The following is a 54,950-nucleotide window of genomic DNA, read 5'->3' as shown; positions in this document are numbered from 1 at the left end:
TCTATAGTTAATGGATTAATAGAGAATTTGGTAATAGAAAGGTGATATTCCCAAGGTATCAAACTGGAAAAAAAAAGCAATTTTTCTGGTTTTAAATGTAGCTGAGCCAATTTAGTATGAGGCTTGTATTATTCTACGATAATAACAGATATTTCTTTTTAACTTTAGTAGCAAAAAATCCATTTTACTTCTAGTTACGCTTAAATTGGTTTTGGAGGAGTTTATTTGTTGAATAGGAAATTGTTGGTAGATGTTATTTTTGTGGTCTTTTAAGTTAGAATAAAGCTCTTGTGACATTAGCAAATGTTTTATTATCATTTTACTTAGTGGCTGTCTTTAGCAGAAGAATTCATGCCATTTAGTGCTATGTTGTATGTTTTCTTTTAAATGCTGGAGATCAAATCAGAGAAATATTGAGTTATTCTTATTGTCATTTTCATATAGATTTTTCATTTAACCTGAGTTAACAAAAATGTTTCTACTTTTCTTGATTAAATATATTTCAGAGTTCTTCATATTTTCATTGAGTTGCAAGAAGATACTAGGTGGATGGTTCTTAAATGTTTCAACTCATATCTATTACAATATTCCTGGGTGAATTTTTTTTGAAAGATATGCTTTCTATTTAATTTCTTGATAAAACATTGTTATTGTCATTGTTGTCGCTGTTGTTGTCATTGTTGTCATTGCCACCATCACCACCTTCATTCAAAGTCCATGTTCTATGCTGGCATAGGCAGGATGGTTTGATAGGATTGGATGAGTCCAAAGGCCGCATATGCTCCAAGGTCTGCTTTGGCATGAATTCTATGACTGGTTGTCCTTCTTAATGTCAGCTACTGTACAGTATGTACTGGACACTTTTTTGTAGCATTAGAACTTTATTAAGTTGCCATGTATCCTGCAAGACTAAGATTCTCTTTGATTATGTGCAAGGATGGGGACTAGAGTAGCAAGGGAGGTAGCTTTACACTATGAGATGAGGGGTTAAAGTGTGAAAGAAGGGGTCAGAAAAGAACAGGTTTCTAGCTGTAGAGGAGCTACCTGGAAACTCTGATTGCTGAAGAGAGGATGGAAGTAACTGGGATGGAACTGGAAAGGGATAATAATGGTGATGATGAGATTTCAGGGTGGTCACTCAAGATAAGAGGTGAGTAGAAGAGAATGGGGACAGGAGAACAGAAAGTGTGAGTAGGCAGAGGACACAAGAATGTATGGAAGAGTGAGGGATGATTAGAGGTGGGGAATGAGTGAAGGGGTGAATATAACAAAGAACAAGTGTTGAGAGGAGATAAGGGGGAGAGAGGGAAGAGTAGGTGATAACTGTAGAAATTGGGTGGTGTTGAGACATGACTATGAATTGGGGTAAGTAGGGGAGAGGAGATGACTGACAGTGCATAGAAGTGGGTGGAGAGCAGCAGAATGGCAATAATGATAAAGTAGAGAGGGGGAAGGATGAGGAAGGATGGAAGAGAGAGGGAGAAAAAAGAGTGAGATGTTGTGTAGCTTTTAAGAGTGTAGTAAATGAAGAGAAGAAGAAGGAGAGATGTATGTTGGTGGAGGAGAAGTAATTTGGTGGCTCAGGAGGGTGACCAATGTAAACTGTGGTTGAAGTAGACAGTATTAAGAATGAAGGATGAAGGATGGATATCAGGTGTAGTGGTTCTGGGTAGCATGAAAGATAAGTGGTATCAGAGAAAAACTAATGAAATATGCACCTCTGCCCACATTTAATTACAGCTGCAGTATTCTGCAGCAAAAACGAGAGTTGGAAGGTGGTTACTATGTCTTGAGGAAGAAACTCTGTGGTGGGGGCTCTGAAATTTCAGTCGGCATTACAGGAAGTTCTCACTTTTGAAAGAGGAGTCTAATTTTAGAATAGATTTTTGTTGCCTTGCTAGAGACAAAACAACTTCTCTAATGCTGGTGTCAATGAAATCTACCCCCAATGTATCCTACCAAGTGGTTGGTGAATGAATAGAAATAACTTAAGGTAGAGAAAATTTTTAGACTTGTCCTTAAGGAGTTGACAAATTTATTAGGGCACTGATGTCATGATAAAACTCACCCACTTCATTCTGTAAAGTGGATAGGGATAGGAAAGGTATCCAGCTGTAGAGGGCATTAAATTGAAATCAATGTGTAAGACATGGTCACAAAACATTTTGGAGAGTATCAGCTTCAACTAAGAACTGACTCACTCTGTGATGACTTGCTCAACCTAGTTTGAAAAATGGACTTAAGATGATGATGAAGTAATGAAAAGGATAATATAAATGTGTGTGTGTGTGCATATATGTAGATATAGGTATAGATATAGATATACACACATGCAAGCACATAGGTGCAAAACACGGTGGAAAAAAATAGCTTTCAAATACTGAAGATATAGTAAAATAGTGTTTTACTGAAGCTGAAAAACTTTCACAAACTGTTATTAAGAATTTCATGAAACTGATCATCAGAGAGTTGCACTGAGCTTGTGAAGTATTTTCAGCTTAAATAAAATGCTATATACATATGTGCGTATGCATGTGTGTGCACACACATATGGATGTGCATGTGTGTGTGTGAGTATATATATAAATGTAAGGATAAGCAAGTTAGGCAAGTCGGTATACAAAATATATTTAAATGTATTTAACATTTTTTGTATATCGGCTTGCCTATCTTGCTTATCCTTATATTTACTCCACTACCTGCTTAAGTTTAAACCTCTTGAGCATTATGAAGTGTATTTTATATGGATAATATCTGTTTCATCTATATATATATATATATATATATATATATATATATATATATATATATATATGCGAGTAAAAATAAATACAAAAAAAGGGGTTTTGTATGATTGTGTATAGAGGAATATACATTTTGCACATCATTCTACTACAACCTGTTCTATTCTCCTTCTTGAGCCGCTCCTATATCTCCCACCTTACCCCTCTCCATACTGGTATTTCCCATCGTCTGCACCACCACCTTTGTTCATCACTCATTACATTAACCTTTACCTCCATCTATTTGCCACTCCTCTTCCCCACACATACACTCTTATAAAAGCATCCACTCTCTCATCTCCTCCCATGGTTCACTGTCCTCGCCTTCTCTAATGCTCACCTTCTTGATCCTTAAGAGTTTGCTCTAGCACCCCACCACTACCTACCTTTTATCTCCTTTAGCCATATATCTCCTCTGTAGCAAGACACCTGTGCTTGTCCTTCTATCATACTTTAGCCTTTCAGCACCACTCACCCATATATCCCTCCACCTACACTTTCTCTTCCTAAATACTTCCTCTTAGTTGTAGAGGCTTTTACTGCTTCCCTTTTCTGTGGTATTTTTTGTTTGCAAGTTACATGACACTAGTGCTGGTGGCATGAAAAAGGCATCCAGTACACTGAGTAAAGTGGTTGGCATTAGGAAGGGTATTCATGTAAAATACACTACCATTTCGAGTGTGGCCGTTGCCAGTACCACCTGACTGGCCCTCATGCCGGTGGCACGTAAAAGCACCCACTACACTCTCGGAGTGGTTGGTGTTAGGAAGGGCATCCAGCTGTAGAAACTCTGTCAAATCAGACTGGAGCCTGGTGTAGCCATCTGGTTTCACCAGTCCTCAGTCAAATCGTCCAACCCATGCTAGCATGGAAAGCGGACATTAAACGATGATGATTATGATGATGATTCAGCCATAGAAACCATACCAAAGATGACATCAGAGCTTGATGCAACTCTGCAGCTTGCTGGTACCATGTTAAACCATCCTACCTATGCCAGAATTATAAGCAGATTTTAACTGATGATGATGATGACATATATATATATATGTGTGTGTGTGTGTGTATATGTACACACACACACACACACACACACACACACACACACAAACACATACACATGTCCACGCACACACAGTTTGTATAAAAATGTCAAAGTGTGCAAAGCAGTCTTACATGGTAAAAGTTTAGAATGCAAAGAATGTATACTGACTGTAACTAAGGCTACAAACATTCAGCAGTGGGTAGAAATGAACCAGAACCAGAGATAAAGATTGATTAAGTATGAATGGCTCCTGACATCATGTACAATGAAAGGCAGTTGATATCATGGGCTATGTAACTGTCAAGTGTTGTTTAGAACTTTCAACTGTTGCTTGTTCTTTCCTTCCACCTGTTGTATACAGCCACCCAGACAAACTGGCTGCACTGAACCTTTAGGTGTCGCTTTTTAATCCTAGCTACTACATGCATACGCACATACATACATTTATGCATATGTGTGTGTGTGTGCATGTGTGTGTGTGTGTGTGTGTGTGTGTGTGTGTGCGCGAGCATTTGTGTGTGTATGTTTGCTTGTTTTTTTATATACACACACACATATATATATATACACACACACACATACATATACATATATATATATATGTATGTGTGTGTGTGTGTGTGTGTGTGTGCATGTGTATATATATATATATATATATATAGAGAGAGAGAGAGAGAGAGAAAGAGATAGAGAGAGACAGACAGATAGACAGAGAGACAGAGACTGAGAGAGAGAGTTTGCCAAAAAAATTTATACACACTTCAGAGAAAGGTAAAATGTGTAGAAATATTTTAATGGTAAATTTATTCAGACATCATAAGATTAATATAACTTACCTTTAAACTTTTATGCATTTTTTGGCATGTTGACAAAGCAGTCAATTTACTGAGTGCCAATGTTTGCTGTAGAGTGTCAACAAAATGTTTAATAGGACCATTTTTCTTTGAAGGTTCTAACACTGTTCAGGCACACCTAGACATGCTATGCATAGTCATTTTACCTGCCATATATGTATTTTATTGAAATGATGACATTTTTTCAATAAGACAGCACACCAACACACTACTGCAGAGGCATGTGAGCTTACCTGGATGAGAATTCGCAAGAACACAAGATAGTATGCAAGTGAGTTACTTGCATGTTCTCCTGAATTAATATTTGCAGTAACTTTTACTTATGGGTTATCCTAAAGAATGACTGTATTGCAGAATACTGACTGCACTGACAGTCCTTTAGGAAGAAATTGAATGGCATGTGCAGCAATCCTACTGAACACTTTGGCCAACATTGCCCAAAGCAGCAGTTCGCTATACTAATAAGTGTCTGGAAGCTAAAGGCGACCACTTTGAGCACCTCTTGCAATTGTGGAGTTTAAAGATAGTCTGTATCAATTCTGTGATGTCTGAATAAATTTAGTATAAGCTTTTGCAGTCATTTTTGCACATTTGTCATTCAATTTGATAACTGGGTCACAAAATAAGATTAGCGCCATGAAGTTAGTCATTCAAATTCGTTTTTCAATCATTCAATTTTGCACTTCAGTCAAAGAATTTGCATTTAATTAGCAAATTAAAATGCCTATCGAGAGCATTGAAATTAGTTGGAATGTGAAGAAGTGTCTTTTCGAGCATTCAAATTTGCATGTAAGCATTCAAGTTCAGAATAAGCTTATTCAATTTAGCACTAATTTTACATGTCTGTTTTCACTCACATTCTAAGAAGTGAAAGTTAAAAATGACAAATTTAAGTGACATGTTTTGTCATGCAAATTTTATTGTGTTGTTATAACTACAAGGAAGAAATAAATTAAGTGATTCTTCTGTACACGAAAGTCTTTTCCATTACAACACTTGTAACTGGTTGGTATCAGTTACATTTTATATTCCTTTCTCTTATACCAGTTTGTAATCATGGAGCCACGCATAAGATACATGAGTATATTGGATGAAGGTAGGGCAAGACTGGTTGACGCCTTCAAGGGGCATCAAACTGATTACCTGCAACTAGTAGACACACTTGGCATTAAAAGGAGTACTGCTCGATCCATAGTAGTGACCTACCTACAGTCTGAGAGGTACCACAAGTTGCCCAGAGGAGCTGCCCAGAGGAGCTGCCCAGAGGAGCTGCCCAGAGGAGCTGCCCAGAGGAGCTGCCCAGAGGAGCTGCCCACCTCATTAAGGTTGATGAGAAAATGTGAGCCAGGTTTCAGGTGATTATTGATGCCAACCTACTTGCAACCTTTCAACAGATGAAGAGGTACTTAGAAGCAGCATTGCCCGGAAAGCTACCTGTTTCCATGTCTGCTATCTCATGGGCTCTAGATGGGATGTTGATAACTACGAAGCTGGCCAAAGACGTCCCAGATGCAAGAAATACCCCATGAACTCTAGAAAAGCCTTATGAGTACATGCATTGGTTCATGGAAAAGGGAGTCATCGTCTATTACATATTTATCGATAAATGTGGGTACAACATTTGGATCAGGTGGTCTTTTGGATGAGACCCTTGAAGCATTCCTGTTTGCTGAGCTGTCAACCATCAGTTTGGGAAAACCGCAACTTTCACAATGTTGGGAGAAATTGGCTTAATTCACTACTCCATTGCAAGTGATACTGTTACACAAAACTCTTTCGAGGCTGACATGACCATGGAAGAATGATGAGCATATGTCATACAACAGGTTGCAAGGTGTAGCATCAATGCTGTCACTCCAGAAAATTGTGTTTGTTGGTATAGCCACACCCAGACTTACCTCCCACGATGCCTCAACTGCCAGGAAATAGATGGTTAAATCCTCTTAAACAAATTCTCCTTATCAAGTCTGTAAATCAATAATTATCTTATTGTACAAAGCACCCTTTCCCTGATGAAAGAAAAAATGCAAAATCAAAGAAATATATACTTTTCCCAACAAGACAAAGGAAGAACACATATCACAACATGATGTGTTCAAAATCAAAGAAAATGAACATTTTGTTTTTTTGTAATTGTGAGTTTCTTTAAAAAGATTGAAAAGGCTGGAATGCAATTTCATGAAGTCTCACAATAAATACATGTACCTATGCAAAAATGAAAGAATACATAGAAAAGACATGGGCACAATGAAGTACTTAAAGCATAAACAATGGATGAAAATATATGATTATGATAACAATGACCATGAGATAAAAACAAAACAGTTATCATGCTAATTTGATTGCTTGAAGTGTTAAATAGATTGTTCCGAAACGAATTTGAATGTTTGAAAAAATGCTTCCTCGCATTCCGACTTATTTGAATGCTCTCGATGGGCATTTTAATTTGAATGATGTAAATGCTAAATTCTTTGACCAATGTGCAAAATTGAATGATTGTAAAATGAATTTGAATGCCTAACTTCATGGTGCTAACTTTTTCACGCCTTTGAATGACCCGATTATCAAATTGAATGACAAACATATGAAAATGACTGCAAAAACCTACATCAAAATATTTCTACACATTTTTCTTTTCTTGAAGTATGTATATATTTTTTGGCTGATTCTGTTATATACATATATACATATATATCATCATCATCATCATCATCATCGTTTAATATCTGCCTTCCATGCAGGCATGGGTTGGACAGTTTGACAGGAGCTGGCCAGGTAGAAAACTACCCCAGGTAGAATTATAATATATATATATAATAATTGTTAATTACAGGTATTCTTTTATTAGTTCCTATTTATAAAGCTTTTGGTATTATCTATTAAGTTACAGGTATAAGTTTAACATGTAAGGATAACGAATATTTAATACGCATGTAGTGTTTTAATTATTTTCTAATCAGCTGATGATATCATTCAAAAAAATTAACTAATGGTTCTCAGCAACTATACATCAAACTTACTGATTGATGTTAGCAAAAAGCTGATGAATCAAAGTTATTGATGGCAAATCAGTCAAGCTTAATATAAGCTGGAAGAAAATAGACAAGATCGCAGAACAGAGCAGACTTGTGAAAGGTGTGAATGCAGTCAAACATCATATCATGTTAGCTGCAGCAATCCAGCAATCAGCTATGTTTGACAGCCAGATCTGTCAAATATGAAGAGTCTGCAAATTTAACTACCTGTATTGTTTCTTACTTAAGGGCTACTCTTTGGCAGATGACACACTCTCTCTCTCTCTCTCTCCCCCTTTCTCTCTCTCTCTCTCTCTCTCTCTCTCTTTCTCTCTCTATGCTCACATAACTAAAGAACCAGTCCACAACCACACCACTGTATATAAAATGTACTTTCTCTGTAGTTCTCTGTCAGACAGTCATGTTCTATTCAAACTTTTAACAATAAACATATGGAGAACACGTACACAGTGTCATGTGATGGGTCTGGTTAGAAATAACATCAGTTTGCTTGTACACATGTGTTGATAAAAAATAGAAGTCAGTATAGAAACTAAATTCTTTATGTATAACATCATCATCATCATTGTTGCCATCGTCGTCATCATCATCGTCGTCGTCGTCATCGGCATCATCATCATTGTCATCGTCATCATCATCATCATTTAACTTCCATTTTCCATACTGGTACGGGATGGATAATTTGACAGGATCTAGTGAGCTGCAGGACTGTGAAAGCTCAGCTGCTTTAGTATGGTTTCTACAGCTGGATGCTCTTCCTAATGCCAACCACTTTACAGTTTGTACTGAATGATTTTTCTTACGCCATTGGCACTAATGAACTCACCAAGTAACTTGCAAAACAAGAAAGTACAGTAGAAGGAAAGGAAAAAAAAAAAAGAAAAGGCAAAAAGAAAAAGTTCCCTTCACTTAGTGGGAAGGAGGGAGGGAAGAATGTTGAGAGGTGAGGAGGTGGTTGTATGCCAGGTGTTGAGGAGCAAAGATGTATGACTGAGGACAGCCCAAGTATCTTATTATAGAGCAGATACATGGCTACCCCGCCATGAAGTAGATGAAGGTAAGAGATTTGCAAATGTTTTACAAAGGATCAGAGGCATGAGATATTCAGGATTGCGAAGCAGTGTATCAGAGGAAATAGAGATGTGGCAGGTGAGAAATGTGTGCAAATGGATAATGGTATGCTTGCACTTAGTGATTCAGAGAAGAAAGATGCAAGGAAGTGTCACTATGAAAGGTTACTAAATATAGAAAATGAATAGAAGAAAGAGAGTCTACCAAATATCAAACCAATTGAGGGATCAGCCATCAGAGTCAATAGCAGCATAATAGATAAGGCAATTAAGGATGTGAAGATAGGGAAAGACCTTGGGCCATCAGGAATCACTGCCGAGATGATTAAAATTTCTGGTGGTGTAGGATATAGCTTAGTCACCCGTATAGTCAATCACGTTATTCAGGAAGGCACCATCCCCCAATGACTACTGTTGTAGTATTATAGTGAGTTGCTACAAGGGTAAAGGTGATGCCTTAGATAGAAACAACTACAGAGGTATTAAATTGCTCGACCAAGTCATGAAAGTTACTGAGAAGGTTATAGCTCAATTGATTAGAAATAGAATTAAACTAGATGAAATGCAGTTTGGTTTTGTACCTGGAAAGAGTACCACAGATGCCATCTTCCCAGTGAGACAGCTGCAAGAAAAATACTTGGCCAAATGTAAGCCATTGTACTTAGCCTTTGTTGACCTGGAGAAAACTTTCAACAGAGTTCCTCACTCTGTTGTATGGTGGTCTTTAAGATAGTTGGGAGTAGAGAAGTGGCTTACTAGAGCTGTACAAGCCATGGACAGAGGTCCATATATATATATATATATATATATATATATATATAGAGAGAGAGAGAGAGAGAGAGAGAGATGTCTGGCACCTTGCTCTACTCATAGAGATCCATAGTCCACAGCAGAAGTGTTAAGGCCACTCCTCCTGGTGAAGAAGATTGGCTTGCAAGAGTCCTGTGTCACTGCCACATAAAAAGCACTCATGCCGGTTCCATGTATGAGTGCTCTTGTGGTGCCACATAAAAGCACCCAACACACTCTGTTAAGTGGTTGGCATTAGGAAGGTCATCCAGCTGTAGAAACCATGCCAAATCAGACGGGAGCCTGGTGTAGCTTTCTAGCTTACCAGCTGTGATCAAACCACCCAACTCATGTCAGCATGCACAATGAGCATTAAATGATGATGATAATGATGATTATACATATATATATTGAAAATTATTCATATGAACATATTTTTGCCTGTGTGTATCTCATGTATGTAAATATTTGGATTTGTGTGCATGTGTGCATGTGTGTGTGTGTGCGCGCACGTGTGCATGTGTGTATGTGTGTGTGTGTGTGTGAGTGTGTGTGTGTGTGTGTGTGTGTGTGTGTGTGTGCACGCGCGCGTGCATGGAGGTGCAATGGCCCAGTGGTTAGGGCAGCGGACTCGCGGTTTCGATTCCCAGACCGGGCGTTGTGAGTGTTTATTGAATGAAGCTCCAGCAGTGGGTGGTGGTGAACCCTGCTGTACTCTTTCACTACAACTTTCTCTCACTCTTTCTTCCTGTTTCTGTTGTACCTGTGTTTCAAAGGGCCAGCCTTGTCACACTCTGTCTCACGCTCAATCTCCCCGAGAACTACGTTAAGGGTACACGTGTCTGTGGAGTGCTCAGCCACTTGCACGTTAATTTCACGAGCAGGCTGTTCCATTGATCGGATCAACTGGAACCCATGTCGTTGTAACTGATGGAGTGCCACAAAAAACTATATATACATTATATATATATATATATATATATATATATATATATATATATATATATATATATATATATATACATATATACATACATACATATATACTTACATACATACATACATACATACATACATACATACATGTATGTATGTATATGCATTCATATGTATGCATTGTAAGTATGCTATTTATTTTTAAGTATGATTTTTTTTGTGTTCATATTTTGTGGAAGTACTGTTTGTTTTTCTTTGTGTGTGTATGTGTGTGTGTGTGTGTGTGTGTGTGTGTGTGTGTGTGTGCATGTGTATGCATGTGTACACATGTGCATGTTTGCATGCATGTTCCTGCAGGCTTATGTGTATGTGTTTATGCTATTTGTCTGTATATATGTAAGCTGTGGAAGAAGTCAAAATATTAAGTGAAGATAATTTATAACCTGAGGTGAAGTGTTTCCTGAAGTCTAAACATGATATCTGCTTCAGAACTTACAATGCTTATAGTTTACTGTTGACACCCTAAATACATAGTTAAATAAATGAAAAAATACATAAATAACAAGATTGAGGTGGTTAGTGGTTGATGGTGTTTTGCTACTGCTACTGCTGCCACTACTGCTGATCCTATTTAGTGTTTGTTTCTTTTTCCAGCATTTTTGAAAATCCTTCTATATATGAATATAAATTTCAGCTTACTCTTAAACAATTTTGACATTATAATTTCCTGAGAGAGCATGTTGGTCTGACAATAAAAGGACTGAGATCTTATCCTAGTTAAATCTTATTTAGCTTCTATGTATTCAGAACCAATAAAAAAATTGTTAATTAGATTGTCTACATGTCCATGTAAAAATTGATAATTATTCATCTGGTGATGTTAATTGGACAAAAAGAATTATGTAATGGCTGATAATTCAAATGAGTTAATTAAGTATAAGAATATATATTATGAAGAATACATTCTTTGTGCATGTCTGTGTGTGTATGCATTTATATATGTATGTATGTATGTATGTATGTATGTATGTATGTATGTATGTATGTATGTATGTATGTATGTATGCATGTATCTACATCTATCTGTATATTTGCCTGTCTGTCTATTTATACATACACATACTCACACACACACACACATACATGTATGCATGCATGCATACATAAGTACATACATACATACGTATGTACGTATGTATGTACGTATGTATGTATGCATGTGTGTATCTATGTATGTATGTATGCATGTATGTATGCATGTATGTATGTAGTTACATCTATTTGTATATTTGCCTGTCTATCTGTCTATTTATACATACATACACATACACACACACACACACACATGTATGCATGCATACATAAGTACATACATACACATGTACATACATACATATGTACGCATGTATGTACGTATGTATGTATGTATGTATGTATGTAGGTATGTATGAACGTATGTATGTGGGTAAGTACGTATATGTGTGTGTGTACACACACACACCATCAGATGATTAAATTCAGATATATAAAATCTGCCTAGAGTTATACAAGGTTCTGACAGAAGCTAAATGAGACCCAATTATGTTTATAATATGATCCCTTAGTTGTCAGACCCTCATGTTCTCTTGATGGGCTCTGTGAAATTAGTTCAAAGCAAGACTAAATATATATCTTAATATAAAGTTAATTTATTCATTTGCTCTATGCTACTATCAGAAGAAAACACTTGCTGAGTGTGGAAATTGTGGAAAGATGTGAAATTGAATACTGTAGGGCAGTTTATTTTTATTAAAGAATTACATTACTTAAGTATTATTATTTGATATTGATTTGTTATTCAAGTGCAGAGTCATAATTTATAGTGAAATAGCATAACATTGTGTAATATTCATGTTTTTCTCTGATGATACAATTAGTGGAAAAAGTAAACTGAATTGATTTCGCATAGGAATTGAAACTGAATCACTAGTTCAGATTGCCAGAAGCTTGCCTCTTTGTTTTATAGCATTTGTTTGCCTGAAGAACAACATTAAGGATGTATTTTGACTATAAATAAGATTTATTGAAATTGAGTTAAATCCCTGTAATATCTCAAAGATAGAGATTGATCTAATGGAAATTTAGGGTTAAAAACAAAAAAAAACTATGTAAGATGCCATTAATTGTCTAGAAATTATTGATTACAGGTACATAATTTACTTCATCTCTAGTTTCTCGTGTCTAAGTATATTGATTTCTTAAAAGGCATAAAGCCACAGTCTTGTATATGAAGAGGATGGAACATTGTGAAGCTGACACTTTCTCAAGAGTTTTCATCATTCCAATGAAAAGAAATAACTAAATTTCAGAATCAAAATAATGAAAACATAATTTATCAAAAGATTTTTTTTTTTGGCTTTAATCAGTTACAAGACCTTTGAATTTTTAGACAATAGAAAAATGGGATAACCATATCTTTCCACTAAACTTAAGTGGTGTGAAACAAAAGATGTCTATGACCAGGAATCAAACTAGTAATCTACCCACTGGGTAGTTTTTATATACTTGGGTTTCTAATTCTTGTCTATGGCTAATGAAATATATTGACTTTTTAAATAGATGTTAATCCTTTTCAGATTGACTACGGAGAGGAGTAGAATGAGATCTTTTGATGCTTGTACTTCCCTTTGTAGGACAGTGGTAAAGTGAGGTGCTGAACTTAATTATAGCCCAGAAAGACACTCTCATAATAAAGATAGTGGAAACAGTCCTGTATTGTAGTATTGCCAAATCTGAAGAAGTGTAGCAATTGGTTCTAAGTATCCCATTTGTGGGGTTTCTTGTTCTAGTTTTCTGTAACTCTTGTCTTAGTGTATTTATCTCTGTGATGACAGTTCACACCATCACCAATACCACCACCACTGTTACCACCGCCACTGTTACCACCGCCACTATTACCACCGCCACTGTTACCACCGCCACTGTTACCACCACCGCCGCTGCCGCCGCCACCACCACCACCACCATTTAACAATAAATAAAATAAATAAAAGAGATACAATATGGTGTTCATGCAATGCTTACAGACACCAATGAAGTGAAACAAATGGCTATCACTGGGAATTGAAACCAGCACACAAACTTCTCAGCTTACTCAGAAGTTATCTGCTTGCTCTATGGTTGCCAAAAGAATTATTTTAATATTACTGATTGTTAAGCATTTTATTGTTAAGAAGAAATCACCAGTGTTTTGTAATAAAGCACAAAGCCTCCTTCCATCACCATCTTTCTGTCACTGGAGTTGCTAATGTCAAATTTCTATGGCAACTAGCTGCCTAACAAGAGGCATTCTGTTTCTCTTGCTGCCCATATCGTATACATTCATAAACAAGACCTTTTCAGATTTTATCAAAGGAAGACATACATGTGTGCATATGTATATATGTACATGTATATGTTTATGTCTGTGTGTGTGTGTTTGTCTGTACAAGGTTGCTTGTAAAAATGTATGAGTCTGTGAGTGTATGTGTTGGTACTTTTAAATTTATGTGCATATGTGCACGTATATGTATGCATCTGTTTGTATTTGTGTATGAGTGCTTGTGTGTGTGTGTGTGTGTGTGTGTGTGTGTGTGTCTCTCTCTCTCTCTCTGTGAGTGTGTGTGTGTGTGTGTGTGTGTTTCTATAATCCAACATCATCTCCACATGCAAGCATTTATGAAAGCTAATTATTTTTATTTACTCAACGATAACAACAAAAACAGCAGCAGTAACAGCAGTAATAAAAAGACAATGACGACAACAACAACAACAACAATTCCTAACAATGTTACAAAGTTTGTAGTGAACGGATATAAACCATTTAATTGACACTCAGTATATAACTGATACTTATTATATTGAACTCTGAAGGAATGAAAGACAACACTGATCCCAACAGGATTCGAACTCAGAATGTAGTTGAATAATGCAAGGTTTTGTCTGGTGCTCTCATGGCCAATATCTTGTATGTCACAAGGGAAAATAATACAAAAAACTTTACATGATACAATGAAATACACAAGCAAGCAGACACAGAAACGCAATGTGACATTATCATTTGTATAAAATATTGGTTTCCAATTTGGCACGTAAAAAGCACCATTTGAGTGCGATCGTTTCCAGCTTCACCTTGCTAGCACTTGTGCCAGTGGCATGTGAACAAAACATTAGACTGGCTCCTGTACAGGTGGCACGTAAAAAACACCATTTGAGCCTGGTAGTTGCCAGTACCTCCGGACTGGCCCTCGTGCCGGTGGCACATAAAAAGCACCCACTACACTCTCGGAGTGGTTGGCATTAGGAAGAGCATCTAGCTGTAGAAACTCTGCCAGATCAGATTCGCTAGTCCCCAATCAAATCGTCCAACCCATGCTAGCATGGAAAGCAGACTTTAAATGATGATGATGATGATGATGATGATGATGATGAATCACTTGTCATGTATTTCCAGTTCCAGCTTAAATGGAAACTAAAGTGAGCCAGCGTCTTAGCAAATTAACTAAATTATTGTCCAGCAGAAAATCTATCTGATATGGATCTATAGTTGTTATTGGACTTGTTCTGGTTACTCTTGACTTTTGTTATATTTCATCTTTGTATTGTGATTGATACTGGTTTTAGTATCAGCAGTGTTGGTGTTGGTGATAGCAGGGTTGGCTTAAGTTATAGAGGAAGTGGATTACTATAATTATTAAATAGGTAGAATGCTCATAGTAGAGTCAAGAGATGAGGATTCAGCAAAACTTGTGGATGTGTTGGTGTTAAGGCTGAAAAAAGTGCCAGCTGTCTCTATGCAGTGATATTGTCAGCTGTCATGTTGCAGTGACACTATCATTTGTCATGTTACAGTCATATTGTCATCTATCATGCTACAGTGATTTTGTCAGCTACCATGCTATGGCAATACTGTCATCTATGATGTTACAATGATAGTGTAATATCATGAGATCGTTTTTACCATCCTGTCCTAAGTCTTTCTTGATCTCACTCTTCTACAGATGCAATTCATTTTGTATCTTTGTTCATGCAGCTGTCATGCTTCATTTGTGTCATGTGCCCATACCAGCACAATCTTTTCTGACACATTACATTTGATTCCTTTTTCACCTGCCTTGGCTCTCAATTCATGTATATGTTGTCATTTCTTAAACACAAGGACATGTGTGTGAGTATGTGTATATCTGTGTTTGAGTATGTATATAGGTAACAACATAGTTAGTAAAGTTGAATTTAAATTTAACACATCATTAACTCCAAACTCTTCAAAGACAACAATTAAATTTATCAAACCCATTAATCCCAAGTTTGTTGCAAGCATTTTTAAACTTAGCAAAATCCATTACTGCCAAAACTTCCAAAGAAGTCAATGAACCATTCAATAACATCCAACCTGTCTTCTGAAAATAGTAATAGAATCTTTCTTTGCATTGAATATTATTAAAAATTCAAACTTTAACCTCATTGATTTCACAGATCTAGAAAGAACTGTTAAACCATAGGCACAGCTTTTTCTTCTAGACTAAACCAAAAAGCTTTTTTTAAAAAATAAAAATAAACCAAATTCGACGACTGGCACCCGTGCCAACCTTTCCTTCATTGGACACTAAACTCTGCTTGCGAAGACCTGTTGAGGCAAGTGAAATCAAAATTGAACCAAATTCGATGACTGGCACCCGTGCCAGTGGAGCGCTAACAGCTCCGTCCAAGCATGATCATTGCTAGAGCAGCTGTCTGGCTTCTGTGCCAGTGACACTTAAAAAGCATCATTTGAGTGTGTTTGTTACCGGCATCACCTTGCTAACACTTTTGCTGGTGGCACGTAAAAAATCATTCAAGCGATACTCTGCAGATCAGATTAGAGACTGCTGCAGCCATCTGGTTTGCCAGTCCTCATTCAAATCGTCCAACCCATGCTAGCATGAAAAGCGGACGTTAAACGATGATGATGATGAAAAAATAACTTACCTAACTTTAACTCCTGGAACATTATCCAGCCTGATAAAATTCTGAATGTAGAAGCTGCATTTACATCATAACCTCAGAAATCCCTTTACCACCACTCTCTGCACACAATAAGAAGAATTTTGACTCTGATATTTAATCCATTGACATGACTTTTCTATGACTGAGGAAAGATCTACTGAACAAGATCAAATTATCTGATATACAGTGCTATCAACAGCTGGTCCAAGTAGAAGACCTGGGTGACAAAGAACCATGTCAGGTTTACTAATACATATGACATCTCATAGAATTAAATTCTGTTGATAAAAAATTTCTAAGATAAATTGTGCATGAACTGAAGACCACCTAATCTACTGAGAGTCTCATTCTTCCAAAGCTTATAATCATCCTTGTGAAGTTTATAGAAATGCAAACCTTAAGTCTACAGCTGATTTCATCAAGATAAGCTTATAAGCCCTTAAACATGAGATTTTTGTGGCTACCCCAAATCAAGAAATAGGGATCTACAAATGCTTTCCCATTTGAAACATTTTCTGTATTCAATCTCGCAGCACAAGTAACCATGAAACAAAAATCACTTTTCAAACAATAAATCACATGACAATGCTGATGAAGAGGAGGAGGACAAACCCTTCAACATCTTGTAACAGTTTTTCAATGATTAGAAAAATGCCAATTTGCTACAAACACTATAAAACATTTAATTTTTTTTTTGTGTGTCTAGTATTTCGTATTCCTTGAACACTGTATGACCTTCACAAAATTTCACCACTTCCTGTCAAAGTTACAGTCAAAATAACAATTACAAAAGTTTAATCAGCATGATAAATTTCAGTTGCTGCTATATTCACAATTGGTGCTTTTATGTTGCCTTATGATGTTTTTTATTACATATTGGAAGGAAAAGATTTTATAGAGCACACTGAACACAAATTCCTGTTTTATGCACTATTTCCCTTCAGGAAATAACCAACTATTGCCAACAGTTTAACTCTGAGGCCCAGAATATTAAATTGACAAAGAATGCTATTATTGGTGGCTTATCTCACACTCAGAATAACATGTTCATTTGCACCTAGGCAATATACTGATTTTAAATTTTAGCTCAAGCCAGCAGTTTTGCAGGAGGGAATAAGTTGATTGCATCCATCCCAGTGGTCAACTGGTGCTTATTTTAAAGACCCCAAAAGGATGTAAAGTAAAGTTGACCTTGGTGGAATTTGAATTCAGAAAGTAGAGATGGAGGAAATATCACTAAGCATTTGGTCTGGTGTGCTAATGAGTCAGCCAGCTTGCCACCTTATACCTAAGCAATATATTGAGTTAATAGTAAATCAGAAGAATTAACAAGTGATTGAGTGAATTATAGACTGTACTGTAAATAAGTCTCATTACTCAACACAGCAGTAATCATTTACTGTGACATAACTAACAGCCTTCACTGTGTATCGAGAGATATTTGATGTCCTGCACACATCCTAGTGTTCATAAACCATTGAGATTTGTATTCATAGAACGAATGACAAAATCAATGGTATAAGAATGTGAGCCCAAAATTTCCAGCTGCTTACATTTACTTTGACTACTCAAGTTCTTCAACTTCTAAGACTAATAGCATAACCCAACAACATACAACTGTTACAAGCCCACTTCCAGTCTAAACCCAGTCACAATTCACGTCAAGGTTTGTCATTCAGTTTTCTTTATTAACCCTTTCACTACTATATTTATTTTGAGATGCTCTGTATTTCTTTCAATTACGTTAAATATAACAAACAATTTTGTAAAATAACTTAGTTATCATTCAGCTAGTGTTAGGAACATAAATTGTGACTAAAGTTTGGTGGAAGATTTTAATTCAAAACTTATGAAAACAAGACATTTGTATTCAGAGCCAGAGCTGGTTTTAGCCGGGTTGGTAACAAAAGGGTTAATACTGTTCATTGAAAATACATTGCAGTTAAATATAAATACATCCATAAAAGTAGTGTGGTCAAAGAGTTCACGTCTTTATCATGTGATTCTGGGTTCAAACACACTGTGAGACATTTCAGATAATTATCTTTCTTGAAAGTCGACAAATATGTTGTGAGTGGAATTTAGTTGATGGAAACGGTGGAAAGCTGGTGTGTGTGTGTGTGTGTGTGTGTGTGTGTGTGTGTGTGTGTGTGTGTGTGTTAAAGTTAGATAAGGCTGGTTTATGGGATTATGTTAGGTTTCACATCCTTAAAGGGCTTAGCTTTATGGTGTATCATCAGATCCCAAAACCTGCTGGCTAAAGGCCTCTCTAACAAGTGGCCTTCTTTTTTCGGATTTATGTTTACAGGCGATATATATATATATATATATATATATATATATATATATATATGGGGCTTGCTAAAACTAGGCCGAAACAGCTGTAAGATTAAACTTCTGTTCATCCTCTAATTCCTTATGTACTTTGTACTTCTATATGTAAACCATGTTGGCAAAATAACATAGTCTGCCATGGACACCTGTGCTTTGGTTCTTTCTTTCTTTTTCTTTTCTTCCTTTTTTTGTCACTTTTGCTATGAATTAAATTAATGAATTCAACAGGATACACCGTCTGCAAGTAGTTGGGTTCAGCATATTATCCTCCATTTTCTAATTGTTACATATATATATATATATATATATATATAAAGGACAGATGGACCTAGTGTAAGTTCAACAACTCAGAAATTTGGTGTCTGGCATGCTGGGAGACCATTGTGCCTGAGGCACCCATCAGCTTTTGCTAAAATATGTCTCTGGGAGAAGGTTACTCCAATATAAAACCAGATATGCTGGGAATGGTATCATACATTTTAGGGATCTTTTGCTTGCACTTTAAATCAGGGTACTCCCACATTCCTGAGCCTGTGACCCATATCTGGATATCTTGCCCTGGCTTGTCTGGATCATGTCAGTAGGGTGGAGAGAGTCTGTGAGGTGTTGTGCAAGCATTACTGAACCTAAAATTTTAGGTTGTGCAGTTGCCACTGCAGGAACTTTCCAATGCCTGGTTGAGTAAGACGAACATGGAAACTGTGGACTTGAATCCAAGTGAAGCAGAATGCAGGTGCAATAAACTCATGCACAAGCACTATTGACATATATAATTACCACCATCAACGCCACCACCACCACCACCACCACCACCACTACCATCATCATCATGTTGCTGCATTTGCTTTCCATGCTGGTATGTTAGCCTCAGAGTTATTGCCCTTCTAGATGAGTCTGAGAATAGTGTTTTGCTTGTTTGTTCCATTTTGGTATTGTTTTTCTATTGCTGGATGCTGTTCATAATACTGACCACTTTACAGAGTGTATGGAGTGCATTTGACAATGGCACCAGCTCTAATGAGGTTGTCATATCTTATCAAGACTTAACAGAAACCTCTCAGTTTTATATTGTCTCCATTCATTCACCAACCATGTTTCTGAATGTACAGGGTGCAGTTTATCATGGTCCCAGCATTGAGGGGAGAGAGAGTGAAAGAGGGGGAAGAAAGAGAAAGAGTAAGAGAGAAGAAAGAGACATTGCCTTGTTCCCTGCAAGACTTAAAGAGATTCTACTCTACATTGTGTTGCCTTTGACTGCTAAGGCAAGCATGACCGACCCAATGGGTGAATACAGAAGAGAGTGATGACTAAGAGGATGAAAGAATCGATAGTATGAGAAGGTTGGAAAAACGATGTGAGCAAGAGGATGGTAGGAGAGGGAGCAATGTGAAACAGTGATAGCTACATGTTAACTGATGGTAATGAGATTGTATAGTAAAACAACACAATAGCCATAAAAATGTGTGATAACAATAAATGTGTAGTAGGAGTAGAGATGAGTGATGGTAAGAGTGGTAGATGTCACTGAAGAGCTTTTGGGGTTGGGAGATGATGGCTATGTGAGAAAGAGAGAGAGAGAGAGAGAGAGAGAGAGAGAGAGAGAGAGAGAGAGAGAGAGAGAGAGAGAGAGAGAGAGAGAGAAAGATTGTGAGATTGAGAGGTAGTGGTAGTGGAAGAGAGGTAGAATGATAAGTGGAGAGACTGAAGTTGAGTGATAGAAGGTGACGTTAGGGGTGGGAGAAGGTAGAGCTTTTATATATGTGTGTGTGCAAATGGTTCTTGGCTGTCGACAATATAAATACAAGTGCTTTTATGCACCATGAGAAGTCCTCAAAAGCTAAATAATGCAGTATTCTGTGTTCTAGCACAATATTGAAGTTATGTTGGAGATAAAGATTGCCTTCAACCTTATCCATTAAAATCCATGCTGGCATGGGTTGAATGGTTTGACAGGACTCAATGGGTTCAAGGACTGCATTGTGCTCCAGTGTTTGCTTTAGCATTTTACTATAGCTGAATGCCCTTCCTAATCCAAACCATTTTACAGCATGCATTGAGCGCTTTTTTCATGCCACTAGCACTATATATACACATGCTCTCAGTCTCCCTCTCTCTCTCTCTCTCTCTCTCTCTCTCTCTCTCTCTCTCACACACACACACACACACACACACACACACACACATACACACAACATACATACACTCACATATTAGGATGTATAAGCAGAAAAAAGGGGCTCAATACAAGTAATAGAGTTTATTCATTTGAAAGTGATGATTTGCGTTGTTGTTACTCCGGAGTTTCTTGCTGGTATGTATTCATTCAGGTGATCTGTTATTTTCCTCAAGTTTTATTGGTGTCAAATATAGCTTATTGAAATAAGACACAAAACATATTGAAATTATTATTCTATTATTTTATTTTACATATATTTTAGTAACAATTAGAAAACAAGTATAAAAATTGCTAGTTTTGCTAATGTATTTCTTTGTAATTTAATGGTTCTATTGAACATTAAAAGGAAATTAATGAAGGCTAATCTACAATTATTTTATATTAAAATATCGATGGATGTATTGAACTATATATATAGTTAATTAATTATTAAAGCTGAAATTAATCAAGGAATACATTAATATATGTTGATTTTGAATATAGTGCAAAATAAAAAGAGAAGTGAGCACTTGGCAGTCCTGTCTTTTTATTATGTTTTATTTCTAGATCTTATCTATTCACTGTGCACATTTAAAAATGATAAGTGTTTTTTTATTTGGCCTGAATAAATTGAGTTAATCACTTGACCTTTTGTCATCAGAAGTATCTTTCAATGGGTGATCAGCTCCATTGATGTCATTGACCTTTTCATAGAAAATCTATTTCTAACAGTCAGGAAAAGTGATGTGATGTAGAAACACAACAAAACTCCTGTGGTGGATTTGAGCTCATATAATTATGTCTAGGAAAAAATTATTTATTTTTATATGTATACAGCAGTTGTCATTCCACTTCCTACACTATATTTTCTTATATTATCCTTTAGACTCTTCTACTGTGCCTTTTGGTAAAATTTGTACTGAAATGCTACTGTAATATTTGAAATATATATATATATGTGTGTGTATGTATATATATGCACACACACACTTATAGAGTGAGTGAGAGCAAAGTATAAGTAGCACAGAATAATGCTCAAATAAATGTGAACTTAAATTCCAAATTCCTCATCAAGAGCCTAGCTCAGGGCTTCAAAAGTGGCTAAATTGAGCTGCTATGGTAGTAGTAAGGCTTGGGACATATACATATGTGTCTCAAGTCTAACTGTGTTTATTTACCCTTACTACTTCTATATGTATGTATGTAAGTGTGTGTGCGCGTATGTATGTTCATATATACTAACGAAAGAAAAGGCCACTCAATATATCATGAAGAGTTTATAATTAAGTAATCATCAAATAATTCACAGATACATTACTTACAATTTTACATGTGCACCCTACCCCACATTTTGTGTATGTGCAAGCTTTCAGTAATGAATTCGTGGATTATTAACTATTTAACATGTACAATATATATATATATATATATATATATATCAACAACAGTAACACCGTCCTCTATAGGACCACTACATTTAGTTGGCAAATATATATATATATATATATATATATATATATATATAAAGCATTAATGGAATGATAAGAGTACAGGAATTACATAATGAGCTTCATTAGCTTTCAACTGTTTCTACTATAAGATGAAGTACAATTACTCAGCTCTGAGTGTACTGCTTATTATAGCAGAAACAGTTGTAAGCTAATGAAGTTGATTATGTAATTCCTGTTCTTTTGTCATTTCATTAATTTCATATTACACCCTGCACTTGCCAAATACTCTATTCTGAAGCATAAGTATATTGAGTCCTAAAAACAGGTTAATTAATATTGCTATGCCTAAGTGAAACAAAATATGGAAATTCTTTTATGCAAGTTATCATGTCTACCATTTGAAATGAGAAATTTTTCAGTATAATTTTAACCTTTTCCTTATCATTTTGCTTCATCTTTATTTGGTGGTATGTTTAACCAGAGATGTGCTACTGGTGATAAATCATGGTGTGTTGAACATTATTGTAAGATAATCTTTTACATTGTTTTATAAAATAAAAGTATACATTGAAATGATAGTCAAGTAATTAACCGATATTGATTTTTCTCCTACAAGTGTGATTAAATAGATTCACTAGCTTGAATATTTCTCAAACTAATTAAATGTATTGATTTAGGGATGTGTCTCCTTAATTTCTGCCCATGATATTTGGTTAGTAGAAAAGTACACCTCAACCATTAAGATGGAGGAGACCAACAAAAGTTATGTCTTGTCAATGGACACATGACTCTAGTGATGAAACACAAATTGTTGACTCTTCCTTTTGGCTTTCAGCAACTTACAAATAATTTTGAAATATACTTTATAAAAATATAAAAAATATGAACCAGATAAAAATAATGTAGAGACGTGTTAGTAGCACACCTTGAATATTACCCTTGTTGTTGATAAGAATTACACGAGAAAAATATAGTAACAAGGTATTTTATAGATACTTTTTAGTTTCTTTTGTATTTCACAAGGTAATCCTATCTCTTTTCTAACTGAAATGAACCAAGATACTTTATCCAGATTTATAAGATAGTGTCTTTGATAAGGCCTGAAGCTTTTATTTTTGGTATCAAGCACCTTAATCCACCCAAACTATATATTTTAACCCTTTTCTTGTGACAATCTCTTATGATCATTCTGTATAAAACATCCTGGATCTAATTTTAATACTATTTTTGTTCTGTTCTATAAGAATTTGATATGCAAGGATTTATATTCGAAAGTTGGTAGAAATGGTATTGCAATTGACTAGTAAGATACAAATTAATAAAAAGAATATCCAAATTCAACATCAATCACTTGTTAGCAGAACTGTTTGCCTAATGGCATTTCGTCCGACTTTGTTCTTGTGTCTCTGTCAACAAGAGCCTAGAAAAACCCTAAACATTTTTCTTGGACTACATGTATATAAAAATAATTGATAGAAGGAAGCTTATAATAATCTCTCAATAGGGATTTGAAATTAAATAAAACAAATTAATAAATTAAAGGGATTATTAAACATTGAAAAATTAAATTTCATTCTTAACATAGATCCTCTTGAATTTATGCTTCTGTTCTTGTTAATGATCAATGTCCTGCAGAAAAAAAAATAAAAAAATAAATATAAACATTTTGAGCATTAACAACCAAAATAAAACAGTATTCTGTTAATCTAAGCTTACAAGTCACAAACAAAATTTTGATTTTGTATTTTGCAATTTGCAAGAATATTTTTATTCTCTAAAATGTAAACACAAATGAAAATATGAATAAATGAAGTCAGTATTCTAAAATGCTGATAAATAATGCTGCTCTCTAAATAAGAGGCAGTAAAAAGAGAAAAGTCCAGGACAGAGGTTTCCAAACTGCAGTGGCAATATTTCCCTTGGGTACAAGATAACATTTCAGGAGTGTGATAAAGAAGGAAAGTTTGTACTTTATTACAATTACCTTTCAGAATAATATTATTAATTTACTCTTAAAAGTACATTTCTACTATGAAGCAATACAAGAACTTTATTATTCTGTTGTACTATATATGATTGAAAAAAAAATTAGTAATTGAGTTTTTTGTCTTCATATATGATATTACTTTTGTAAAGGCAATAAAAATTAATCAATAATTTAGTAGGAGTGCAGTAGCACATAAAGAATTGGGATTCACTAATCTAAGATGTTATTAATCATTCACTGTGTGTGTGTGCATGCATGTGTGGATTTGTGTGTGTTCATGGACATGCATGCATGCATGCATGAAGGTGCATAAGTATATGTGTAGGATAGATAGTAAAAATTCTGAGCAAAAAACTTTGCTAAAGGCCTTGAATAACTGTTCTATAATTCTATAGAACTCACTCAGATCGTGATAAGCCATCCAACTCATACTAGCATAGAAAACAGATTTAAAATGATTATGAGGACAATGTTTAACGGTTCAAATTTCATCAGTCAACTTTCTTGAAAATCGAAGTACCATGTGGCGGTTCTCTTACTGGCTCATCTGTAAATAAGCTGTTTCATTAGTTGATTCGAAAAGGAGAGACAGCATGTGGATACAACACAGCTACCTCCACCTTTTATAGTGGAGACGTGGTGGGAGAGTAGTTGTGGAGGGACGGGGGTTGAATTTTATCTGTCAGGCAGATGCTTTTGCTTTTAATTCCATCAGATGTGCATACGCCCGTATGAAAAGCCACTTAAGCTCTAAGAGTTTTTTTAAGGACTTGTACTTCACGCCTGGTTCAATAGTGTTAAGTGCATGGGAGATAACTCCTTAAAGCATGATATCGGCTAGTTTTCGGTGATGTCCTGGTACCTACTCTTCACAGTAACGTAATCTAAGGTGAGTAAAATTAAGTGTATGCTTAGTCCTACACTCTACCAAGTTCCTCTCTAAAATAAATGAAACATAAAAAAAACTAAATATTAAAACATAAAATAAATTATTAAATCAAATAAAATACCTCTTTTGAGAGATTTCCTGAGCACCCACTGCAACCTCCGATAGTTTCTCTCATTATATGGAGGATAACGAATTCTGAAATAAACACCATACAAAGTATATCAATTTCAATAGACTTAATGGTTAAGTACAAATATAGTATAAGTTAAAAGTATATGTCATACAAAGTCTTATCTTTATGTTCAGTGGAAATGCTACATAAGTGACTCAAATGTCTAGAGTTTTGGGTATGGTACTTATAAATTAATACAGCTATAAATAAATAAATAAATAAATAAATATGTATATATACTCTACTTTGCAAATTAAGTTCTATTTCTTCTGTTTGTACCAGCAAGCCCATATGTTTAATAAATATATATTTGGTCTTGCTGTGAAAATCTGAGTAGTTAAGAATCAGAGCTTTCAGCAACTTGGAATGAAGGTCAGACTGACTACTTTCATCTCCCATTAATGAATCATCAATTATTGCTTACCTATGTACACAACAAAACTAAATATATTCTTATTAAACGTATAGATACAACTCTCTCAAATGTATATATATTATATCTATTCTAATACCTTCCATCAACCAATTACCATATTTTCAATGTATTGCTTAGCAGCTGACTTGGTATAAAGCCACAAAATCATCCATCATGTTCCCAACAACAATTTTGACCACTTTTTTGAGTTTAGTACCTCTACCATATATGGGTAAAGGGTAAAGAACCCCCTTCAGTCATGAATGACCATGGGATGGCACTTAGAAAGTTACTCTCCAAGGCATAAGTCTTAGCAAGGTTGTTTATGGAATACCAGCAGTCACACCTTGCACACCAGCCACCCTTCTCCATACCACTGATATTATCCAAGGGTAAGCCAAAGGCCAATACGGCTTGGCATCTGTGAACTGGAGCAATGTGAAATAAAGTGTCTTGCTCAAGAACACAACACACAGGCCGGTCTGGGAATCTAACACACTACCTCATGATTGTGAGAAGATATTCTAACCACTGAGTCTTGTGCCTTTACACCATATGTGGACATGCATATAAAATTAAAAAACAGTGCAGCACCCATAATTTTCAGAACCATTTTTTCATGCTCAGAGCTGTTGAAGCATGGAGTAAACTAAAAACAACAGTTGTTAACTGTTAGGACATTGTATCTTTCAAAACTTTCATACTTCCTGAAATTTTCTATCACTACTCTTGATGTGTGTTTGCACCATTTTCTCTATATGGTTCATTTGTTGCTCCCTTTTCTGTAGTATTTTGTGTGCTTTGTTCTGTGTGATTGAAGGCCAGCAATTTTAGGGAAGAGGTTAAGTCAGTTATATCGACTCCAGTGTCAAACAGGTTCTTATTTATCAACCCTGAAAAGATGAAAGCAAAGTTGACTCTGGCAGCATTTGAACTTCCAATTTTACATTCTGAGTTCAAATGCTGCCAGGGAATGATAAAATGAATACCAGTTCAATACTGGGGCTGATATAATCAATTTAACTTCTCCCCATAAACTGCTGGTCCTGTGCTAAAATTTGAAACCATCATCATCATCATCATCATCATCGTTATTATAGCAAGAAAGAAATTAAATAAATACTTACGAGTTAACTGATTCAAGGGCCATAGATTTCCACATGACTGATTTATGGTGACTGAAGTTATCAAAGGAGAATTTTCCATGGTAGTAACCCATACCACTGTTGCCAACTCCCCCAAATGGAAGAGTGTTAACTGGTGAATAAAATAGGAGTAAAATGTCAGGCTAAGTCAAATAGGGAAGCATGAGAAGAACTTGAGGTTATAGCGACGATGGTGGAGGTGTTAGTGGAGGTTGTTGCAGTAATGACTCTGATCAAGAAGTCTATACTATTGTATAGCTTCTGCTAAATTTCAAACAATCTCATTCTGATCCTAAGTTTAGGACTGAAGCCCATAAAAGGAAAAGCCAGCTGTGAGAAATTAACTGTCACCATAAGAGGTATTAATGCCTCTGTGAACATGGTTTGCTTAAACAGATCAGTTGGTGTGTAACCAAACATTAGTAAACTTGAAAGTAAGCCTTGTGAATTTTCCTGTCAAATAGTTCTGCTGAAGTTTCTAGAAGTTTTGACTGAATGTTATAAAAGCTAGGTAATCAGTCATCTTAAAAGAACAACCTAAGGTGTTACACAAATTCTTTTGGTCAGTCTTGTGATAAGGTGTTCTCCCTTTTTCAACTTATTCTGCTTTTATAACCATGAACAATTTTCATTTAAATAACTCAAAAATATTTTATGCAATGATGACTTTTAACTGTCCCATTCACTGTTCTGGCTTACTGCTTTTTTAATTAATTGCTGTACATTAGTAAGTGTTATAACAAATATGGAAACTTATGAAAACATTGACATTATCATTCTTACCTTCACACACAGCCTATCTAATATTGTGGTCTACCAACGGCAAATTAATAATTGAGGTCACTAAAGTAATAACCCCACTAAAACCATCTTGATGAGTTTTCTTTTGATAGCATCACTGACATTATAACCACTACCACCACCACCACCACCACCACCACCACCACTAACAACAACAATAACAACAGTAATTACAACAACGTCATCAAAAATGAAAACATTTTATGCAAATGTATAGCCTTTCAGCTCTTTCTAGTGTTCGTTATGCTATGGGAAAATGGGAAAGAAATTATCAAATAATGTACGGCAGCAATAGAAAGGAAAAAATGTTTACATACGTGCTGTGTGAACCACAGTGTCATTGATGCACACACCTCCACTAGAAGTTTCTGTCAGAAACTGCTGTATTAACCGTTTATCTTTACTGAATAAATATAAAGCAAGTGGCTTCTCACTGCAAAAAAGAACACAATTCAAGTTAAAATCAAATCAAAATATTGCATATATTCTCAATAGCCACACAGTGATTAGCTATGGTTCTATTAAATAAAATCATTCAGGGTGTACATTGTCAAACTGTTGCAGGTACTATTTTTATATCTGGTATTCATATGTTTAACCCTTAAGCATTCAAATTATTCTGTCAAATGCAATACCTATTTATTTACATTGATTTGAATTAATCATGGATTATCTTGTAGCTTTGATATTTCAATGATGTGATTGCTTATGTTTTGAATGACATTGTTAAATCAGTGTGAGAGGCCAGATCTGGCCAGTTTGAACATAAAACAGGTAGAACATTTTGACCAGATATGGCTGGTTTAAATGGTAACATTTAAACCAGCTATATCCAACCAAAATATTTTGCCTGTTTTATGTTCATACTGGCTAGATCCAGCCTTTCACACCTAGCCTATAATGTCATTCTAAAAATATACAATTACCTCATTGAAATCTTGAGGCTTTGAAATAATGTATTGATTAATTCAAAATAATGTGAATAAAAGCATTGCATTAAACAGAATAATCTGAAATCTAAAGGGTTAAGTAAACCAGTATGTAAAACAATGAAGTTAAACGATGATGATGATGATGATGATGATGATGATGATGATATGTATTTGTACAGGGGTTGGACAAAATAATGGAAACACCTTAAAATTTCAAACAGATTTATTTTAATATGGGGTAAGACTGACTTTGGCAGTAATTACAGCTTGAATTCTGTGAGGTATGGACTTGTACAAAGTTTGAATTGTTTCCAAAGAAACTTTTGTCCATTCTTCAGTTAAAACAGTCTCCAGTTCTTGTAGTGATGATGGTGGAGGATTTCGACTCCTTACTTGTTTTTATGGTATTGTACTTATGGTGCATTTTAGAAATGCACCATAAATGTTCAATAATACTGAGATCTGGGACTGGAGTGGCCAGATAAGATATTCAACTTCACTAGAATGTTCCACGTGCCATTCAGTAACAACTTTAGCTGTGTGAATTGGTGCATTATCATCCTGAAAGATTGTGTTTCCCCCCCGGAAACAGTTCCACAACCACAGGATGGATTTGATCAGATAAAATGCTTAAATAGTCTTCACTATTAATTCTGCCATGAAGGGAAACCTTTGGGCCAGTAGATTTCCAAGATATAGCCCCCCCCCCCTCCCTGATCATCACAAATCCTCCTCCTTGTTTAACAGTTGGAAGAAAGCAGTCTGGGTCAAATGCTTCTTTTGGCTGTCTCCACACATATACTTGGTGGTTGGAAATAAGGTAAAAGATGACCTGTTCAAGAAAATAACATTCTTCCACTGCTCTAAAGACCAATTCTGTAGGTTTTTACTCCACTCTAAACGCTTTGCAATGTTTGTATTTGAAAGTAGTGGTTTTCTGATTGCAGTCCTCCCATAAAATCTGGTTTTGTGCAGCTCTCGGTGAACAGTTTTTGTCGAAACTAGGTTCTCAAGGTGGTCATTAAGCTCTGCAATAATTTTGGGAGCTGTACTTTTGTCATCCTTTCTAATAATTGGTTTTCTTCTGGAGTTTTGTTTCGATAAGGAGATTTTTCTCTCTTTCTCAAAGGCTGTCATTACTTTCGAGACAGTACTTCTTGATACACCAAACATTTTGGCTGTTTTCGTTATGCTAGCGCCTGCCATATGAGCACCAACAATTTGACCTCTTTGAAAGTCTGATAGATCTGTTATTTTAATGAATTTTAATTACCTTTTTCTGGTGATATCTGAAAAGAAACAGCAATTTTAGCAAAACATATTAAGCAACACTAACAATAAATTTTAAAAAAAACATAAAAATAAACAAGCTTTTGATGGTTTTATAGATATTTCAAAATTATGATGCCATGATGCTAGGTGTTTCCATTATTTTGTCCAACCCCTGTATATGTATGTATTAACAGAATCTCATTAGTTGGGTTAATATTTAAACTCTTCCTTTCTATTCTCAAACCCCAGTATTTACCTCAGTCCCTCAAATCTAAACGCTTCAACATTACAATTATGTACCCCATTTTCAATTTTAATTTCACTATTTCCACCTTTAAGTTAAATTGTTTCTCCTTCAAATCCAATCTCTAAACCTCCTTAGGAGTTTAAACTACCAATACCAAACTTGTATTTTAACAAAGGCTTTAAGTACAAATTCAAAACATGCAAGAACCATAGTCAAAGACCAATGGCTAATAGATTTTGAAGGGATATAATCCAAAATGTAAATTTGAAATAAAAGTTATTAAACAACTATAAAAAAATATCCAGCTAGCTGACCCTGAAGGATATAAACTACTTGGCCATACAGTATACACTACCAAATCCCAAGATATCTAATTTGAAAGCCTGGGGCAGGTCAAGAAAATGAATCAAAAGTTTAAATGTGATGCTGTGAGCACGTCACATTCCTTTACTTCAAGTAATTTGGACAAAACTTTCAGTTTCTTCTCCAACTATAGGGTCTCACTGCAAAATGGCATGATTGATTTGACAAGTGGATCATGGAGTATCATTGGAGTATCAAGTGGATCATGGAGTATCATGTAGTGATTCAAACAAGAAATATACTGAAGTGGTTTCCCATTACCTTCTATAGTCCTACAGAAGAAATTGAATTCACCATTCAAATTGACACAAGGGTGTACAGTGCAGGCTCTGTCTAGAACAGTGGACTATATTACTCTACAGTGCCTATTTAGAGTTAAGGGAACTCTGCTGTTGAGGGTCATGTGTTTTAAAAAACAAATAAAACAAGGGAGAACCTTGGGAGATAAGCTGATCTTTATCAAACTCAGCTGTCAAGACTCTTATCTCACAGTATTGATAGACTGATAAAATAGTTTTCACAGAACATAATTTACTTGGAAATGGAGAAAAGACTTTTGAAGTTGGGGACCTGAACTGAACAATGCAAAATAATGAAACATAGACTACTTATACAGTATCCTTATATAGTGCAGTAGTGACTTTGCATAACCAGCATCATGTATTTATATTTAGACAGTGTCAGATATGATATGTTAAGTAACTTTGACAAAGACTCATTGCAAATTAGTGATAGAATACAAATGATCAATTCTTCATTTGGAAACTGGTGACTACAAGAAGTGGGTTCAAAGAAGCAAGAGAACATTCTCGCTAACATGGGAATAAATCAAGTAAAAACTGTAAAGTTTTGCAGAAAATAATTTGTGTTTTTATGATTTACTTACTAACTGGTGATGAGATCAATTGCTTCATCAGCACTTCTCACTGGCACAATTGGAAGTATTGGACCAAAGATCTAATAAATGAGTAAAGTTAACTTGTTTAATTTTAAGATTTAAAAAAAATATATAAGTGAAAAATAAATATTCTTTATTCACAACAGAAGATAAATGTTACTTATATTGCACTCTCTCTTTCTCTTTCTCTCTCTCCCCCTCTCCCCTTTCTCTCTCTTTATCTCCACCGCACACACAAGTAGACAAGGATACATATTTATATGAATCTATTCATACATACACACACATATATATACATCAAGGGAGGTGTAAGACAAAGCACTCTTGCAATATGTAAAAATATGTAAAAAAGGCAGCGAGCTGGCAGAAACGTTAACACACCGGGCGAAATGCTTTGTGGTATTTCGTCTGTTTTTATGCTCTGAGTTCAAATTCCACCAAGGTCAACTTTGCCTTTCATCCTTTTGGAGTCGATGAATTAAGTACCAGTTGTGTACTGGAGCCAATCTAATCGACTGGCCTTTTCTCCCCAAATTACGGGCTTTGTGCTTAGAGTAGAAAAGAATATGTAAAAATATTTTCATCTAAAACATCAAAATATATAATGTTACCTCTTCTTCCATAAATGGATCTCCTGGCTTTGCATTTATAATTAATCCTGGTGTTATAAGCTGCTGCATATCATCAACCTGGCCTCCATAAGTTGGTTGCTGACGCATCAGAAGGTTTTTGAGCCGTCTGAATGAAAGAAGTTAACTAAACATCAATCAATTTATGTATTACAATTTTCCCCTTTTTCATAAAGGTTCAAGAAAAATTTTTTTTAATTTTTGAAATTCATTTGATATTTTTATTTAGATAAACCCTTTATTCACCATCATTGACCACCATGCATCAGTTGGATGAAAATTTATGTTTAGGATGCTTGCTGGATAAATAACAAGATAATTTTATATACACCAAATCTCCACTCAGTAATTATTTAGTTATTATCTGTCACTCTTTCTTTGTTTCTTTTTTTACAGTATAGCCACTATTGCCATGATTTTACCAGCTTCATTTTCATCTTCACCTAAACCCACTACTATCACCCTTCTTTATTGCTTCCCACAACTTCAACTGTACTCTAGTTCCTGTATCTCACTCTAGATATGTTCTTCTCTCTCTGTCCATCTCTCTCTCTCTCTCTCTCTCTCTCTCGCTGCATAAATATACATACATACAGCATCCAGTACACTCTGTAGGAAGGGCATCTAGCCATAGAAAACATGCTAAATCACACGGGAATCCTCCAGCTAGCCAGCTCTGGACAACAGATGTTAAATGATAATAATGAGGATGATATATATATATACACATATATATATATATTCGCCATGATAGATCGCTAGCCACTACACATTCTTTATTTTCTCTCCTTGTTTCTTTCTGTGTTTCTTTCTGTGGAGGAGCGTAGGCTCAAAACGTTAACGTTTGTGCCTTATAATTTAACACAGTTTAACGTTTGTGCCTTATAATTTAACACACTCACTGGTAAAATTTTCACTTTACTGGTGAGTGTCTTAAATCATAAGGCACAAAAAGAAAATGACTCTCCCCAGACACAACAGAATATGCTTCAATATATGAACACACATTAAGAATCTTGCAAACCAAATTGAAAAACGAAATATATATATATACATACACACACACACATACATACGTAAGCCAAGTGAAATTGTAGTTGGAAATTGAAAGAAACTTGTTGTATACATATGTATATATGTGTGTATGTGTTTGTGTGTCTGTGTTTGTCTCCTCTACCATCGCTTGACAACCGATGTTGGTGTGTTTATGTCCTCGTAACTTAGCAGCTCGGCTAAAGAGACCGATAGAATAAGTACTAGGTTTACAAAGAATAAGTCCTGGGGTCAATTTGTTCGACTAAAGGTGGTGTTCCAGCATAGCCACAATCAAATGACTGAAACAAGTAAAATGAATGAAACAAATAAAAAGATTATACATGGCGATGACTACTGACCGAGACCTTTGGAAATGTGCTGTGCGTGAGAAGACCCGGCAAGCCAAGTGAGATCGTTGCCAGTGCCCCTGGACTGGCTCTTGTGCAGGTGGCACATAAAAGACACCATTTCGAGCGTGGCCGTTGCCAGTACCGCCTGACTGGCCTTCGTGCAGGTGACACGTAAAAGCACCCACTACACTCTCTGAGTGGTTGGCGTTAGGAAGGGCATCCAGCTGTAGAAACTCTGCCAAATTAGATTGGAGCCTGGTGTTGCCATCCGGTTTCACCAGTCCTCAGTCAAATCGTCCAACTCATGCTAGCATGGAAAGCGGACGTTAAACGATGATGATGATAATGATGATATATATGAATGAATGAATGTTTAAATCAAATCAGTTACTACTCTATCAAGTGACTGTTTATATCAATGAATGAATGAATCTTTACTTACTGATATTGTTGTTCATTGACAATTTTCCCATAAAACTCTGAGCCATTGATTTCATTACCATAAAATTTTTGAATTGCCATTTGCATTCTTTCAAACAAAAGGTCCTGATTTTAAGGAAATAGATAAAAGAAATTCATTCAACATTCTTAAATTATTTAAAAAAACAATTCTTTCATTCATTAAAATAAGATGGATATTAATGGACTCAGTGACATTACATTTCTTTTTAAACTATTTTGAAATACTGAAAATATTTCCTTTCTACAATGGAAGAACATTTGAAGTATATTTCGACAAGTTTTTCTTTTTGTTCCTGCCAATCTTTCAAATATTTTATTCATTTATATTAATTTTTACAAGGAAATAGTTGACAGTAACTTTGGAGTTTTTATTTACTAACAGCCATTAAATTGTCTGATGATGGCTAGTAAGCCAAAATTTAGTCACTGACAACATTTTTCTTGTAAAAATTAGCTAATATGGTACTCTTCTGAAAGTATTAAGCGATCCTTAAATTTAATGTTTAGCTGTTTTTATATATAAATTTACATAACAACTAATATTAGTACATTCATTTACAAACGTTTCTTCTTACCTTTTCTTCCATCCTCTTGGGATTATTTATTTATTTATTTATTTATTTATTTATTTATTTTACAATAATTTGGTAAGAAACTGGTAATGCCCCAAAGTTTAATTTTCCTTTTGAACAATGCATGAAAAACATAGCTAAGAATGGAATTTTCAAGGAAAAAATGTTCTGGAATAGAAAAATTGTCTGAGTAGTTAGTGTTGGACCTAATGAGGAACTCAATATGGGTGACAAAAAGAGGAGACAAAGTGAGGAGCAATATATGTAGATGTCAAAGATTGGTGAATGACTTCATACCAATCTTGTAGTGGCCCTTTTCTGGATGCAGTGTACAGTAACTACATGTGCAATAGCAGCCCCATCTCAAATGTGAGAACATATTTCACTGCAGATCTCACATGGTCTTTGTAAAAGCTTAGTGGTTATTGGGATCTGCAGTGTTCTGTGGTCCCAAAAAAGAAAGGACTGTTATTGTGAAGTAGTTCTTGAAATGTTGAGGATAAGATATTGTCAGAAGAGACCCTCATTATTAATGAAGCTCAGCATTTGTTGTGAGCTTTAGGACTCCTGTTGCATGTTCATGTTTAAGGACACTGTACAATATTGCCTTTTTGATACATGCAGTTGTGAACTTGTGCAGATGAATGCAATAGCTTTTATTAGTTACCACAGAGTTGTATAGTATCCTGTTGCAGCAACAGTTGCACTGTAAAATTGACATGCAATTTGTTGGTTTGCAATGCTGAGTCTAATTGTTTCCATAGGAAAGTACAATAATCTCTCACCATATCGCGATTCACCTTTACTGGTTCACCCAATGCTGTTCATCTATCACAGTTTATTATTTAAGCTTATGCCGATTCCTCCGTGGTGTTGTTTTGCATAATAAAATAATTATAAACAAATTATAAAAATAGTTAAAACATATACAGTACAGTACTGTTGCTACTTCACGAATTTTCACCTATCATGGAGGGTTTTGGAAAGTAACATCTGTGAAAGTCGAGGGATTACTGTAATTTGTCTCTCATATACAGGAGCTGGAGATAAAAACAGATCAAGTATTTCAAAGAAAGTAGTATGTTTATTGTTATCTATGTGAAATCTTTTGTGTTATGATCTGAAGTATTTTATAGCCCATCTAAGTAATTTACAGAACAGAAAACAATGTACACACAATGTAGATCCATTGGCATTTTAGAAATCTCTTATCTATATATCAGAAATCAGAACCATCGTGGTATTTAGTCGGAGTAAAATCTATTACTACTCTATAGTACGTACTTAATGGTAACTCAACAAAGACTGAAAGTTTTATTTATTTATTCTTCCTTTCCGGAATAATATTAAAAACCTGAATATTGACAAGGCAAACCATTATCATTGCAAACAATTCAAGGGAAGTAAATCTCGTCGTTAGATTATCTCCCTTATATTGCTTTTCATTCTATGCTTTGTATACGCGCAACTGTTACAATCAGTTTTAATTTTAATGTATTATTTTAGAGTAATTCCGGTTTCTTTTCAAAATGTATAATGGTACACGTGTCTACAGCCAACTTGAGCTGTAAGTCAACAATCCATTGTTGCATTGTGTCCAGGTCAGATGGCAAGAAAGGTCTATATTATCTTTTAATCCCAAGGCATAACTTAATATCATCTGAATATTTAACGCAATATTAATAATATGCCACCGAGAGAATAGAGAACCAAGAATAGATCCCTGTGGTATATCAGATGTCGTAGTATAAGGTGTAGAGTGTCCTTCTAGTTCCGTAACTCTCTCTTTTCGACTGAGAGTGAAGGACTTAGGCCAGTTATAGAAACTAGCATGAGGTCGCATGGCCTATTGGTTAGGGTGTTGCCCTCACGATCGTGAGATCGTGGGTTTGATGCCCTGACCAGGCAGTGCGCTGTGTTCTTCACCAAAACACTTTATAATGGAAGGAAGGTTTTTATGATACTTTTGGGATATCTTCTTCCACTATAATTATTCCGTTGATTCAAGGAGTTGGAAATACAAAGAATGAAGTTCCCAGGCGGAGTAAATTCAACAACCGTTTATTCACAGGTGCTTCATACAAAGGGTTTGCTTTTAGTACCATCTTCACAGCAGTGCGTAGTTAGCCTCCCCCCCCCCATACACATGAGGTTCAATAACCCCTGGAAACAATGCATTTGGTATCACAGTGGGACAAAAGTTCACTGTGAGCTCCTAGCTATGAAGTCTTGCTCAGCAGTCAGTGTGAGAAGAATGAGAGGGAAAATGTTATCTTTTCCTTAAATAATGGTTGCAGGCGAGATCTCATTTTGTCTCATGTATGGCAATGGTTGCAGGTGAGATCTCACTATTTCAAAATGGTGCTGGCTTCTTTGTGCCTCGCTACAACTTCATTTCATGTTGCTCTGTGGACACTGTACAGGTAGTGTCGATTTGATGGAGTGAGTGCAGTACAAATATTTGATCACTATAAACAAATCATCTGTGGAGCTTGTTCCTCAAGAAGTTGCAGAACCGTGAATCTCGGATTTGAGAGACAACCATATATAAAGATTAACCTTCCTGCCCATTGCAGAGATTTTCACCATGATTGTTTGTGAAGCACGGAGTTAAGGGCTTGAAACATCCACAAATGAGCTAGCAAAAAATTCGATAAGTTGGCCATAACAACTAGAGTGAGAAATAGATCCAAGCTGTGAGGGTTGAATAATTTTATGAGAGCTCTAGAAGTTCCAGAGTGTCTCTCTGACACAGGACTTCATCTATTGGCAATACAGGTAGTGAGATTAACTGGACTATGATTAACAGTTGATGTACAATCGCTTTTTTGAAGCAGGAGAATAACACTGGCAATTTTCCACTTTTCAGCGGAAACGCAGTTATTAAATGGAAAGGTAGCAAAAACTGGTGCAGCAGAAAGAGCCCACCACATTTGAGAAGCAGATAAGTAAGACCATCAAGACCAGGGGAGACATAGTTGTGTAAATGCTTGAGGTGACATTGCAGTATTGCAGGAGTGTTGTTAAGGAATTTGGTGGGATTTTCAAGGTAATGACCCAGGAAAGTCCACTAATATTTATTCAAGCCAAAAGCTTGTCCTGATATAACTTGGCACCAGTGCTGTTGCAGGTCAAGGAGCTAGAATAGATAATATAGGTCATTTTACCTGACTCTCTTACAGTTTCACCAATCCTATACTCTGGATTGATACTTTCATTGACCCCCAAAGGATAAAAGAGATTTGAACTTAGAGAGTTGGAACAAATACCATGAGATGCTATATCCAACACTAATAACTCTGCTAGTTTGCTGCCTTGGTTGTATGATGTGACTATGATATTGATGAAGACTTCTGTAACACACATTGTTAATAAATAAAAATGATGGAGTGTTGTGTGTCTACTTGATTTGGATCACCACTAAAAGCTTCACTTTCTGGTAAATATAAAGGACAAAGTAATGCATAAAGATAGTGACGATGGTTTTGATGTTGGTGATGACAATTCTTGTAGTGGTGGTGATAAGAGATCTTGGAAAATGTGTGTGTGTGTGTGTGCTACTGAAAGTACAAAGTACACCTTACCTGGATCTCAAAGTTACATATGACATAGTCTGGAGCAACACAGTTTTGTCCAACATTGATAAGTTTTCCCCAAATGATCCTTTGTGCCACAACTTCCAAGTTACAGTTTTCATCCACATAAACAGGGCTAGAAGGAAGAACCCAGTAAATCTATTAGTTGTTTGTATAAAGTGATCTCTTAACGATTTATGAATGGTTTTGGAAAACATTGTATGACCAGGCCTAGAGTATTTACAACTAAATGGGTGTGAGCAGGGAAGTGTAGGTAAGAAGTTTACTTTACAACTATGTAGTTTTAGGTTCAAATCTATTGAGCAGTACCTTGGGCAAATGTGTTTTATCATAGCTTCAGATCATCCAAACTTTGTGAGTGATATTTGGTAGACAGAGGTTGTGTGGAAGTTCATCAAAGACTTGAATAGTAGATTTAAAGTGTCACTTGATTTAACACAACCACCTGTTCCTTAGGCACCGTTAAGAAAATACATTCTATTTTAAAGATTTGGGTTGAGAATGAATGTCTTAATATTTTTTTTTCTCTTCTGATGCCAGCAATCTTCACTGAAAGCTTTTAATTCTTGTTTGAGGGCAAGTAATTTGCATTCAATTATTCAGTTTTCACTATCTCCAAACTTCCTTTTTATTTTATTTTTCACTCTTTGTTGATGGGGAATAGTAGTTATTTGTTCATTTGCTTGTGATAAACAATACCATACGACTGATATTCAAGCTTGCATGTGTGTGTGTGTGTGTGTGTGTGTGTGTGCAAAGGTGTTTATTGATGTTAGGGTGTCTGTTGACATGTATAGGTGTATCTGTAGAAAAACAAAATGAATTTTATGTATACCATTTGCCACTCAGCTGTAAGGTAACAGGTGTGAGGAATTTTGATGCAGCAGCCATAACAGCCCGACCAAAACTTGAACTTCCAGCAAAGAAGATGTGATCAAATCTCTGATCCAGTAGGTCTGTGAGCTCTTCAGTACCTCCAGGATACACACATATACATTCCTAAAGGAAGGAAGAAAAGAAATATATGGATCAGCTTTATATAAAGCAAAAAATATTGTTTTAATTACCATTGATATAGAAAAGACAACAGGACCAACCAGTCATTCTTTAAACTAAGTAAATGACCTGTCTAGTATGTATGGTTAAATCAGAGGTCAGTATGGTTAGGAGAGTGTCCTGGTCACTGGAATGTCATGTAGCTATTGTTATTTAGACCCATGTCAGCCCTGGCCAATCAGACTTATGATCAAATGCATTCCAACTCTAACCATCCTATATTGTTATATCAGTGCATATATTGTCTAATGTATCCTTCTTCAGATGGATATTGTCTTTAGAAGACGATAGGGTGTGATCCGAGGGAGATTTGACTGTTGTGTTTAGTAAGTTGAGTGGTTGCATAGAAGCTCCCTCGCTGGTTCATTGTATTGTTAGTTTTCTGTAGTGGTCAAGGTTGTATAGACTTTTTGTAATGTTTACCTTCAGAGACTGTTTAATATTGCTTAGTAATGACCAACTGTGGTGTAGTATAATTTAGTGATTAAATTTCTGTTATTTTGAGGTCTGTGGTGGTCAATTGAAATATAACATTCAGTGTTGGTCAAAGACCCTAATGTAGTGGTATGTCATTGTTTAACCCTAGGAAAACTCTCATTGAATAAACCTGATACTGGTTTCAAATTTTGGCAAAAAGTCAGCAGTTTCAGTGGAGGTAAGTAAATCAATTACATCAATTCAGTGCCCAGTTGGTACTTATTTTACAGAGCACAAAAGAATGAAAGGCAAAGTCAACCTCAGTGGAACTGGAACTCAGAACATAGAGACAAACAAAATACTCCAAAGCATTTTGCTTGGTGTGCTGATGATTCTGCCTGCCATCCACTTCAGAACAAACCTAATGATAAAGACATTTCAACTATAACCATCTCATCTTTTTGTACATCTAGGCCAACACTTTTCTGTTATTTCCTATCTTTTTTAAGATGGCAGGATGTGATTTGAGGGAAATTTAGCTGCTATTTCTAACAGGTTGTAGAACAACATGGAAGTTCCAAGAACAGATCTTGATCCAAGAATTGCAATCATTGTAAAATTGAGGAATCTTTTGTGAATCAACCTTTTCTAATCTTATCCAAAAAACTAAATGTGGTGAGGTATGGAATTGGTAGAATGTCAAACAAAACCTCTGGAGTTCTTTTCTATTTGGGTGCAACACCTGATAGCATCTACTTTACTGCTCATCCTTATAAAGTCAATAAAATAAGTAGAAAACTTTAGAACTGACTTACGGTGTCCATATATCTAGGTATAAGGGTTTCTATCAGTTGACTTGTTTGTGGGGCAAATTCTGATGGTTTTAACATTGCACAGTTTCCTAGAGAAAAGACAAGAAATTGATCAAACAACACATTTTATATATAAACTAGCTGACTCCGTGCCGTCAAAAATGACGACTAATTGTAGTATTTTATATATAAAATAGATACATAATAATCACACATACAAACATTCACATACTTCCCTTGTACACATACACACATATACTCACACTATTTGATTTTTCTTTTCAGTGTTGAATGTTAACTCACACATACAAACATTCACATTTTGTCATCACCCCTTCCTTCCTTATTCATCTATCACCCCTTCCTTTCTCATTCATATGTTATGACGGAGAAAACACAAGAGTATTATTATGCCACCATCCCACTTACATTGTGCACGCACATACACATTCACATATCTCCATTTTTACATACACACACTTATACTCACTCAGAGTTGAAAAGCTGTTTGATTTTTTTTTTACCCCTTCCTTCCTTATTCATCTATCACCTTTTCCTTTCTCATTCATATGTTGTGATGGAGAAAGACACAAGAGTATTATTATAGTAGATGCTTAGATAAAATATTGCATGTTCATTTACCAAATATTAATTCCTAACAAAGACACATATCACACATGTTGAATGAAGGCATAGTCAGTTATATTGACTGGTATCCTATTTTATTGCCTGGGAAAAATTAAAGGCAAGGTTCATCACAGCAGAATTTGAACTTAGGATATAACAGACCATAACTAAATGCTGATTGGCATTTAATTATGGTCTGAAGATTCTGCCAATCTTCAATAATATTAACTAAATGCAATGTTTATTTATATACATGTGTACATTTACATCAATTCTGAGATAAAATAATTGTAATCTAAGGCTAATAAGAGAGTAATCAATTTGTTTCAGCTATAATAGGTATTTATATTTATATAGATTTTAAAATAAATACTTTGTTTATAAGCTAAACCTAATAAAGTAGTAATCTAAATGATCTGTTCACTTATACATACACACACATACAGACACATACATGTATGTATGTATGTGACTGTATATGCTGCTCTTCATCATCATCCCCTCCTCCCCTCCTCCTTCTCCTCCTCTTCTCTTCCTCCTCTTCTCTTTCTCTCTTCTTCTCTTTCTCTCCTCTTCTCTTTCTCTCCTCTTCTCTTTCTCTCCTCTTCCTTTTCTCTCCTCTTCTCTTTCTCACCTCTTCTCTTTCTCACCTCTTCTCTTTCTCTTCTCTTCTCTTTCTCTCCTCTTCTCTTTCTCTCCTCTTCTCTTTCTCTCCTCTTCTCTTTCTCTCCTCTTCTCTTTCTCACCTCTTCTCTTTCTCTTCTCTTCTCTTTCTCTCCTCTTCTCTTTCTCTCCTCTTCTCTTTCTCTCCTCTTCTCTTTCTCTCCTCTTCTCTTTCTCTCCTCTTCCCTTCCTCTTCCTCTTCCTCTTCCCCTTCTCTCCTCTTCCTCTTCCCCTTCTCTCCTCTTCCTCTTCCCTTTCTCTCCTCCTCCTTCTCCACCTCCACTCCCTCTTCCTCCATCATCGTCATCATCGTCACCATTTTGAGGTTCAACATTTTTAGATATTAACCTAGATAACCCATCTGCATGGCTTAACTTTTTTGAGGGGAGGTATTCCATTTTGAAATTGTAGTTCAACAAAATGGTTCCCCATCTCTGCAATCTATTGACAGTATGTGCTGAGATGCTCGTCTTAGAGCCAAATATAGTCAATAAGTGGTGATGATCGGTTTGCAGACAAAACCTTCTGCTATGGATGAACATATGGGACTTTTTTACAGCATAAATAATTGCCAAAACTCCTTTCTCAATCTGGCTGTAATTCCTCTCAGTGGGCAATAGTGTATGATGCATGTGCTACATGTTTTGTATTACTATCTTCATAGTCAAGTACATCAACAGCAACAGCAATATCAAAATCAAATCAAATGGAAATTGTAGTTGTGACCCCTGTGCCAGTAGCACATAAAAAGCACTATCCGAACATGACTGGTTTCCATGCTGGTGGCACGTAAAAAGCACCATCCGATCGTGGTCGATGCCAACTCCTCTGGCCCCTGTGCTGGTGGCACGTAAAAAGCACCCACTACACTCTCAGAGTGGTTGGTGTTAGGAAGGGCATCCAGCTGTAGAAACTCTGCCAGATCAGATTGGGGCCTGGTGCAGCCTCCTGGCTTCCCAGATCCTAGTTGAACTGAGGACACTCAGATTTACCCAGCAAGAAAAGCTACCAGAGCCTAGCAATTTATTTGGACCATTGTGGTTAGCTGGCACCTGAAACCGACTTGAGAGAAAACACGGTCACCACTAGGATAATATATCCCTGTAAACTCATTTTTAAATATATATATATATGACTTTTATGGTACAGGTTTGGGTATGTGGTAGCAAAGTGTTTAAAGGTAAATGTCTTCTGTAGCCTTGAAGTGGTCGATGACTTGTGAGTGAAATTGGTAGTCAGAAAAATAAATACATGTGTGTGTGTATGTGTGCACACACACACACACACATATATATATACATACAGGCACATACATACATACATATGTACGTACATACATACATACATACATACATACATACATGCATGCATGCATGCATGCATACATACATACATACATGCATGCATGCATACATACATACATATGTAAGCATGTAGGTAAGATTTTTAGGAGTAACATGGTGAATGTGAAACCTACCTGCAGCTAATATTCCAATTAAGGGTGAGAAAAGTAATTGAATTGGGTAATTCCATGGTGCAATCACCAAGATCACACCAAATGGTTCTTTCTTGATAAAACAGTCATCAGCAAGATTAAGGAAATCTTTGGAGACCTTTAAAATAAGAAAATAATTTGTCAGCTTTTGGTGGAGGAATTGCGTGAACAGAATAAATATGATGTAGAAGAAAAGTTAGGGTTGGTGGTAACAGTGTAGTTAATTTACAAATTCATAGATACTGGTGTTCCAGAAAGGAGAGGAAAAAGAAGATGGGGGATGAAGAGTAAGTAGAAGGTGAAAAAGAGGAAAGAGGGGCATTGGAAAATCTATATTTTATATTGATCTAAGCATATTCATATTTAAAAATTTGCAAAGGTCCTGTACACCATTCTCCTCAAAATCAACAATAACAAAATAGCCAAAAATATAAAAATTATAATTCCTTATAACCAACCACGATATTCTCATTTTTATAAGTTCTATCTCTATTATTCTTATTCACATTACTCCTATATCTAAATACTTATACATAGAAAATATACCTGTTATGGAAAAAACCTTTGATTATAACAGATATACTCTTTACTCTTTACCCTTTTACTTGTTTCAGTCATTTGACTGCGGCCATGCTGGAGCACCACCTTTAGTCGAGCAAATCGACCTCAGGACTTATTCTTTGTAAGCCTAGTACTTATTCTATCGGTTTCTTTTGCTGAACAGCTAAGTTACAGGGACGTAAACACACCAGCATTGGTTGTCAAGCGATGTTGGGGGGACAAACACAGACACACAAACATACATATATATATACATATACATATATACGATGGGCTTCTTTCAGTTTCCGTCTACCAAATTCACTCACAAGGCTTCACTCGGCCCGAGGCTATAGTAGAAGACATTTGCCCAAGGTGCCACACAGTGGGACTGAACCCGGAACTATGTGGTTGGTAAGCAAGCTACTTACCACACAGCCACTCCTGCGCCTGTATGTATAAATTTGGTTCCAAATTTTGACTCAAGGCTAGCAATTTCAGGGGGAAGGGCTAAGTCAATTACATCAACTCTAGCTCTCAACTGGTACTTACTTTATCAACCTCAAAAGGTTGAAAGGCAAAGTCAACCCAGCGGAATTTGAATTAAAAATGTACCGATGGATGAAATACCACTAAGCATTTTGCCTAGTGTGCTAACAATTCTTCCAGCACACTGCTTAAGCATGTATAATGAAAAAAAAAAGGAATAAACTTAAAAATAAATATCAATATTACCTGTAAACCTCCAATTTATATTAACAATAAGTTAAAATCTTTTTGATTTATTGTAAATTATGTGGACAAATTGCCATGTTTAATAGAATTAGAATGGTTTTTACACTTTTAAACTTGTGCAACTCCTTGGCAAAAATGAATTATATAGATACAAACTTTTTTATCTTCTCATTAATGATAAGGGAAGGGAACAAAAAAAATTTCCCTAATATTTTGGTGGTGTTGCAAACTTGGTATAAATCAATTTGAGAACCACTGTACAAAAGGCATCTATGGACCAGGTAATGGCATTAAATTGGGTTAGTGATTAAGTTTAGCAATCAAGTGGGCCACGGTATGATTTGAACTCATAATACAAAGAGGCAAAATAAATACTGCAAGGCAACTCATCTGTAACTCTCTAACAAGTTCATTAGTCCACTGCTGTGGGCAAATATTTTATTTCTTGACACTGAAAAGGTGGAAGTCAAAACTGACTTTGCAGGGATTTGAACTCAGAATGCAAAGAGCTGGATTAAATATTGCAAGTTATTTCACCACAAAATATTTAGTACTTTTATTTCAACCAATCATTTTTGGTCATTATAATTATATAGTATTATTAGTAATTATAATTGTGTAATAATTATTTACTGAAACTGGATGGAATGTAACCATAATATTGCAACCTCATGTGAGCAAGAAATGTAGCATTTTTAGGAATACAACAGTGATCCCAGTCATGAGTTCAGCAAAAATTGCCAGTATAGGGAAATGTAAGTCACTTTCGGGTTTCAGGTAGTAGTGTCTGGTGGTTGGCTGGAGCAGGAGTTACAATGGCTACCCAACAACAACAATAACAACTAGGATTCATGAAAGAACATTTACCATTTAAAAAAGTAAACAAATATGAAAGTCTTACCTTTACAGGTGATACCCATGATTCAAAGTTGTTCAAAGTGTAGATAATTTCATTACAAATGAAGTCAATTTCCATCAAAAGACTTTCAAATGGGTCCTGGTTGGGAGGAGAAAGAAGGTAAAACAAAATCCACAGTAATTATCATCATGTCCTTATCAACATTATCGTCTTCATCACTGATACCACCACCACTAACATCACCATCTCTGGTACTGATTTCTGAAGTGCACCAAAGAAGAGAGAGTTGAACTTAGCTCTTTCTCCATGACTCCTTTTCAGTTGATGCCAAGGACATATTTTTCAAAGGCTATTGTGAATCTATATCACTATTCGACAAGACCAAAGACATAATCATTGTTGGTCTTTATAGGCCTCCCCAAGCACCTCTAAAGTGCTTTGAAAAGTGCCTCAACAAAATCAAGTCCTTCCTTCAAAAATACAACTCTGAAAACATACTAGTGATGGGTGATTTTAACCTCCCTCATATAAACTGGCCCACAAATACTCTGAAGTTTGGCAAATGCTTTACATCAGATAAAGCAGCAGCAGAATTACTCTTTAATCTAATGAATAAATTCTTCCTGGCTCAGCTAGGGCTCGAACCAACAAGACAGAATAAAACGATCTTGGATTTAATATTAACCAACCACTCTAGCTCCGTTCTAATATTAACCAACCACTCTAGCTCGTTTTTCAGTTGAAAAGAACTCTCCTCTCAGACCATGACATGATACTCTGCAATTCTAATTCCCAGCATATCAAAACCAAACCAGCCAATCCCACCCCATGGCACTCTTTTGTCAACATAAACCTCCACAAAGCAGACTGGGGAGCAATCAGAAAGGATCTGTCCTTCATCGACTGGTCTTTCACTCTCAGTTCCACTCACATTGAGACCGCATGGCAACACTTTGAGAACATTGTCGCCTATACATGCTCAAAATATGCTCCTACGAAATCCACTAACACAAACAGAAACCGGCTCCTTAAAAAGAAAAAAAAAAACACTCACCAGGCGCATCAAAAGACTCAATAAAAAAATCAACCAATTAAAATACTCCACATACGACATCCACATTCAACAACAAGGAAAAGGCTGGAGTTGGAAAAACTTTATATGCAGACTGATATGAAAACCTCCATTGAAAATCAAAGAACTGTGGAGGAACAGTAGGTAACCAAAAACATCAAACAGAACCCAAAAGTGTTCTACTCTTATGCAAATAAGTATAGAACCGCTGTCTCACCCACTGGGCCATTGATCAATGATAACGGCATTCCCCAACACAATGCTAAAGAAATGGCAGAAATACTGCAGAAACAATACTGCTCTGTCTTTAGTGATCCCATTGATATTGATGTAAGAGGAGTGAATGAAGTTGATTCCCAACATAAAATCTCGGACATAACCTTCACTGCCTCAGACATCATAGCAGCAATAAATAAGGTCAAATACTATTCTGCTGTAGGCCCTGATACATTCCCTGCTAGTCTCCTGAAGGAATGTAGATAACAACTTGCAGTCCCTCTGACCAACCTCTGGAGAAATTCTTTAGACTCAGGTTATATACCAAAACAGCTCCTCTCCCAGTCTGTCATCCCAGTTTTCAAACAGGGAAACAGACCCCTCTCAGTCAACTACTGCCCAATCTCACTCACGTCTCACATCATTAAAGTGTTTGAAAGAGTGGTAAGATCAAGGATAGTTGACTTCCTGGAGACCCACAAACTCCTAAATGCAAACTCCTAAATGGCTTTCACTGTGGCAGGGAGTGTCTAACACAGCTCTTACACCACATTGAAGATATACTTAAGACCTTGGGAACAGGTTCGAACTCTGATGTCATATATCTTGACTTCAGTAAAGCGTTCGACAGGGTTGACCATAATATCTTACTCTCCAAATTGGCAAATGTTGGAATCTGTGAAAAACTTCTACACTGGATTAAGTATTTCCTGGTGAATAAAACACAAGAAGATGTGGTCAATAGAATCCACTCAAGCTCAGCAAAAGTCACCAGTGGTGTCCCTCAGGGGACTGTCTTGGGCCCACTCCTCTTTATAATTTACATAAATAACCTTTCCAGCGTCGTAAATCACTGCAAAGTGAAAATATTTGCTGATGACACTAAGCTCCAGCAAATAATTAATGAAGAAGAAGACCGAACCCAAATCCAGTCTGATCAATATGTTGTGAGTCAATGGGCAGACAAAAATAAAATGCCACTGAACGAGGGAAAATTTGAGCTGATGCATTTTGGAAGAAAGTCTATACTAAAACAACCATACTCTCTTCCTTCAGGGGAACCGCTTACGGCATCTAATGATATCAGAGACCTGGGTGTAATTGTTGATAACAATCTCAGTTGCAGTGCCCACATCAACAATAAGGTGGATATAGCTCGTAGGATGGGCTCCTGGATCTTAAGATTCTTCCAGTCCAGAGAACAAAATGTCATCATTCCACTTTTCTCCTCCTTTGTACGGCCACACCTCGAATACTGCTGCCCTTTGTGGTCTCCCCATACAAAAAAAAAAAACATCTCAAGGATTGAATCACCCCAGAGGGCACTCACTAAACGAATTGAAGGCATGACTGATCTCGATTTCTGGGACCGCCTTAAAACCTTGAAACTCTACTCTCTCCAGCACCGCTACGAGCAGTATATCATTTGTACGATGTGGAGAATATACCACCAGCATTGCCCAAACGACCTGAACATTAGTTTCAAGATTCATTCAAGGCTGGGACCATGGGCCATACGTCCCCTGCCCAATTCAGGATTACAACATATAGGCACACTGCAACATAATTTCTTTTCCTCAACACGCCCTGCCCTGTTTAACATTGCCCCAAAACTGATTAAAGAGGAAAAAGATCCCATCATCTTTAAACGGAGTCTGGACAGATTTCTTCAAGGAATACCAGATAAGCCACCCATACCTGGATACAACTCACTCAACAAGAACTCACTACTTGAATGGACCATAGACAAAACTTGACTGTAAAAAGGATTTAGATTTAGGTGGTGCTATTAAGTAAGATATGGCCTGGACCAGTCTTTGGTCGAAACATATCTAAGTTTTGTATATATATATATATATATATATATATATATATATATATATATATATATATCCATTTATGTATCATATTTAATGTGAATGCATTGTTGGAAGTTTACTGCAGTATTTATCTGGAGGTAACATCTCTTATGGATGTGCTATGTTTAAAAATGTTTCCTTCTAGTATCTGTTGTGTTTTTCAATACAAGTCCATAACAGATGTTATCTCTAAATGAATACAGCAGTAAATTTACTTTTCAATGATGTATTTACATTAAGTATGATGCAATGGCTGTTTTAAATTAATAATATTTCAATACACAACACATGCACATGCACACACACACACACACACACACACACACACACACACACACACACACACGTCAAGTATGTAAAACATAATAAAAATCTAAAACATCGTAAAATAAAAGGTATGAGCATTCCTGAAGTAGCTATTTTATTGTTAAAAAAATCTATTTTTAACATTATATTGATATTTAAATGCTGCTTCACTTGTGGGGTACCTGGTATTCATATTCTTGATACTTACTTTACACAAGTCATTTTTCAGAGCTTCTACAAAAAGATTTCTGTTCTCCTCAAACATTAATAGCATAGCCTTCAGTTGCTTTTGGCGCCAGTCTATATGCTTGGTAATTCCACTCTGGAAAGACTGCCGAAGCTTGAAAACTTGCTACAATATAATAAGAGAGAGAAAATATGAGTCAAAGTGGGATCTACTATAAGCCTGTCAACTTTGTCAAAAAAGCAAGCAAATGTCATTCAGTAAGCTCCACATATTTTCAATCTTAGCCATGAGACCATATGATATATTTCATAATAAAAATAGGATAATTATTGTTAAAAATATTGGCTAGTTATTCTTGTGTCACAGGTTTCCCCTACAGAGTTGATTGAGCTGTCTGACAAAAACTATAATGAAAGAATAATGCTTTCTACACCAGGTACTAGGCCAATAGTTTTGAGGGGATACTATTGATCTCAGTGCTTGATTGATATTTCATTTTAGCAACTCTGAAAGAATGAAAGGAATCTTCAAATCCTGATTTTGGCAGGATTTGATTTCACAATGTAAAAAGTCAGAAATAATATTGCATAACATTTTTTACAAGGCTTTAGCATTTTCCCCTTCTGCTCACCACATTCCAAAATTGAAAGAAATAATTCTTTCTAATTTTGGCACAAGGCTAGCAATTTTGAGGAGAGGGGAAAGTTGATTACATTGACCCCAGTACTCAACTGGTACTTATTTTATCAACTCTGAAAGGATGAAAAGCAGTCAACGATAATAGCATTTGAACTCAGAACATAAAGAGTCAGAAGTGATACTATTAAGCATTTTGCCCACTGTGCTGATGATTCTGACAGCTCACCACCTTTGAAATGAAAGAAATAATGATGTCTGCTTCATAGGCAAAAGGTTCACTTTTTTTTAAGCAGAAGGCATATTAATTAATATATTTATATTTTACACAACAACAAGATAACAAATTTGTTGGCTGAATTGTTCCAGCACATGCTTGGTATTTACTTTATCAAATGCAGATAGATGAATTTACCAAATCAGTTATATTGGGATTAGACATCTGCTTTCTATTTGATAATATTAATATCATTTCTATTGACATACTATATAATAATCTCTCAAAATGATGTTAATTTATGAACTTTTGTATGTAAATACCTTTTTGGAATGATACATAAGTATAATTTCTATTTTTATATGCAGTATTTATTGATTTAACAAAGATTTCAATACTATGAAGAGAAATCGATTGTGGTAAACTGGGATAACCTTAAGTTTCTTCACCAACTTCATGGGGGTTGTTGCAGTTGTTTAACCTGAATCAGTTCTGATAAAACAAATCTATGATCAAAGGCATTCCAGCCATGACCATCCTATATTTTTGTATGACTAGGACTACATTCCCCAATGTGTCGTTCCTGTTTTAAGATATAGCATATGACTCCAGGGAATTTGTCTATTATTTCTAGCAAGCTGAATGATTTCATAGAGACTTCCTTGATGGCTTGGTAGAGAACTCATGAAGATATTTAAATTTTTATTCATTAGGGTTAAAAAAGGGCCTTTGAAACACAATAAAACATTTTCAGTTACACTTCCTATCTCTAAAAGCATGAAGCAAGGATGGGTTCTGGATCCAGTATTTTTCACAACCTTCTTCAATTACATTTGTGCCATTTTATTTTGCTAAACCAAGTACCAAATTAATTTTTATTAGTTTCATTTCGTCCTATCATATGTAGATTTATCTACAAATTATGGGATATTTTATCATTAAATTGTGAGAAAACCATAGATTTCAAAAAGTTCCATTTTGCAGACCTGTGTAATCATGCATCAAAGTGAAAATTTTCTTTAGCTGTCTCTTCAGATGTGTTTGCTCAGAATCATTTGCAAGTTTTAGTTTTGTAAATTTACAAGTGCAAGAAGTAACACTGGGGGTCCTAACTAAATACTTACTAAAATACACATGGTTTTATTTTATTTAAACTGAAAATTAATAGGAAATTTGAAATTATTTCTTTTTTACACTGTTCAATAATTTTCAATAATTTTGCTTCTTAAACTCATCAATAAGTTTGTATCATTAAAAATCTGTTATAGAAGTCACGGAATTCCAAATCTTTAAGTCTTATGGATTAATAATGATTTTCTTAAAACATACATCCAACTGAAAGAGAAATGTGAAAGCTATCTTATTAGTAAAAAATGAATGTCTATGAATCATCTACAGCAAATATACTTTGATAAGTTTATTTGTATTTTTAGAATTATTTTATCATTTCTTACCAGCTGCAGAGTAGTTCATGTGTTTGATGTGCAGAATGTTGGCAGTAAGTGTATAAAGAAATAAATAACCCTTTATCAGTTACTTGATAATACAGACACATGTATGGTTGTGTGGTAAAGAAGTTTGCTTCCCAACCATTTGGTTTTGAGTTCATTTCCTCTGTGTGACAACCTGGGCTAAAGTTTTCTACTATAAATTCAGGCTGACCAAAGCTTTGTGAGTGGATTTGGCAGATAGAAACTGAAGGAAGCCCAGTGTGTGTGTGTGTGTGTGTGAGTGTATGTGTTTATGTTTCCTTGTCTTGACATCACGTGATTGTTGTAAACAAGCATCACTGTCATTTAAGCAGTGTCCCCTGTTTCCAGTCTTTCAAGAAAACATGTCTGGTCATGACAAAATATTACTTTGCTTCGAAAGAGGTGAAGATTAGCATCAAGAAGGGCATCTGGTGCTAGAGATGTACCCAGTGTAAGCTATGGACACATAAGAGGTGCAGCAATATCAAAGGAAGGTGAACTAGCAAGATAGTTTTTGTATGTGGCAGATACTCAGGAGCAAGAAACACTGAAAATGTGCAGAGAACAACTTCTGCCACATTCCAGGGAGAAAAACTAGAAGTAGTTGATAGCTTCCATTATCTAGGTGACCACGTTTGTAGTGGGGGTGGGTGCGCTGAAAGTGTAGCTGCTAGAATAAGAATAACCTGGGCAAAGTTCAGAGAGCTCTTACCTCTGCTGGTGACAAAGGGCCTCTCACTCAGAGTAAAAGGCAGACTGTATGATGCATGTGTATGGACCACCATGCTACATGGCAGTGAAACATGGGCTGTGACTGCTGAGGACATGCATAAGCTCACAAGAAACGAAGTCAGTATGCTCCAATGGATGTGTAATGTTGGTGTGCATACTCGACAGAGTGTAAGTACCTTGAGAGAAAAGTTAGACCTAAGAAGCATCAGACGTGGTGTGCAAGAGAGATGATTGCACTGGTATGGACATGTGGCAAGAATGGATGAGGATAGCTGTGTGAAAAAGTGCCACACCCTAGCGGTTGAGGGAAACTGTGGAAGAGGTAGAACCAGGAAGACCTTGGATGAGGTGGTGAAGTACGACTTTCAAACTTTAGGCCTCACTGAAGCAATGACTAGTGACCGGGACCTTTGGAAATATGCAGTACATGAGACGATCCAGTAAGCCAAGTGAGAGCATAATCTGTGGCCTCTGCCAGAAGTGTAGCCAGCTCACTTATTCGTATCTTTACTTCATTGGACACTAAATTCTGCTTGCGAAAACCTGTTGAGGCAAGTGAATTTGAAATCGAAATCGAACCAAATTCGACGACTGGCACCCATACCAACCTCTCCTTCATTGGACACTAAACTCTGCTTGCAAAGACCTGTTGGGGCAAGTGAAATCAAAATCATATTTGAACCATATTCGATGACTGGCACCTGTGCCAGTGGAGCACTAACAACACTGTCCGAGCATGATCATTGCCAGAGCAGTTGTCTGGCTTCTGTGCTAGTGGTCCGTAAAGAGCACAATTTGAGTGTAATCGTTACCAGCTTCGCCTTACTGGCACTTGTGCTGGTGGCACGTTAGAAAATCGTTTGAATGAGGTTGTTGCCAGTGCTGCTGGACTGGCTCCTGTGCAGGTGGCATATAAAAAATACCATTTTGAGCATGGCCGTTGCCAGTACTGCCAGTGGCACATAAAAGCACCCACTACACTCTCAGAATGGTTGATATTAGGAAGGGCGTTCAGCTGTAGATACTCTGCCAGATCAGATTGGAGCCTGGTGCAGCCATCCGGTTCACCAGTCCTCAGTCAAATCGTCCAACCCATGCTAGCATGGAAAGCGGACGTTAAACGATGATGGTGATGATGATGATGATGATGATGATGATGATGATGATGATGATGATATAAACACACACAAACATAACAGAAGTAAATAGACACCAGATAAAACATCGTTTTATGTTCATTCTAACTTGTAAAGCTTTATATTTTTTTTCAATTGACGTTTTTATGTTTCAGGTTCTATATGTGACTGTTTAATCATGCCATGTACAAAAGAAGCCTTGGAACTGTCTTAATTTCAAAGAGGCCAGATTGTGGGTCAGTCTGAAGGTGGACATGTCAGCATAAAATCACAGAAGATCTTGGGATCCCACTTTCTACAGTTAATAGAGTGATTGTGCAATTCACCAGAGAGGAGAAGGAGTCCACATCACTCCACTCAGGTTGACCAGGGCTCTCTGACAGGACCCTTCTCTTTGTTAAGAGAAGTGTAGAGGATAATCCTTATTACAAGACCTCTGACATAGCAGAGCATGTTCATGTCAGTCCCAGAACAGCTGTCAGGTATCTCCACAAACTTGATTACTATGGCAGAGCAGAAGTGAAATGACTTCACTGTTATGAACTTAACTGAAATCATAACTCCTGCCTTTAAAACCAATGTTTACCTATTTTACATATGTTGTCAAAAAGGCATGGATATCATACTTTGATTTCAAATTTATTTGGTTCTATATCTATTTTCAAACTCAAAATTGTTATTGTTATTTAGGCACATATTTAAAATCAGACACTTCAACCACGTATTTTTTTTTCTCAGAGTGTATCTAGGGCGACATATCCAAAATGTCCTTTTTTTAAAATGTTAAGGTAATATTTAAGTGAAACTTAGCTACTGTTACTGTTGCAGAGGCTGTAAATAGGTGAAAAAAGTTGATTGAAATATATCTACAAAAGTTTTAAAATATAAATCTAGTGTAGTGAAAAAGCTGTTACGTTAATATTTCTCTTAGTCAGAGTTCTACATTACAAATAAGTATTCACTGAAGAAGAAAATACTCAAACAGTGTTTAGGATTATTGAGGAAAATATTATGGGTTAATATATTAATACTTACTTCAGTAGCTGTCATGTTGGTATTATTCATCATTTATAATGATACACTACAAATCCAAAATAGTTAATATGAACAGTAGACCAATAAAACAAAATCCTTTACACAAAATGCCAGAATTATTTTTATGGTGGTTTCGAACAGCTTAAATTCATGATTTAGGTAACTGTTTTTCCTACCAAGAATCCGGTAAAAATGTGCTGGTTGTACAGATTCTCATACACACACATACATACAAAGGTATATTTGTTTGTATATATATATATATATCTATATATATGTATGTACTTTCTCCTGTCTGACTTGGTTGTCTCATTCAACTCATTTGGAAGTTCTTGTTGACATGCAAAATGTATCATGTGACTAAACATTGTAAATTGGTCAGTGGGATCCTACTCAATTACTTAATTACTCATTGTGAATAAACTCTTGTGAATAAATGAATCAGTAAGTAATTCACTCCAAATAACTGTCAGAAATTGTTCTGTGAAAGAGTGTATGTTTGAAACACATACAACTAATCAATGCTTCCCTCCTGCCCAACACCTGACAATATAGACACAGGTTAATAGAGACATTGAAATAATGAAGTATGAAATTTCAGAAAGCATGTTATGTTGATTTCTTTTTCTGCTGCTGCTGCTGCTGCTGCTGCTGCTGC

General features: G+C 35.9%; 1 protein-coding gene across 1 annotated transcript; it reads right to left on the bottom strand.

Annotated features, from left to right (window-relative positions):
• Nucleotides 1-21,245: 21,245 nt before the first annotated feature.
• On the bottom strand, nucleotides 21,246-54,712 carry LOC106872011 (aldehyde dehydrogenase family 3 member B1). Its single transcript, XM_014918824.3, has 14 exons — nucleotides 54,293-54,712; nucleotides 49,086-49,229; nucleotides 45,467-45,562; nucleotides 43,273-43,408; nucleotides 40,509-40,594; nucleotides 39,056-39,219; nucleotides 38,209-38,335; nucleotides 34,033-34,136; nucleotides 32,188-32,314; nucleotides 31,565-31,635; nucleotides 28,182-28,297; nucleotides 27,046-27,175; nucleotides 25,453-25,526; nucleotides 21,246-24,084 (listed from the first exon to the last, which is right to left on the bottom strand). The coding sequence occupies exons 1-14, from the start codon at nucleotides 54,323-54,325 to the stop codon at nucleotides 24,077-24,079; spliced, it is 1,416 nt and encodes a 471-aa protein (XP_014774310.2). The 5' UTR covers nucleotides 54,326-54,712; the 3' UTR covers nucleotides 21,246-24,076.
• Nucleotides 54,713-54,950: the final 238 nt, after the last annotated feature.

Source organism: Octopus bimaculoides, chromosome 3, assembly GCF_046866305.1.
Source record: "Octopus bimaculoides isolate indiv1 chromosome 3, ASM4686630v1, whole genome shotgun sequence".
NCBI classification, from domain to species: Eukaryota; Metazoa; Mollusca; class Cephalopoda; order Octopoda; family Octopodidae; genus Octopus; species Octopus bimaculoides.
This window is presented reverse-complemented; position numbering and strand designations above follow the sequence as displayed.

Bases quoted from the DNA above. Each gene is read 5' to 3' on its own strand.
- LOC106872011 (XM_014918824.3), bottom strand. From the start codon at position 54,325: ATGATGAATAATACCAACATGACAGCTACTGAA. The intron at 28,298-31,564 runs GTAAGTAAATCA...TCTTTTTTGCAG, and splicing joins ATTGATCTCATCACCAGTTA to TGAGAAGCCACTTGCTTTAT. The intron at 25,527-27,045 runs GTAAGTATTTAT...TGTTTATTTCAG, and splicing joins GCCCTTGAATCAGTTAACTC to AATTCGTTATCCTCCATATA.